Here is a 72,089-nt window from a genome sequence, read left to right on the forward strand (position 1 = left end):
CTGCTTACTAGGGACTGAAAGAAAGAATATTTATGGGTCAAGTAACAATTATCCCTCTATTTAAAATTTAATCACACAGACCTGAACCACTGAGAAGAGGAAATGCTGGGAAAGCATGAAACCCACCCTTTGTGTGGTTGGCTCATGGGACCAAGGCTTGTACAATACTAGATAATTCTCCAGGCCTTTTTCTTTGTCCCATTTGAATATTGTTTTATTGTTCATATTTGAATGTTGTCCTGGTTCATAGTCCAATATTCCTGAAAATTTGGAAATCTCTGTCTTTCACAGGTACTAAGATTATCGGAGATGGAGCCAGTATACTAACAGGATTGGCTGAAATAATCAACAAAGCACTTAAAGGTTAGGACTTTCTGCTCCTCTGGGGAGAGAGGAGGGCACTGAGACTGAGATCAGTCACCACTGGCTGACAATTCAACACGTATGACTATTGACTGAAACTTCATATAAAGCCATAAATATTGGCTCAGTGAGCTTATGAGGTGGGAGGAAATGGTTGTGAGGTGACGGTGCTCTGCTCAGGAGGGCATGGACACTCTGTCCAATCCCATTCCTCCTGTGCCATAAAGATCTCCTCCATTTCACTGTTTCTGAGATTTTTCCTGGACATTAATCTGAGAAAGGTGATTAAGAGTTTTCTTGAGTATGGGGACTGGTTCAATTGAGTTTTTAAGCATAGAGGTGGAGTCATGGAAATTTCAGGTTTAAGTCACTTGGTCAGGAAGATGATAATTTGAGAAGACATGGTGGGCATCTAAAGTCAAGGCAATCTTGCTATCCCAAACTGTGTCAATGGCACTAACTCCACAGATGTGGTATCAGAAATCAATTGAGAGTGGGTGGCCAATTGGGTGTTGGGAATTACGTGGTTGGTGGAAAAACCATGTCTTTGGTGTCAGGAAAAAACCCAGACTCCCCCTCTCCTATGATGTGAGGGCTCAGGTGAGGCTTGGGGAGAGGTGAGTAGTGAAAATAAGACCCAGGACCTGGAAACTCTCCCGAGTTCTCTGCATTGTCAAGTTCCTAGCCAATCAATAGTGTATCATATGGGTTGTGACATCATCGTATATTGTCTTGACCAGGCAACCCACATGCTTATTCCTGGGCAAGTTATCAGCAGTTTCCTCATCTGAACAGGGGAAACATGTTACATGAGTTCTTAGAACAGGTGACGAGTTATGAATAGAAAGACTTTATTCATGTGTCTTGAACAGATTTGTCCTTTTCCCACCACAATGTGTTAATCTGGAAAAAAGTTCTGCACCTACTTGCTGTGGCCAAATAATAATATTCCTTCGACAAATAATGTTTATTCCAGTATTATTAAGAGTAATCAAAAGATGTCGAGCCACAGAGGAGGGCAACTGAAGGGAAAGGAAGAAACACAGCCCTTGTAGGGGTAGCCTGTGGGAGTAAGGTTGATAAAATATACCGAAAGTTTCCAGGCGCTTTCTCTTGTTATCTTTTGATGAGTATTATGTTATCCATGTTGGATCCTTTTGCTGTTTCATGGACCAGGCTGAAAATTTACTCCTGAAACTTACTCGGTTTCATAGGTCAGGTGATGATTTCGGGAATACAATTTGATAACCATGCACAAGAGGAACTGCCAACACTCGAGATTGAATACTCAACACTCAGCGAGGAGATCAAAGGTTTGTAGTGTCTGCACCTCGGGGAAGAGGGAAGGGCACCGAGATTCAGATCAAAGATCAAAGACTAAATATTCAATCAATAAGTATCTTTCTTAAAACCTCAACAGTGCATAAATAGTTCATGGTGAATTTTGTGCATGTTCCACCAAGACATATTAATCTTAAAAATTTCTTTACCTACTTATTTGGGCCACAAAAAATATGTGGTTTCCTTGGTGTGTATGCCCAGCAGTGGGAACATGTGTACACCCATGGTAGATTCATGTTGATGTATGGCAAAACCAATACAATATTGTAAAGTAAAAAAATAAATAAAACAAATTATTAAAAAAATAAAAATAAAATTCTAGAGTGACAAAAAAAAGAATATTTGGGTGTCAAATAATGAGCATAAGTCTATCATGAAATATAAATAGAGTAAGCTGGGATGAATGTTCTGCAGGGAATATAAGAAACAGCCCTGCGTAGGTTGACACCTGATACCAAAGCTGAGACATTAGGAAAGTCTCCAGGCCCATTCCCACATTCTGTTTTGACTATTGCGTATTATCCATATTTTTTCCCTCATTTGTCCACTGTTGATGACTATTTTATCATCCATATTTGATCGTTGTTTTATTCCATGGACCAGCCTCATGCAACTCTTGGATTTACTGTCTTTCCTAGGTGTGGAGACAATCCATAAACAGGGCATTGAGAAGCGTTCAGTACTACCCGTGGTTAAAGGTATCCTCGGCGGTGTGCTTAAAGGTTTGTTCTTTTTGTAGCTCTGGGGAGAGGAGAGGACACTGAGACTGGGAATAGTCCTCACTGGCCCATGATTCAATCAAAATTCCTGTTTAGTGAAACCGAAGAAGAATCCACAAATGTGGGCATTCCTCTGAATTCTGGGCTGTTAAAATGACGAGGGTGGTGATGTGAGGGTCCTGTGTTCTTTAGGACATGGAGGCTCCCCTCAGCTCCACTTCCACTTTGCCTTGCACATCTACTCATTTTGGTGTGCCTAGAATTATCCTTAATAACAAGGTGTGATCTCTCTGTGAGCGGTCATCCTGAGTCTGGTCACCAGATTAACTGAGCTATTGAACAAGGAGGTGGGGTACGGAACACCCCAGTTTTAGACACTTTGCCAAATCATGAGAAATGGGTGCACATGGCTGGCTCCTGAACGTGGGACAATTCTGAGACTCAACATGCAGAATGTATGTTAACTCCTTCAATTTCCTCTCCAAATTAAATTGCGTTGTTCACACCCCGTGGGTGTTTGGATAACTGGATATTGTTTCTAAAGACACCACATATTTGGTGTCAAGGAAACCCAACTCACTCTCTCTTGAGCTTTGGGAGCTCAGGCAAGTACTAGGCCAGGCGAGTAATGAAAGTGGGACACTGGACCCAGAAGCTGTTACCAATATCAGTTTTTTCAGAGTTCAGGGCAGAATAGGAGAGTAGATCAAGTGGGTTGTGACAGGGTGTATCTTGTTTAGACCCTGTCACCCTCAAACCATGTGTCCTCCGGCAAGTCATGTATAGTCCTCATCTGAACAGCAGATAAGTGCTGCCTGAGTTCTGGGAACATATTATGGGTCACCAATATAAACAGCTTATTCACATTTCATGGCCATGTTTGGTCATTTTACACCAGGAAATCTTCATGAAACCGTTCTGTACCTACTTAATTGGGGCCAGAAAGAACGAATATTTATGGGACAAGTAATGATTATCCCTCTATATAAAAATTAATCACACAGACCTGGGCCACTGAGAACAGCAACTGACTGGAAAGCATGAAACCCAGACCTTGTGTGGTTGGTTCATGGACCAAGGCTTGTAGAATATTAGAAAAATTTCCCTGCCTTTCCTCTGTCTTACATTTTCCTATTGTTTTATTTTTCATATGTGAACATTGTCCGGGATCATGGTACAATATTCCTGAAATGTTTGTCTTTCCTAGGTGTCAAGGTTGTCGGAAAGGGAGCCAGTATACTAACAGGATTGGCTGAAATAGTCAAGAATGCCCTTAAAGGTTAGGACTTTCTGCTCTTCTGGGGAAGTGGAGGGCACTGAGCCTGAGGTCAGTCACCACTGGCTGATGATTCAATCCATACGACTCTTGAGGGAAACCTCAATACAAACCCATAAATATTGGTTCAGAGAGCTTATCAGGTGAGGCTAAATGGTCATGCGTTGAAGGTGCTCTGCTCAGAAGGGCATGGAGGCTCCATCCAACTCCACTACACCCGTGCCCTAAAGATCTCCTCCATTTCACTGTTTCTGAGTTTCTCTGAGAACAGTGAATAAGAGTTTTCCTGAGTTTGTTCACTGGTTTGTGAGTTTTTGAGCATGGAGGTAGAGTGGAAATTTCGAGTTTCAGTCACTTGTTCAGAAACGTGATGACTCGAGAACACATGGCTGGGATCTGAAGTCTGGGTAGTCTCTATACCTCAATCTGTGGCATCAGCACTAACTCCGCAGATATGGTATCCAAGCTCAGTGGATACTGGGCGGCCTGTTGGGTGTTGGGAATGGATGGTTGTAGAAAAACCACATATTTGGTGTCAGGAAAAACCCCAGACTCACCCTCCTCTGTGATTTGATGGCTCAGGTGAGGCTTGGGGAGAGCTGAGTAGTGAAAGTAAATCCCTGGATCTGGAAACTCTGACCCGTTCTCTGTATTGTTGAGTTCCTAGCCAATCAATAGTGTATCAAATGGGTTATGACATCATCCTATATTCTCTTGGCCAGACAACCTACATGCTTATTCCTGGTCTAGTAATCAACAGTATCCTTATCTGAACAGGGGAAACATGTTACATTAGTTCTCAGAACAGATGCAGAGTTATGAAAGGAAAGACTTTATTCATGTGTCATGACCTGATTTGTCCATTTGCCAACACAATGTGTTGAGCTGAAAAAGAAATTTTCTACCTGCTTGCTGTGGCCAAGTAAAAATATTTCTTTATCAGATGATGTTATTCCTGTAGTATTAAGAGTAATCAAAGATCCCAGCCATGAGGAGAGCAGCTGCAGGGAAAGCAAGAAACACAGCCCTTGTGGGGTGACCTGTGGGAGCAAGGCTGATACAATATAAGGAAAGTCTCCAGGCCCTTTCCTTGTTGTCTTTTGACTGGTATTATCTTATCCATGTTTGTTCCTTTTCTTATTTCATGGACCAGGCCTCCTGAAACTCTTGAAATTTACTCTCTTTCATAGGTCAGGTGATGATTTCCAGGATACAGTTCGATAACCATACGCCAGAGGAACTGCCAACACTCGAGATTGAATACTCAACACTCAGTGAGGAGAATGAAGGTTTGTAGTTTCTGGACCTCACGAAAGAGGGAAGGGCACTGAGATTCAGATCAATGATTAATGATGAATGATTCAGTCAATAAGCCTGTTTGTTGAAACCTCAACAGTGCATGAATATTTCACGGTGAATTTAGTGTATGTTCTGCCAATATGCATTCATCTCAAAAGATTTCTTTACCTACTTACTTTGGGCCAGCAAGAATATTTGGGTGTCAAATAATGAGTATTCCTCTTATCATGAAAAATAATTACCACAAGCTGGGATGAATGTTCTGCAGGGAATGTAAGAAAGAGCCCTGTGTAGGTTGACTCCTGAGACCAAAGCTGAGACATTATTAGGAAAGTCTCCAGGCCTTTTCCCATGTTCCCTTTTGACTATTTTGTATTATCCCTAGTTATTCTCTCATTTGTCCACTGTTGACGACTATTTTATTATCCATATTTGATCGTTGTTTTAGTTCATGGCTAGGCCTCCTGAAACTCTTGGAATTTCCTGTCTCTCATAGGTGTGGAGACAAGCCATAAACACGGCCTTGAGAAGCGTTCAGTGAAAAAAGTGTTTAAAAAGATCCTCGGCGGTGTGATTAAAGGTTTGTTCTTCCGGTTCCTCTGGGGAGAGGAGAGGGCACTAGACTGGGAACAGTCCCCACTGGCCAATGATTCAATCAAAACACCCGTTTAGTGAAACTTCAAGAATTCAGCATTCAGAGAGCATTCAGAGAGCTTCTCAGCTGTTAAAACAGGGAGCGTGGTGATGTGAGGGTCCTGTGTTCTCTAGGACATGGTGGCTCCCCACAACTCCACTTCCACTTCGCCTTGCACGTCTACTCATTTTGGTGTGCCTAGAATTATCCTTAATAGCAAGGTGTGATCCCTGTGTGAGTGGTCTTCCTGACTTTGGTCATCAGATTAACTGAGTTATTGAACACGGAGGTGGGGTAATGGAACTTCCCAGTTTTAGACACTTTGTCAGATCATGAGGGATGGGCCCACATGGCCAGGATCTGAACTGAGGACAGTTCTGAGACCTCAACATGCAGAATGTATATTAACTCCCTCGAGTTTCTATCCGAATTAAATTGCGTTGTTGCAAACACCCTGTGGGTGTTTGTGAAATTGGATGTTGTTTCTAGAGACACCACATATTTGGTGTCATGGAACCCCAACTCACTCTCCCTTGTGCTTTGGGAGCTCATGAGTCCTGGACCAGGGGAGTAATGAAAGTGGGACACTGTACCCAGAAGCCGTTACCAATTATTGGTATTTTCAGAGTTCCCTTTAGAATAGGAGAGTGTATCAAGTGGGCTATGACAGGGTGTATCTTGTTCAATTTCAATCACCCTCATGCCACACGTCCTCTGGCAGGTCATCCATAGTCCTCATCTGAGCAGCAGATGAGTGCTGCATGAGTTCTGGGAACATAATGCCAGTCATAAATATAAACAGCTTATTCGCATTTCATGGCCATTTTTGGTCATTTTACACCAGGAAATGTTCATGAGAGATTTCTGTGCCTACTTGCTTGGGGCCAGAAGGAAAGACTATTTATGGCTCAAGTGATGAGTATCCCTCCGTTTGAAAATTAATCACATCGAGACGAGCAGCTGCCAAGAAAGCGGGAAACCCAGGCCTCGTGCGGCTGGTTCACGGACCAAGGACTTTACAATATTAGACAGTTCCGCTGGCCTTCCCTTTTCTCACTTTTCGCTATCATTTATATGTGAATGTTGTCCTGGCTCATGTTCCAATATTCTGAAATGTTTGAAATTTTTGTCTTTCATAGGTTCCAAGATTGTCGGAAATGGAGCCAGTATACTAGGAGGATTGGCTAAAATGCTGAACAAAACAATCAGAGGTTAGGACTTCCTGCTCCCCTGGGGAGAGGGGAGGGCACTGAGACTGAGATCAGTCACCACTGGCTGACGACTGAGTACATATTGACCCCCTAGTGAAACCTCAATAAAACTCAATATATATTGGCTCAGAGAACTTCTGAGGGGGGAAGAAGCGGTCGTGAGTTGAAGGTGCTCTGCTCAGGAAGGCATGGAGGCTCTGTCCATCTCCACTCCTCCCATGCACTAAAGATCTCCTCGTATTCACTGTTTCTGAGATTTTTCCTGTAATGTACACTGAGAGCAGTGATTAAGAGTTTTCCTGAGTTTGGTTGCTGGTTCGATTGAGTTTTTGAGGATGAAGGTGGAGTTGTGGAAATTTGAAGATTCAGTGACTTGGTCAGAATCACAATAACTCAAGAGGACATGGCTAGCATCTGAAGTCAGGACCGTCTCCCTACATCAACCTGTGGAATCAGCCTGAACTCCACAGATGGTATCAGAAGTCAGTGGACTTAGGGTGGCATGTTGGGTGTTGGGAATTGGATGGTTGTTGGAAAAACCATGTATTTGGTGTTAGGAAAAATCCCACAGTCACCCACCACTGTGATGTGATGGCCCAGGTGAGGCTTGAGGATAGGCAAGTTAGGAAAGCAAGATCCTAGACCTGGAAACTCTCACAGTTCTGAGTATTGTCGAGTTCCGAGCCAAGCAATAGTGTATCAAGTGGGTAGCGATGTGACAGTATCATGTCCTGACCAAGCCTCCTGAATGTGTGTCCTGGTGCAAGTAATCTGCAGTTTTCTCATCTGAACAGGGAATCATGTCACATGAGTTCTTAGAACAGATGATGAGTTATGAGTAGAAACAGTTTATCCACGTGTCATGACCATATTTGTCCATGTTCCACCACAATGTGCTAATCTGAAAAAATATTCTCTAGCTACTTGCTGTGGCCAAGTAAAAATATTTCTTATTGGAAAAGGTTTATTCCTGTATCATTAAGAGTAATGAAAAGCTATAGAGCCACGGAGGAGGGCAGCTGCAGGGAAAGCAAGATGTGAGAACAAGGTTTTACAATATAACGAAAGTCTCCAGGTCCTTTCCCTTGTTGTCTTTTGACTGGTATTATCTTATCCATGTATAATCCTTTTCCTGTTTCATATACCACATTTCCTGAAACTCTTGAGATTTACTCTTTCATAGATGAGGTGATGATTTCGAGAATACAATTCGATAACCATACACAAGAGGAATTGCCAACGCTCGAGATTGAATATGCAGTACTCAGTGAGGAGAATAAAGGTTTGTAGTTTCTGCACCTTGGGGAAGAGGGACAGGCGCTGAGATTCAGATCAATGACCAACGACCAATGATTCAGTATGCCTGTCTCTTAAAACCTCAACAGTGGATAAATATTTCATGGTGAATTTTGTGCATATTCTGCTAAGATATATTCATCTCAAAAGATCTTTACCTATTTACTTTGGGCCATGAAGAATATTTGGGTGTCAAATAATGAGTATTCCGCTATCATGCAAAATAATAAGAGCAACCTGGGATGAATGTTCTCAGGGAATGTAAGAAACAGCCCTGTGTAGGTTGACTCCTGATAGTAATGCTGAGACACTATTAAGAAAGTCTCCAGGCCCATTCCCACGTTCTGTTTTGACTATTGCATATTATCCATAATTTTTCCCTCATTTGTCCACTGTTGACGACTATTTTATCATCCATATTTGATTGTTGTTTTACTCCATGGACCAGGCCTCCTGCAACTTTTGGATTTACTGTCTTTCCTAGGTGTGGAGACAAGCCATAAGCAGAGACTTGAGAAGCGTGCAGTACTACCTGTGCTTAAAGGTATCCTCGGCGGTGTGCTTAAAGGTTTGTTCTTCCTGTGTTTCTGGGGAGAGCAGAGGACACTGAGAGTGGGAACAGTCCTCACTGGCCCATGATTCAATCAAAATTCCTGTTTAGTGAAACCGTAAGAAGAATCCACAAATGTGGGCATTCAGAGAGCTTCTGGGCTGTTACAACAGGGAGGGTAGTGATGGGAGGGCCCTGTGTTCTCTAGGACATGGTGGCTCCCCACAGCTCCACTTCCACTTTGCCTTGCACATCTACTCATTTTGGTGTGCCTAGAATTATCTTAAATAACAAGGTGCGATCCCTATGTGAGTGGTCTTCCTGACTGGTCATCAGATTAACTGACTTATTGAACAAGAATGTGGGGTAATGGAACTTCCCAGTTTTAGACACTCTGCCAAATCATGAGGGATGGTCCCACATGGATTGCATTTGAACTGAGGACAGTTCTGAGACCTCAACATGCAGAATGTATATTAAGTCCTCTGATTTCCTATGTGCATTAAATTGCGTTGTTGCACATCCAGTGGGTGTTTGGAGAATTGGATGTTGTTTCGAAGGACACCACATATTTGGTGTCAAGGAAACCCAACTCGCTCTCCCTGGTGCTTTGGGAGTTCAGGAGATTGCTGGTCCAGGGGAGTAATGAAAGTGGGACACTGTACCCAGAAGCTGTGACAGTTATTGGTATTTTCAGCATTCCAGGCAGAATAGGATAGTGTATCAAGTGGGTTGTGACATTGTATATCTTGTTTGGATCATGTCACCTTCATGCCACGTGTCCTCTGGCAAGTCATCCATAGTCCTCATCTGAACAGCAGATAAGTGCTGCATGAATTCTGGGAACTGATTATGAGTCATAAATATAAACAGCTTATTCACATTTCATGGCCATGTTTGGTCATTTTATACCAGGAAATGTTCATGAACAATTTCTATACCTTTTTATTTGGTGCCAGAAAGAAAGAATATTTATGGGTCAAATGAGGATTATCCTTCTGTTTAAAAATTAATCACACAGAACTAGACCACGGAGAAGAGCAAATGCTGGGAAGGCATGAAACCCAGCTGTTGGGTGGTTGGTTCATGGGACCAAGACTTGTACAATATTAGAGAATTCTCCAGGCCTTTACTTTGCCTTAGTTTTTCCTACTGTTTTATTTTTCATATGTGAATATTGTCTTGGTTCATGGTACAATATTCCTGAAATGTTTGTCTTTCACAGGTGCCAAGGTTTTCGGAAAGGGAGCCAGTATCATAACAGGATTGGCTGAAATAGTCAAGAAAGCCCTTAAAGGTTAGGACTTTCTGCTCTTCTTGGGAGAGAGGAGGGCACTGAGCCTGAGGTCAGTCACCACTGGCTGACAATTCAATCTATACAACTCTTGAGTGAAACCTCAATACAAATCCATAAATATTGGCTCAGAGAGCTTACCACGTGGGGCTAAATGGTCATGAGTTGAGGGTGCTTTGCTCAGAAGGGCCTGCAGGCTCCATCCAACTCCACTACACCCATACCCTAAAGATCTCTTCCATTTCACTGTTTCTGAGTTTTTTTCCTGAACGTTACTCTGAGAACAGTGATTAAGAGTTTTCCTGAGTTTGTTCACTGGTTTGATTGAGTTTCTGAGCATGGAGGTAGAGTGGAAATTTTGAGTTTCACTCACTAGTTCAGAAACATGATAACTCGACAACACAGGGCTGGCATTGAAATCTGGGCAGTCTCGATACCTTAACTTGTGGCATTGGCACTAACTCCGCAGTATGGTATCCAAGGTCAATGGACACTGGCTGGCCCGTTGGGTGTTGGGAATTGGATGGTAGTTGGAAAAACCACATATTTGGTGTCAGGAAAAAACCCAGACTCACCCTTCTCATTGATTTGAAGCTCAGGTGAAGCTTGGGGAGAGGTGAGTAGTGAAAGTAATCCCCTGGACCTCAAAACTCTGACTTGTTCTCTGTATTTTGAGTTCCTAGCCAATCAATATTGTATCATATGGGTTGTGACATCATCGTATATTGTCTAGACCAGGCAACCCAGATGCTTATTCCTGGGCAAGTCATCTGGAGTTTCCTCATCTGAACAGGGGAAACATGTTACATTAGTGCTTAGAACAGATGCAGAGTTATGAAAGGAAAGACTTTATTCATGTGTCATGACCTGATTTGTCCACTTTCCAACACAATGTGTTAACCTGAAAAAAACATTCTCTACCTACTTGCTGTGGCCAAGTAAAAATATTTCTTTATCAAACAATGTTTATTCCCATATTATGAAGAGTAATGGAAAGATCTGAGCCACGAGGGGAGCAGCTACAGGAAAAGCAAGAAACACAGCCCTTGTGGGGTATCCTGTGGGAGCAAGGCTGATAAAATATTAGGAAAGTCTCCAGGCCCTTTCCCCTGTTGTCTTTTGACTGGTATTTTATTATGTACCTGTGTTCCTTTTCTTGTGTCACAGACCATGTCTTCTGAAACTCTTGAATTTTACTCTCTTTCATAGGTCAGGTGATGATTTCCGGGATACAGTTTGATAACAGTACGCAAGAGGAATTACCAACGCTCCAGATTGAATATTCAACACTCATTGAAGAGAATGAAGGTTTGTATTTTCTGGACCACAGGGAAGAGGGAAGGGGACTGAGATTCAGATCCATAACCAGTGATCAATGATTCCGTCCAAAGGCCTGTTTCTTGAAACCTCAATGGCGCATAAATATTTCATGATGATTTTAGTGCATGTTCTGCCAATATGTATTATTGTAAAAAATAAATTTAAAATAAAAAATTTCTTTACCTACTTACTTTGGGCCACAGAGAATACTTAGGTGTCAATAATGAGTATTCTGCTATCATGAAAAATAATTACAGCAATGAATGTTGCAGGGAATGTAAGAAACAACCCTGCGTAAGTTGACACCTGATACCAAAGCTGAGACATTATTAGGAAAGTCTTAGGCCCATTCCCATGTTCTGTTTTGACTATTGCGTATTATCCATATTTTTGTCCTCATTTGTCCACTGTTGATGACTATTTTATCATCCATATTAGATCGTTGTTTTAGTCCATGGACCAGGCCTCCTGCAACTCTTGGATTTACTGTCTTTCCTAGGTGTGGAGACAATGCATAAACAGGGCATTGAGAAGCGTTCAGTACTACCTGTGGTTAAAGGTATCCTCGGCGGTGTGCTTAAAGGTTTGTGTTCTTCCTGTAGCTCTGGGGAGAGGAGAGCGCACTGAGACTGGGAACAGTCCTCACTGGCCCATGATTCAGTCAAAATTCCTATTTAGTGAAACCACAAGAAGAATCCACAAATGTGGGGATTCAGAGAGCTTCTGGGCTGTTACAATAGGGAGGGTGGTGATGTGAGGGTCTTCCTGAGTTTGTTCATGAGATTAACTCAGTTATTGAACATGGAGGTGGGTCAATGGAACATCCCAGTTTTAGACACTTTGCCAAATAATGACATATTGGCACACCTGGTGGTTCCTGTTTTGGGACAATTCTGAGATTCAACATGCAGAGTGCATTTTACCTCCCCCAATTTCCTCTTTGAATAAAGTTGCGTTCTTGCACACCCCATGGGTGTTTGAGGAATTGGATGTTGTTTTGAGAGACACCACATATTTGGTGTCAAACAAACCCAACTCACTCTCCCTTGTGATTTGGAAGCTCAGGGGAGTGCTGGACCAGGCGAGTAATGAAAGTGCGACACTGCACCCAGAAGCTCTCACCAATATCAGTGTTTTCAGAGTTCCAGGCAGAGTAGGATAGTATATCAAGTGGGTTGTGACAGGGTGTATCTTGTTAGGACCCTGTCAGCCTCAAACCATGTGTCCTCCTGCAAGTCATGTAGCGTCCTCATCTGAACAACAAATAAGTGCTGCATGAGTTCTGGGAACATATTACGGGTCATCAATATAAACATCTTATTCACATTTCATGGCCATGTTATGTCATTTTACACCAGGAAATGGTCATGAAAGATTTCTTGTACCTACTTACTTGGGGCAGGAAAGAACGAATATTTATGGGATAAGTAATGATTATCCCTCTATATAAAAATTAATCACACAGACCTGGACCACTGAGAACAGTGACTGACTGGAAAGCATGAAACCCAGACCTTGTGTGGTTGGTTCATGGAGCAAGGCTTGTAGAATATTAGAAAAATTTCCCTGCCTTTCCTCTGTCTTACATTTTCCTATCGTTTTATTTTTCATATGTGAACATTGTCCGGGATCATGGTACAATATTCCTGAAATGTTTGTCTTTCCTAGGTGTCAAGATTGTCGGAAAGGGAGCCAGTATACTAACAGGATTGGCTGAAATAGTCAAGAAAGCCCTAAAAGGTTAGGACTTTCTGCTCTTCTGGGGAGAGAAGAGGGCACTGAGCCTGAGGTCAGTCACCACTGGCTGATGATTCAATCCATACGACTCTTGAGGGAAACCTCAATGCAAACCTATAAATACTGGCTCAGAGAGCTTATCAGGTGAGGCTAAACGGTCATGAGATGAGGGTGCTCTGTTCAGGAAAACATGGAGGCTCCATCCAACTCCACCACAGCCATGGCAAAAGATCTCTTCCATTTCACTGTTTCTGAGTTTTTTCTGTACGTTACTCTGAGAACAGTGATTAAGAGGTTTCCTGAGTTCGTTCACAGGTTTGACTGAGGTTTCGAGCATAGAGGTAGAGTGGAAATTTCAAGCTTCAGTCACTTGTTCAGAAACATGATGACTCAAGAACACATGGCTGGGATCTGAAGTCTGGGTAGTCTCTATACCTCAATCTGTGGCATCAGCACTAACTCCACAGATATGGTATCCAAGCTCAGTGGATACTGGGCAGCCTGTTGGGTGTTGGGAATTGGATGGTTGTTGGAAAAACCACATATTTGGTGTCAGGAAAAAACCCAGACTCACCCTCCCCTGTGTTTTGATGGCTGAGGTGAGCCTCGGGGAATGGTGAGTAGTGAAAGTAAGCCCCTGGACCTGAAAACTGACCTGTTCTCTGTATTGTCGAGTTCCTAGCAAAACATTAGTGTATCATATGGGTTGTGACTTCATCGTATATTGTATTGAGCAGGCAACCCACATGCTTATTCCTGGGCAAGTCATCTGGAGTTTCGTCATCTGAACAGGGGAACATGTTACATTAGTGCTTAGAACAAATGCAGAGTTATGAAAGGAAAGACATTATTCGTATGTCATGACCTGATTTGTCCATTTTCCAACACAATGTGTTAAGGGGAGAAAATGATTCTCTACCTGCTTTCTGTGGCCAAGTAAAAATATTTCTTTATCAAACAATGTTAATTCCTATATTATAAAGAGTAATCAAAAGATCTGAGCCACGAGGGGAGCATCTGCAGGGAAAGCAAGAAACACAGCCCTTGTGGGGTAGCGTGTGGGAGCAAGGCTGATACAGTATAAGGAAAGTCTCCAGGCCCTTTCTCCCATTGTCTTTTGACTGGTATCATATTATGCATCTGTGTGCCTTTTCTTGTTTCACAGACTATGTCTTCTGAACTCTTGAAATTTCTCTCTTTCATAGGTCAGGTGATGATTTCCGGGATACAGTTTGATAACAGTACTCAAGAGGAATTGCCAACACTTGAGATCGAATACTCACCACTCAGTGAGGAGATCAAAGGTTTGCATGTTCTAGACCCTGGGGACGAGGGAAGGGCACTGAGATTCAGATCCATGACCAGTGACGAATGATTCAGTCAAGACGTGTATTTTATGAAACCTCAAAGGTGCATAAATATTTCATGGTGAATTTAGTGCATGTTCCGCCAAGTTGTATCATCTAAAAAATTTCTTTACCTACTTACTTTGGGCCACAAAGAATATTTTGGTATCAAATAATGAGTATTCCTCTATCATGAAAAACAATTAGAGCAAGATGGATGAATGTTCTGCAGGGAATGTAAGAAAGAGCCCTGTGTAGGTTGACGCATGATACCAAAGCTGAGACACTATTAGGAAAGTCTCCAGGCCCATTCCCATGTTCTGTTTTGACTACTGTCTATTATCCATAGTTGTTTCCTCATTTGTCCAGTGTTGATGACTATTTTATTATTCATATTTGATTGTTGTTTTATTCTATGGATGAGGTCTCCTGCAACTCTTGGATTTACTGTCTTTCCTAGGTGTGGAGACAATGCATAAACAGGGCATTGAGAAGCGTTCAGTACTTCCTGTGGTTAAAGGTATCCTTGGCGGTGTGCTTAAAGGTTCGTGTTCTTCCTGTAGCTCTGGGGAGAGGAGAGCGCCCTGAGACTGGGAACAGTCCTCACTGGCCCATGATTCAATCAAAATTCCTGTTTAGTGAAACTGTAAGAAGAATCCACAAATGTGGGGATTCAGAGAGCTTCAGTGCTGTTAAAACGGCGAGGGTGGTGATGTGAGGGCCCTGTGTTCTCTAGGACATGGTGGCTCCCCACAGCTCCACTTCCACTTTGCCTTGCACATCTACTCATTTTGGTGTGCCTAGAAATATCCTTAATAACCAGGTGCGATCCCTATTTGAGAGATCGTTCTGACTCTGGTCACCAGATTAACTGAGTTATTGAATACGGAGGTGAGATAATGGAACTTCCCAGTTTTAGACACCTTGCCAAATCGTGAGAAATGGGTGCACATGGCTGGCTCCTGAACTTGGGACAATTCTGAGACTCAACATGCAGAGTGCATTTTACCTCCCCCTATTTCCTCTCAGAATTAAATTGTGTTCTTGCACACCCCGTGGGTGTTTGGGTAACTGGATGTTGTTTCGAGAGACACCACATATTTGGTGTCAAGGAAACCCAACTCACTCTCACTTGTGCTTTGGGAGCTCAGGCGAGTGCTAGGCCAGGCGAGTAATGAAAGTGGGACACTGGACCCAGAAGCTGTTACCAATATCAGTTTTTTCAGAGTTCAGGGCAGAATAGGAGAGTAGATCAAGTGGGTTGTGACATGGTATATCTTGTTTAGACCCTGTCATCCTCAAACCATGTGTCCACCCACAAGTCATGTATAGTCCTCATCTGAACAGCAGATAAGTGCTGCCTGAGTTCTGGGAACATATTATGGGTCACCAATATAAACAGCTTATTCACATTTCATGGCCATGTTTGGTCATTTTACACCAGGAAATCTTCATGAAACCGTTCTGTACCTACTTAATTGGGGCCAGAAAGAACGAATATTTATGGGATAAGTAATGATTATCCCTCTATATAAAAATTAATCACACAGACCTGGGCCACTGAGAACAGCAACTGACTGGAAAGCATGAAACCCAGACCTTGTGTGGTTGGTTCATGGAGCAAGGCTTGTAGAATATTAGAAAAATTTCCCTGCCTTTCCTCTGTCTTACATTTTCCTATCGTTTTATTTTTCATATGTTAGCATTGTCCGGGATCATGGTACAATATTCCTGAAATGTTTGTCTTTCCTAGGTGTCAAGGTTGTCGGAAAGGGAGCCAGTATACTAACAGGATTGGCTGAAATAGTCAAGAAAGCCCTTAAAGGTTAGGACTTTCTGCTCTTCTGGGGAAGTGGAGGGCACTGAGCCTGAGGTCAGTCACCACTGGCTGACGATTCAGTCCATACGACTCTTGAGTGAAACCTCAATACAAATCCATAAATACTGGCTCAGAGAGCTTATCAGGTGAGGCTAAATGGTCATGTGTTGAAGGTGCTCTGCTCAGAAGGGCATGGAGGCTCCATCCAACTCCACTACATCTGTGCCCTAAAGATCTCCTCCATTTCACTGTTTCTGAGTTTCTCTGAGAACAGTGAATAAGAGTTTTCCTGAGTTTGTTCACTGGTTTGATTGAGTTTCTGAGCATGGAGGTAGAGTGGAAATTTCAAGTTTCAGCCAGTTGTTCAGAAACATGATAACTCGAGAACACATGGCTGGCACTGAAGTCAAGGCAGTCTCGATACCTCAACCTATGGTATCAGCACTAACTCCACAGCATGGCATCCAAGGTCAATGGACACTGGGGTGCCCATTGGGTGCTGGCAATGGGTGGTTGTGGAAAACCCACATATTTGGTGTCAGGAAAAAACCCAGACTCACTCTCCCCTGTGATTTGATGGCTCAGGTGAGGCTTGGGGAGAGCTGAAGAGTGAAGCTAAACCCCTGGACCTGGAAACTCTGACCCAACTCTGTATTGTCGAGTTGTTAGCCAATTATAGTGTATCAAATGGGTTGTGACATCATCCTATATTCTCTTGACCAGGCAACCCATATGCTTATTCCTGGGCTAGCCATCAGCAGTATCCTCATCTGAACAGGGGAAACATGTTACATTAGTTCTCAGAACAGATGCAGAGTTATGAAAGGAAAGACTTTATTCATGTGTCATGACCTGATTTGTCCATTTGCCAACGCAATGTGTTGAGCTGAAAAAGAAATTCTCTACCTGCTTGCTGTGGCCAAGAAAAATATTTCTTTATCAAATGATGTTATTCCTGTAGTATTAAGAGTAATCAAAGATCCCAGCCATGAGGAGAGCAGCTGCAGGGAAAGCAAGAAACACAGCCCTTGTGGGGTGACCTGTGGGAGCAAGGCTGATACAATATAAGGAAAGTCTCCAGGCCCTTTCCTTGTTGTCTTTTGACTGGTATTGTCTTATCCATGTTTGTTCCTTTTCTTATTTCATGGACCAGGCCTCCTGAAACTCTTGAAATTTACTCTCTTTCATAGGTCAGGTGATGATTTCTGGGATACAATTCGATAACCATACGCCAGAAGAACTGCCAACACTTGAGATTGAATACTCAACACTCAGTGAGGAGAATGAAGGTTTGTAGTTTCTGGACCTCACGAAAGAGGGAAGGGCACTGAGATTCAGATCAATGATCAATGATGAATGATTCAATCAATAAGCCTGTTTGTTGAAACCTCAACAGTGCATGAATATTTCACGGTGAATTTAGTGTATGTTCTGCCAATATGCATTCATCTCAAAAGATTTCTTTACCTACTTACTTTGGGCCAGCAAGAATATTTGGGTGTCAAATAATGAGTATTCCTCTTATCATGAAAAATAATTACCACAAGCTGGGATGAATATTCTGCAGGGAATGTAAGAAAGAGCCCTGTGTAGGCTGACTCCTGAGACCAAAGCTGAGACATTATTAGGAATGTCTCCAGGCCCTTTCCCATGTTCCCTTCTGACTATTTTGTATTATCCCTAGTTATTCTCTCATTTGTCCACTGTTGACGACTATTTTATTATCCATATTTGATCGTTGTTTTAGTTCATGGCTAGGCCTCCTGAAACTCTTGGAATTTCCTGTCTCTCATAGGTGTGGAGACAAGCCATAAACACGGCCTTGAGAAGCGTTCAGTGAAAAAAGTGTTTAAAAAGATCCTCGGCGGTGTGATTAAAGGTTTGTTCTTCCGGTTCCTCTGGGGAGAGGAGAGGGCACTGAGACTGGGAACAGTCCCCACTGGCCAATGATTCAATCAAAACACCCGTTTAGTGAAACTTCAAGAAGAATTCAGGCATTCAGAGAGCATTCAGAGAGCTTCTCAGCTGTTAAAACAGGGAGGGTGGTGATGTGAGGGTCCTGTATCCTCTAGGACATGGTGACTCCCCACAGCTCCACTTTCACTTGCCTTGCATGTCTACTCATTTTGGTGCGCCTAGAATTATCCTTAATAGCAAGGTGTGATCCCTGTGTGAGTGGTCTTCCTGACTTTGGTCATCAGATTAACTGAGTTATTGAACACGGAGGTGGGGTAATGGAACTTCCCAGTTTTAGACACTTTGTCAGATCATGAGGGATGGGCCCACATGGCCAGGATCTGAACTGAGGACAGTTCTGAGACCTCAACATGCAGAATGTATATTAACTTCCTCGAGTTTCTATCTGAATTAAATTGCGTTGTTGCAAACACCCTGTGGGTGTCTGTGGAACTGGATGTTGTTTCTAGAGACACCACATATTTGGTGTCAAGGAACACTTGTGTTTTAGGAGCTCAGGTGAGTGCTAGATGAGGGGAGTAATGAGAGTGGGACACTGTACCCCGAAGCCATTACCAGTTATCGGTATTTTCAGAGTTCCCTTCAGAATAGGAGAGTGTATCAAGTGGGTTGTGACAGGGTGTATCTTGTTTGAACTTTGTCACCCTCATGCCGTGCGTCCTCTGGCAAGTCATCCATAGTCCTCATCTGAGCAGCAGATGAGTGTTGCATGAGTTCTGGGAACATAATGCCAGTCATAAATATAAACAGCTTATTCGCATTTCATGGCCATTTTGGGTCATTTTACACCAGGAAATGTTCATGAGAGATTTCTGTGCCTACTCACTTGGGGCCAGAAGGAAAGACTATTTATGGCTCAAGTGATGAGTATCCCTCCGTTTGAAAATTAATCGCAGAGACCTAGAACATCGAGAAGAGCAGCTGCCAAGAAAGCGGGAAACCCAGGCCTCGTGCGGCTGGTTCACGGACCAAGGACTTTACAATATTAGACAGTTCCGCTGGCCTTCCCTTTTCTCACTTTTCGCTATCATTTTAATTTTCATATGTGAATGTTGTCCTGGTTCATGTTCCAATATTCTGAAATGTTTGAAATTTTTGTCTTTCATAGGTTCCAAGATTGTCGGAAATGGAGCCAGTATACTAGGAGGATTGGCTAAAATGCTGAACAAAACAATCAGAGGTTAGGACTTCCTGCTCCCCTGGGGAGAGGGGAGGGCACTGAGACTGAGATCAGTCACCACTGGCTGACGACTGAGTACATATTGACCCCCTAGTGAAACCTCAATAAAACTCAATATATACTGGCTCAGAGAACTTCTGAGGGGGGAAGAAGCGGTCGTGAGTTGAAGGTGCTCTGCTCAGGAAGGCATGGAGGCTCTGTCCATCTCCACTCCTCCCATGCACTAAAGATCTCCTCGTATTCACTGTTTCTGAGATTTTTCCTGTAATGTACACTGAGAGCAGTGATTAAGAGTTTTCCTGAGTTTGGTTGCTGGTTCGATTGAGTTTTTGAGGATGAAGGTGGAGTTGTGGAAATTTGAAGATTCAGTGACTTGGTCAGAATCACAATAACTCAAGAGGACATGGCTAGCATCTGAAGTCAGGGCCGTCTCCCTACATCAACCTGTGGAATCAGCCTGAACTCCACAGATGGTATCAGAAGTCAGTGGACTTAGGGTGGCATGTTGGGTGTTGGGAATTGGATGGTTGTTGGAAAAACCATGTATTTGGTGTTAGGAAAAATCCCACAGTCACCCACCACTGTGATGTGATGGCCCAGGTGAGGCTTGAGGATAGGCAAGTTAGGAAAGTAAGATCCTAGACCTGGAAACTCTCACAGTTCTGAGTATTGTCGAGTTCCGAGCCAAGCAATAGTGTATCAAGTGGGTAGCGATGTGACAGTATCATGTCCTGACCAAGCCTCCTGAATGTGTGTCCTGGTGCAAGTAATCTGCAGTTTTCTCATGTGAACAGGGAATCATGTCACATGAGTTCTTAGAACAGATGATGAGTTATGAGTAGAAACAGTTTATCCACGTGTCATGACCATATTTGTCCACGTTCCACCACAATGTGCTAATCTGAAAAAATATTCTCTAGCTACTTGCTGTGGCCAAGTAAAAATATTTCTTATTGGAAAAGGTTTATTCCTGTATCATTAAGAGCAATGAAAAGCTATAGAGCCACGGAGGAGGGCAGCTGCAGGGAAAGCAAGATGTGAGAACAAGGTTTTACAATATAACGAAAGTCTCCAGGTCCTTTCCCTTGTTGTCTTTTGACTGGTATTATCTTATCCATGTATGATCCTTTTCCTGTTTCATATACCAAACTTCCTGAAACTCTTGAAATTTACTCTTTCATAGATGAGGTGATGATTTCGAGAATACAATTCGATAACCATACACAAGAGGAATTGCCAACACTCGAGATTGAATATGCAGTACTCAGTGAGGAGAATAAAGGTTTGTAGTTTCTGCACCTTGGGTAAGAGGTACAGGTGCTGAGATTCAGATCAATGACCAACAACCAATGATTCAGTATGCCCATCTCTTAAAACCTCAACAGTGGATAAATATTTCATGGTGAATTTTGTGCATCTTCTGCTAAGATATATTCATCTCAAAAGATCTTTACCTACTTACTTTGGGCCATGAAGAATATTTGGGTGTCAAATAATGAGTATTCCGCTATCATGGAAAATAATAAGAGCAAGCTGGAATGAATGTTCTCAGGGAATGTAAGAAACAGCCCTGTGTAGGTTGACTCCTGATACCAAAGCTGAGACACTATTAGGAAAGTCTCCAGGCCCATTCCCACGTTCTGTTTTGACTATTGCATATTATCCATAAATTTTCCCTCATTTGTCCACTGTTGACGACTATTTTATCATCCATATTTGATTGTTGTTTTAGTCCATGGACCAGGCTCATGCAACTCTTGGATTTACTGTCTTTCCTAGGTGTGGAGACAAGCCATAAGCAGAGACTTGAGAAGCGTGCAGTACTACCTGTGCTTAAAGGTATCCTCGGCGGTGTGCTTAAAGGTTTGTTCTTCCTGTACTTCTGGGGAGAGGAGAGGACACTGAGAGTGGGAACAGTCCTCACTGGCCCATGATTCAATCAAAATTCCTGTTTAGTGAAACCTTAAGAAAAATCCACAAATGTGGGCATTCAGAGAGCTTCTGGGCTGTTACAACAGGGAGGGTAGTGATGGGAGGGTCCTGTGTTCTCTAGGACATGGTGGCTCCCCACAGCTCCACTTCCACTTTGCCTTGCACATCTACTCATTTTGGTGTGCCTAGAATTATCTTAAATAACAAGGTGCGATCCCTATGTGAGTGGTCTTCCTGACTTTGGTCATCAGATTAACTGACTTATTGAACAAGAATGTGGGGTAATGGAACTTCCCAGTTTTAGACACTTTGGCAAATCATGAGGGATGGTCCCCCATGGATTGCATTTGAACTGAGGACAGTTCTGAGACCTCAACATGCAGAATGTATATTAACTCCCCTGATTTCCTATGTGCATTAAATTGCGTTGTTGCACATCCAGGGGGTGTTTGGAGAATTGGATGTTGTTTCAAAGGACACCACATATTTGGTGTCAAGGAAACCCAACTCGCTCTCCCTGGTGCTTTGGGAGTTCAGGAGATTGCTGGCCCAGGGGAGTAATGAAAGTGGGACACTGTACCCAGAAGCTGTGACAGTTATTGGTATTTTCAGCATTCCAGGCAGAATAGGATAGTGTATCAAGTGGGTTGTGACATGGTATATCTTGTTAGGATCATGTCACCCTCATGCCGTGTGTCCTCTGGCAAGTCATCCATAGTCCTCATCTGAACAGCAGATAAGTGCTGCATGAGTTCTGGGAACTGATTATGAGTCATAAATATAAACAGCTTATTCACATTTCATGGCCATGTCTGGTCATTTTACACCAGGAAATGTTCATGAACAATTTCTATACCTGTTTATTTGGTGCCAGAAAGAAAGAATATTTATGGGTCAAATGAGGATTATCCCTCTGTTTAAAAATTAATCACACAGAACTAGACCACGGAGAAGAGCAAATGCTGGGAAGGCATGAAACCCAGCTGTTGGGTGGTTGGTTCATGGGACCAAGACTTGTACAATATTAGAGAATTCTCCAGGCCTTTACTTTGCCTTAGTTTTTCCTACTGTTTTATTTTTCATATGTGAATATTGTCTTGGTTCATGGTACAATATTCCTGAAATGTTTGTCTTTCACAGGTGCCAAGGTTTTCGGAAAGGGAGCCAGTATAATAACAGGATTGGCTGAAATAGTCAAGAAAGCCCTTAAAGGTTAGGACTTTCTGCTCTTCTTGGGAGAGAGGAGGGCACTGAGCCTGAGGTCAGTCACCACTGGCTGACGATTCAATCCATACGACTCTTGAGTGAAACCTCAATACAAAACCATAATTATTGGCTCAGAGAGCTTATCAGGTGGGAAGAAATGGTCACGAGTTGACGGTGCTCTGCTCAGAAGGGCATGGAGGCTCCATCCAACTCCACTACACCTGTGCCCTAAAGATCTCCTCCATTTCACTGTTTCTGAGTTTTTTCCCTGTACGTTACTCTGAGAACAGTGAATAAGAGTTTTCCTGAGTTTGTTCACTGGTTTGATTGAGCTTTTGAGCATGGAGGTAGAGTGGAAATTTTGAGTTTCAGCCAGTTGTTCAGAAACATGATAACTCGAGAACACATGGCTGGCATCTGAAGTCTGGGCAGTCTCGATACCTCAACCTTGGCATCAGCACTAACTCCACAGATATGGTATCCAAGGTCAATGGACACTGGGCGGCACGTTGGGTGTTGAAAATTGGATGGTAGTTGGAAAAACCACATATTTGGTGTCAGGAAAAACCCCAGACTCACCCTCCTCTGTGATTTGAAGCTCAGGTGAAGCTTGGGGAGAGGTGAGTAGTGAAAGTAAGCCCCTGGACCTGGAAACTCTCACCCGTTCTCTGTATTGTCACGTTCCTAGCCAATCAATAGTGTATCATATGGGCTGTGACTTCATCGTATATTATCTTGACCAGGCAACCCAGATGCTTATTCCTGGCCTAGTCATCTGGAGTTTCCTCATCTGAACAGTGGAACATGTTACATTAGTTCTCAGAACAGATGCAGAGTTATGAAAGGAAAGACTTTATTCATGTGCATGACCTGATTTGTCCATTTTCCAACACAATGTGTTAAGGGGAAAAAAAGATTCTCTACCTGCTTGCTGTGACCAAGTAAAAATATTTCTTTATCAAACAATGTTTATTCCCATATTATTAAGAGTAATGGAAAGATCGAAGCCATGAGGGGAGCAGCTACAGGAAAAGCAAGAAACATAGCCCTTGTGGGGTAGCATGTGGGAGCAAGGCTGATACAATATTAGGAAAGTCTCCAGGCCCTTTCCCCTGTTGTCCTTTGACTAGTATTATATTATGCATCTGCGTCCCTTTTCTTGTTTCATGGACCATGTCTTCTGAAACTCTTGAATTTCACTCTCTTTCATAGGTCAGGTGATGATTTCCGGGATACAGTTTGATAACAGTACTCAAGAGGAAATGCCAACACTCCAGATTGAATACTCAACACTCATTGAGGAGAATGAAGGTTTGTATTTTCTGGACCACAGGGAAGAGGCAAGGGGACTGAGATTCAGATCCATCACCAGTGCTCAATGATTCCGTCCAAAGGCCTGTTTCTTGAAACCTCAAGAGCACATAAATATTTAAGGGTGAATTTAGTGCATGTTCTGCTAATGTATTCATCTAATAAATAAATTTAAAATAAAAAATTTTCTTTACCTATTTACTTTGGACGACAAAGAATATTTGGGTGTCAATAATGAGTATTCTGCTATCATGAAAAATAATTAGAGCAAGCTGGAATGAATGTTGCAGGGAATGTAAGAAACAGTCCTGTTGACACCTGATACCAAAGCTGAGACATTAGGAAAGTCTTCAGGACCATCCCACGTTCTGTTTTGACTATTGTGTATTATCCATATTTTTTCCCTCATTTGTCCACTGTTGATGACTATTTTATCATCCATATTTGATCGTAATTTCAGTCCATGGACCAGGCCTCCTGCCACTCTTGGATTTACTGTCTTTCCTAGGTGTGGAGACAATCCATAAACAGGGCATTGAGAAGCGTTCAGTACTACCCGTGGTTAAAGGTATCCTCGGCGGTGTGCTTAAAGGTTTGTGTTCTTCCTGTAGCTCTGGGGAGAGGAGAGGGCACTGAGACTGGGAACAGTCCTCACTGGCCTATGATTCAATCAAAATTCCTGTTTAGTGAAACTGTAAGAAGAATCCACAAATGTGGGGATTCAGAGAGCTTCTGTGCTGTTAAAACAGGGAGGGTGGTGATGTGAGCGTCTGCCTGATATTGTTCATGAGATTAACTCAGTTATTGAACATGGAGGTGGGGTAATGGAACGTCCCAGTTTTAGACACTTTGCCAAATCATGAGAAATAGGCACACATGGTTGGCTCCTGAACTCAGGACAATTCTGAGACTCAACATGCCAAATACATGTGACCTCCCCTGATTTCCTCTTCGAATTAAATTGTGTTGTTGCACACCCCATGGGTGTTTGGGTAGCTGGATGTTGTTTCGAGAGACACCACATATTTGGTGTCAAGGAAACCCAACTCGCTCTCCCTTGTGCTTTGGGAGCTCAGGTGAGTGCTGGGCCAGGAGAGTAATGAAAGTGGGACACTGCACCCAGAAGCTGTCAGCAGTTATCGGAATTTCAGAGTTCCAGGCAGAGTAGGATAGTATATCAAGTGGGTTGTGACAGGGTGTATCTTGTTTGGACCTTGTCACCCTCAAACCGTGTGTCCCGTGGCATTCATGTATAGTCCTCATCTGAACAGCAGATAAGTGCTGCATGAGTTCTGGGAACATATTACCAGTCATCAATAAAAACAGCTTATTCACATTTCATGGCCATGTTTGGTCATTTTATACCAGGAAATGTTCATGAAACATTTCTGTACCTACTGACTTGGGTCAGAAAGAACAAATATTTATGGGACAAGTAATGATTATCCCTCTATTTAAAAATTAATCATACAGACCTGGACCACTGAGAACAGCAACTGACTGGAAAGCATGAAACCCAGGCCTTGTTTGGTTGGTTCATGGACCAAGGCTTGTAGAATATTAGAGTATTTAACGTGCCTGACCTCTGTCTTGCATTTTTCTGTCATTTTATTTTTCATATGAGAACATTGTCCTTGACCATGGTACAATATTCCTGAAATGTTTGTCTTTCCTAGGTGTCAAGATTGTCGGAAAGGGAGCCAGTATACTAACAGGATTGGCTGAAATAGTCAAGAAAGCCCTTAAAGGTTAGAACTTTCTGCTCTTCTGGGGAGAGAGGAGGGCACTGAGCCTGAGGTCAGTCACCACTGGCTGACGATTCAATCCATACGACTTTTGAGTGAAACCTCAATACAAATCCATAAATATTGGCTCAGAGAGCTTATCAGGTTGGAAGAAATGGTCATGAGGTGAGATTGCCCTGCTCAGAAGGGCATGGAGGTTCCATCCAACTCCACTACACCCGTGCCCTAAAGATCTCTTCCATTTCACTGTTTCTGAGTATTTTGCTGTATGTTACTCTGAGAACAGTGAGTAAGAATTTTCCTGAGTTTGTTCACTGGTTTGATTGAGCTTTTGAGCATGGAGGTAGAGTGGAAATTTCGAGTTTCAGTCACTTGTTCAGAAACATGATAACCTGAGAACACATGGCTGGCATTGAAATCTGGGCAGTCTCAATACCTCAACTGGTGGTATTGGCACTAACTCCATAGATATGGTGTCTAAGGTCAATGGACAGTGGGTGGCCTGTTGGGTGTTGGGAATTGGATGGTAGTTGGAAAACCCACATATTTGGTGTTAGGAAAAAACCCAGACTCACTCTCCCCTGTGATTTGATGGCTAAGGTGAGCCTTGGGGAGCGGTGAGTGGTGAAAGCAAGCCCCTGAACCTGGAAACTCTCACCTGTTCTTTGCATTGTCGAGCTCCTAGCCAATCAATAGTGTATCATGTGGGTTGTGACTTCATCGTATATTGTCTTGACCAGGCAACCCACATCCTTATTCCTGGGCAAGTCATCTGGAGTTTCCTCATCTGAACAGGGGAAACATGTTACATTAGTACTTAGAACAGATGCAGAGTTATGAAAGGAAAGACTTTATTCATGTGCATGACCTGATTTGTCCGTTTTCCAACACAATGTGTTAAGGGGAGAAAATGATTCTCTACCTGCTTGCTGTGGCCAAGTAAAAATATTTCTTTATCAAATAATGTTAATTCCCATATTGTTAAGAGTAATCAAAGATCCGAGCCACGAGGGGAGCAGCTGCAGGGAAAGCAAGAAACACAGCCCTTGTGGGGTATCCTGTGGGAGCAAGGCTGATACAATATTAGGAAAGTCTCCAGGCCCTTTCCCCTGTTGTCTTTTGACTGGTATTATATTATGCATCTGTGTTCCTTTTCTTGTTTCACAGACTATGTCTTCTGAAACTCTTGAAATTTACTCTCTTTCATAGGTCAGGTGATGATTTCCGGGATACAGTTTGATAACAGTACTCAAGAGGAATTGCCAACACTCGAGATTGAATACTCAACACTCAGTGAGGAGATCAAAGGTTTGTATTTTTGGGACCTCGGGGAAGAGGGAAGGGCACTGAGATTCAGTCCATGACCAATGACAAATGATTCAATCAATATGCATATTTTGTGAAACCTCAACAGTGCATAAATATTTTGTGGTGAATTTAGTGCATGTTCCGCCAAGTTGTATCATCTAAAAAATTTCCTTACCTACTTACTTTGGGCCAGAAAGAATATTTGGGTGTCAAAAAATGAGTATTCTGCTATCATGAAGAATAATTAAGGCAACCTGGGATGAATGTTCGGCATGGAATGTAAGAAAGAGCCCTGTGTATGTTGACTCTTGATAACAAAGCTGAGACACTATTAGGAAAGTCTCCAGGCCCATTCCCTTGTTCTGTATTGACTATTGTGTATTATCCATATTTTTTCCCTCATTTGTCCACTGTTGACAACTATTTTATCATCTATATTTGATCGTTGTGTTATTCCATGGACCAGCCTCATGCAACTCTTGGATTTACTGTCTTTCCTAGGTGTGGAAACAATCCATAAACAGGGCATTGAGAAGCGTTCAGTACTACCCGTGGTTAAAGGTATCCTCGGCGGTGTGCTTAAAGGTTTGTTCTTTTTGTAGCTCTGGGGAGAGGAGAGGGCACTGAGACTGGGAACAGTCCTCACTGGCCCATGATTCAGTCAAAATTCCTGTTTAGTGAAACTGCAAGAAGAATCCACAAATGTGTGCATTCAGAGAGCTTCTGGGCTGTTACAACAGGGAGGGTGGTGATGTGGGGGTCCTGTGTTCTCTAGGACATGGAGGCTCCCCACAACTCCACTTCCACTTTGCCTTGGACATGTGTTTTGGTGTGCCTAGAATTATCCGTAATAACAAGGCATGATCCCTATGAGTTGTCGTCCCGAGTTTGGTCATCAGATTAACTGAGTTACTGAACACGGAGGTCATGTAATGGAACGTCCCAGTTTTAGACACTTCACCAAATCATGAGAAATGTGCCCACATGGCTAGCTCCAGAATTTGGGACAAATCTGAGACTCTAAATGCAGAATGCATATTAACTCTCTGAATTTCGTCCCCGAATTAGATTGCATTGTTATATACCTTGTGGGTGTTTATGGAATTGGATGTTGTTTCTAGAGACACCACTAATTTGGTGTCAAGGAAACCCAATTCACTCTCCATTGTGCTTTGGGAGCTCAGTTGAGTGCTGGACCAGGGGAGTAATGAAAGTGGGACACTGTACCCAGAAGCTGTCACCAGTTATCAGTATTTTCAGAGTTCCAAGCAGAATAGGAAAGTATATCAAGTGAGTTGTGACAGGGTGTATCTTGTTCGGATCTGTCACCCTCAAACCATGTGTACTTCAGCAAGTCATGGATATTCCTACTCTACACAGCAAATAAGTGCTGTATAAGCTCTGGGTACATATTACGAGTCATAAATATAAACAGCTTATTCACATTTCATGGCTATGATTGGACATTTTACACCAGGAAATCTTCATGAAACAGTTCTGTTCCTACTTACCTGGATCAGAAAGTATGAATATTTATGTGACCAGTAATGATTATCCTTCTATTTAATAATTAATCACACAAACCTGGACCATTGTGAACAACAAGTGCCAGGAAAGCAGGAAACCCAGGCCTTGTGTGGTTGGTTCATGGACCAAGGCTTGTAGAATATTAGAAAAATTTCCATGCCTGTCCTCTGTCTTGCATTTTTCTGTTGTTTTATTTTTCATCTGTGAACATTGTCCTTGATCATGGTACAATATTCCTGAAATGTTTGTCTTTCCTAGGTGTCAAGATTGTCGGAAAGGGAACCAGTATACTAACAGGATTGGCTGAAATAGTCAAGAAAGCCCTAAAAGGTTAGGACTTTCTGCTCTTCTGGGGAGAGAGGAGGGCACTGAGCCTGAGGTCAGTCACCACTGGCTGACGATTCAATCCATACGACTTTTGAGTGAAACCTCAATACAAATCCATAAATATTGGCTCAGAGAGCTTATCAGGTGGGAAGAAACAGTCATGAGTTGAGGTTGCCCTGCTCAGAAGGGCATGGAGGCTCCATCCAACTCCACTACACCCATGATCTAAAGATCTCCTCCATTTCACCGTTTCTGAGTTTTTTCCTGTACGTTACTCTGAGAACAGTCAATAAGAGTTTTCCTGAGTTTGTTCACTGGTTTGACTGAGTTTTTGAACATGGAGGTAGAGTGGAAATTTCGGATTTCAGTCACTTGTTCAGGAACATGATAACTTGAGAACACACGGCTGGCACTGAAGTCAGGGCAGTCTCGATACCTCAACCTGTGGCTTTGGCACTAACTTCACAGATATGGTGTCTAAGGCCAATGGACACTGGATGGCCTGTTGGGTGTTGGGAATTGGATGGTAGTTGGAAAAACCACATATTTGGTGTCAGGAAAAAACACAGACCCATTCTCCCCTATGATTTGATGGCTCAGGTGAGGCTTGGGGAGCGGTGAGTAGTGAAAGCAATCCCTTGGACCTGGAAACTCTGACCCGTTTTCTGTTTTATCGAGTTCCTAGCCTATCAATAGTGTATCATATGGGCTGTGACTCCATCGTATATTGCCTTGACCAGGCAACTCACATGCTTATTCCTGGGCTAGTCATCTGGAGTTTCCTCATCTGATCAGGGGAAACATGTTACATTAGTACTTAGAACAGATGCAGAGTTATGAAAGGAAAGACTTTATTCATGTGTCACGACCTGATTTATCCATTTTCCAACACAATGTGTTAAGGGGAGAAAATGTTTCTCTACCTGCTTTCTGTGGCCAAGTAAAAATATTTCTTTATCAAATAATGTTTATTCCCATATTGTTAAGAGTAATCAAAGATCTGAGCCACGAGGGGAGCAGCTACTGGGAAATAAAAGAAACACAGCCCTTGTGGGGTATCCTGTGGGAGCAAGGCTGATACAATAGCAAAGTCTCCAGGCCCTTTCCCCTGTTGTCCTTTGACTGGTATTATATTATGCATCTGTGTTCCTCTTCTTGTTTCACGGACCATGTCTTCTGAAACTCTTGAAATTTACTCTCTTTCATAGGTCAGGTGATGATTTCCGGGATACAGTTTGATAACCATTCACAAGAGGAATTGCCAACACTCGAGATTGAATACTCAACACTCATTGAGGAGAATAAAGGTTTGTATTTTCTGGACCTCAGGGAAGAGAGATGGGCACTGAGATTCAGACCCATGATCAATGATTCTGTCAATACACCTATTTCGTGAAACCTCAACAGCACATAAATATTTCGTGGTGAATTTAGTGCATGTTCCACCAATATGCATTCATAAGAAAAATTTCTGTACCTACTTACTTTGGGCCAGAAAGAATATTTGGGTGTCAAAAAATGAATATTCTGCTATCATGAAAAATAATTGAGGCAAGCTGAGATGAATGTTCTGCAGGGAATGAAAGAAACAGCCCTGTGTAGGTTGACTCTTAATACCAAAGCTGAGACATTATCAAGAAAGTCTCCAGGCCCATTCCCATGTTCTGTTTTGACTATTGCGTATTATCCAAATTTTTTCCCTCATTTGTCCACTGTTGATGACTATTTTATTATTCATATTTAATCGTTGTTTTAGTCCATGGACCAGGCTTCCTGCAACTCTTGGATTTACTCTCTTTCCTAGGTGTGGAGACAATCCATAAACAGGGCATTGAGAAGCGTTCAGTACTTCCCGTGGTTAAAGGTATCCTTGGCGGTGTGCTTAAAGGTTTGTGTTCTTCCTGTAGCTCTGGGGAGAGGAGAGGGCACTGAGACTGGGAACAGTCCTTACTGGCCCATGACTCAATCGAAATTCCTGTTTAGTGAAACTGTAAGAAGAATCCACAAATGTGGGTATTCAGAGAGCTTCTGTGCTGTTAATAAGGGAGGGTGGTTATGTGAGCATCTTCCTGAGTTTGGTCATCAGATCAACTGAATTATTGAACAGGGAGGTGGGATATTGGAACTTCCTAGTTTTAGACATTTTGCCATAAATGACGAATAGGCGCACATGGTTGGCTCCTCAACTCGGGACAATTCTGAGACTCAACCTGCAGAATGCATGTTGCCTCCCCTGAGTTCCTCTCTGAATTAAATTGCATTGTTGCACACCCCATGGGTGTTTGGGTAACTGGATGTTGTTTCTAGAGATACCACATATTTGGTGTCAAGGAAACCCAACTCACTCTCCCTTGTGCTTTGGGAGTCAGGTGAGTGCTGGGCCAGGAGAGTAATGAAAGTGGGACACTGTACCCAGGAGCTGTCACCAGTTATCGGTATTTTCAGAGTTCCAGGCAGAGTAGGATAGTGTATCAAGTGGGTTGTGACAGGGTGTATCTTGTTCGGATCCTGTCACCCTCAAACCATATGTCTTCCGGCAAGTCATGCATAGTCCTCATCTGAACAGCAGATAAGTGCTGCCTGAGTTCTGGGAACATATTACAAGTCATAAATATAAACAGCTTATTCACATTTCATGGTTATGGTTGGTCATTTTACACCAGGAAGTGTTCATGAAACAGTTCTGTACCTACTTACTTGGGGCCAGAAAGTATGAATATTTATGGGATAAGTAATGATTATCCCTCTATATAAAAATTAATCTCACTGACCTGGACCACTGAGAACAGCAACTGACTGGAAAGCATGAATCCCAGACCTTGTGTGGTTGGTTCATGGATCAAGGCTTGTAGAATGTTAGAAAAATTTCCTTGCCTGTCCTCTGTCTTACATTTTCCTATTGTTTTATTTTTCATATGTGAACATTGTCTGGGATCATGGTACAATATTCCTGAAATGTTTGTCTTTCCTAGGTGTCAAGGTTGTCGGAAAGGGAGCCAGTATACTAACAGGATTGGCTGAAATAGTCAAGAAAGCCCTTAAAGGTTAGGACTTTCTGCTCCTCTGGGGAAGTGGAGGGCACTGAGCCTGAGGTCAGTCACCACTGGCTGACAATTCAGTACATACAACTCTTGAGTGAAACCTAAATACAAACCCATAAATATTGGTTTAGAGAGCTTATCAGGTGGGGATAAACGGTCATGAGGTGAGGGTGCTCTGCTCAGAAGGGCATGGAGGCTCCTTCCAACTCTACTACACTCATGCCCTAAAGATCTCCTCCATTTCACTGTTTCTGAGTTTTTTCTTGTATGTTACTCTGAGAATAGTGATTAAGAGTTTTCCTGAGTTTGTTCACTGGTTTGATTGAGCTTTTGAGCATGGAGGTAGCATGGAAATTTCAAATTTCAGTCACTTATTCAGAAACATGATAACTCAAAAACATGTGGCTGGCATCTAAAGTCTGGGCAGTCTTGCTACCCCAACCTATGGCATCGGCCCTGACTCCACAGACACGGTATCAGAAATCAAAGTACAGGGGCAGCCTGTTGGGTGTTGGGAAATGGATGGTTGGTGGAAAGACCACGCCTTTGGTGTCAGGAGAAATAGACTCACCCAGATTCACCCTCCCCTGTGATGTGAGGGCTCAGGTGCGTCTTGGGGAGGTGTGTAGTGATAGTAAGACCCTTGACCTGGAAATTCTCACCAGTTCTCTGTATTGTTGAGTTCCTAGCCAATATATAGTGTATCAAACTAGTTGTGACATGACAGTATATTGTCCTGAGCAGGCCACCCACATTTTTCTGTCCTGACCAAGTCATCTGCCATTTCCTCTTCTGAACAAGGGAAACATTAGTTTTGGAACAGGATTCCAAAAGAATGGAACAGGGCTACATTAGTTCTTAGAACAGATGACGAGTTATGAATAGAAAGACTTTATTCATGTGTTAAGAACAGATATGTCCATTTTCCAACACGATGTTTTATTGTGAAAAAAGATTCTCTACCTGCATGTCTTGGCCAGGTAAAAAAATTTTTTTTTTTATCAAATAATGTTCATTCCTGTATTATTAAGAGTAATCAAAAGATGTTGAGCCACATAGGAAGGCAACTGCAGGGAAAGCAAGAAGCTCAGCCCTTGTAGGGTAGCCTGTGGGAGCAAAGCTGATACAATATAACAAAAGTGACCAGGCCCTTTCCCTTGCTGTTTTTTGACTGTTATTATCTCATTCATGCTTGATCTTTTTCCTATTTCCATTACCAAGGCCTCCTGAAACTCTTGAAATTTGCTCTCTTTCATAGGTCAGGTGATGATTTCCGGAATACAATTTGACAACCATACACAAGAGGAATTGCCAACACTCGAGATTGAATATTCAACACTCAGTGAGGAGAATAAAGGTTTGTATTTTCTGGACCTTGCAGAAGAGGGAAGGGTACTGAGATTCAGATCAATGACCAATGACCAATGATTCAATCAATAAACCTATATTTTGAGACCTCAACATTGCATAAATGTTTCATGGTGAGTTTTGTGCATGTTCCACCAAGATGTATAATTCTCAAAAAATTTCTTTACCTTCTTAGTTTGGGCAAGGAAAAAATATTTAGGTGTCAAATAAGGAGTATTCGGTTATCACGAGAAGAAATTAGAAAAACCTGGTATGAGTGTTCTGCAGGGAATGTGTGAAACAGTCCTCTGTAGGTTGACTCTTGATACCAAAGCTGAGACATTATTAGGAAAGTCTCCAGTCCCCTTTCCATGTCCCGTTTTGACAACTGTTTATTATCCATATTTGTTCCTTCGTCCACTCTTCACTACCATTTTATTATGCATATTTGATCCTTGTTTTAGTTCATGGACCAGGCCTCCTGAAATCTGGAATTTTCTGTCTTTTATAGGTGTGGAGACAAGCCAGAAGCGGGTACTTGAGAAGCGTTCAGTAGTACATGTGGTCAAAAGTATCCTCGGCGGTGTGATTAAAGGTTTGATCTTCTTATATTTCTGGGGAGAGAAGACGGCCCTGATTTGGGGAACAGTAACCACTGGCCAATGATTCAATCAAAATACCTGTTGAATGAAACCTGAAGAACAATCCATAAAAGTTGGTGTTCAGAAAGCTTTTGGGCTGTTGAATTAGTGAGGTTGGTGATATGAGGGTCCTGTGTTCTCTAGGACATTGAGTCTCCCCACAACTCCACTTCCACTTTGCCTTGCACATCTCACTCATTTTGGTGTGTCTAGATTTATCCTTAATATTACTGTGAGATCTGCATGTGAGTTGTCTTCCTGAGGTTGGTCATCAGATTTACTGAATTATTGAACATGGATGTGAAGTAATGGAACTTCCCAGTTTCAGACACTTTGTCAAATCATGAGGGATGGGCCCACATGGCTGGCATCTGAAGTGAGGACAGTTCTGAGACCTCAACATGCAGAATGTATGTTAACTCGCCCAATTTCCTATCTGAATTAAATTGCATTGTTGCACACCCAGTGGGTGTTTGGGGAATTGGATGTTGTTTCTAGAGACACCACATGTTTGGTGTCAAGGAAACCCAACTCACTCTCCCTTGTGCTTTGGGAGCTCAGGCGATTGCTGGGCCAGGAGAGTAATGAAAGTGGGACACTGCACCCAGCAGCTGTTACCAGTTACTGGTATTTTTCAGAGTTCCAGGCAGAATAGGATAGTATATCAAGTGGGTTGTGACAGGGTGTATCTTGTTTGGACCTTTTCACCCTCATACCATGTGTCCTCTGGCAAGTCATCTATAGTCCTCATCTGAACAGCAGATAAGTGCTGTGTGAGTTCTTTGAACATGAAGTAAAGTTTCTTCAGTCGTGTCCGACTCTTTGCAACCCATGGACTGCTAGGTTCCTCTGTCCATGAGATTTTTAAGGCAAGAATCTTGGAGTGGGTTGCCATTTCCTTCTCCACTGAACATATTATCAGTCATAAATATAAGCAGTTTATTCACATTTCAGGGCCATGTTTGGTCATTTTCCACAAGGATATGTTCATGAAATATTTCTCTACCTACTTTCTTGGGGCCAGAAAGAAAGAATATTTATGGTCAAATAATGATTATCCCTCTGTTTAAAAATTAATCACACAGACCCTGACCACTCAGAAATGGAACTGCTGGGAAAGGATGAACACCAGCCCTTGGCTCATGGGACCAAGGCTTGAACAATATTAGCAAATTGTCCAGGCCTTTTCCTTTCTCCACTTTTCCCTATCATTTTATTTTTCATATTTGAATGTTGTTCTTGTTCATGGTCCAATAGTTGTGAAAATTTTGAAATGTTTGTCTTCCTTAGGTACCAAGATTTTCGGAAAAGGAGCCAGTATACTAACAGGATTGGCTGAAATAGTCACGAAAGCACTTAAAGGTTAGAACTTTCTGCTCTTCTGGGGAGAGAGGAGGGCACTGAGCCTGAGGTCAGTCACCACTGGCTGACGATTCAACACATATGCCTATTGAGTGAAACTTCAATACAAATGCATAAATATTGGCTCAGAGAGCTTATGACATGGGAATAAACGGTCATGAGGTGAGGGTGCTCTGCTCAGGAAGGCATGGAGACTCTGTTCACCTCCACTCCTCCCATGTCCGAAAGATCTCCTCCATGTCATGGTTTCTGAGTTTTTTCCTGTACGTTACTCTAAGAACAGTGATTAAGAGTCTTCCTGAGTTTGTTCACTTGTTCAATTGACTTTTTGAGCATGGAGGTGGAGTCATGGAAATTTCGAGTTTTAATCTCTTGGTCAGAAGCATGATAACTTGAGAACACATGGCTGGCATCTGTGGTCAGGGCATTCTTGATACCTCAACCTGTGGCATCAGCCCTGACTCCACAGATATGATATCAGAAGTCAGTGGACAGTGGGAGGCCTGTTGGGTGCTGGGAATTAGATGGTTGGTGGAAAAACCATGTATTTGGTGTCAGGAAAAATAGACTCAGCCAGGCTCGCCCTCGCCTGTGATGTGAGTGCTCAGGTGAGGCTTGGGGAGAGGTGAGTAGTGAAAGTAAGACCCTGGACCGGGAAACGCTCACCCGTCATTGGTATGGTTGAGTTCCGAGCCAATTAATAGTGTATCAAATGTGATGTGACATGACAGCATCTTGTCCTGACCAGGCAAGCCACATGCTTGTTTACTGGGGCAAATAATCAGCAGTTTCCTCATATGTATAGGGGAAACACGTTACATTAGTTCTCAGAAGAGATGACGACTTATGAATAGAAAGACTTTATTCACATGTCATGAACAGATTTGTCCATTTTCCATCAGAGTGTTTTAATCTGAAAAAAGATTGCCTACCTGCATATTTTGGCTAAGTAAACGTATTTCTCTATCAAATGATGTTTATTCCTGTGTTTTTAAGAGTAATCAAAAAATGTCGAACCACGGAGGAGGGCAACTGCAGGGAAAGCAAGAAATAGCCTTTGTGGGGTAGCCTGTGGGAGCAAGGCTGATACAATATAATGAAAGTCTCCAGGCCCTTTCCCTTGTCTTTTGACTGGTATTATCTTATCCATGTTTGATCGTTTTCCTGTTTTATGGACCAGGCCTCCTGAAAGTCTTGAAATTTACTCTCCTTCATAGGTCAGGTGATGATTTCCGGAATCCAGTTCGAAAACCATATGCCAGAGGAATTGCCAACACTCAATATGGAATACTCAACACTCAATGAGGAGAATAAAGGTTTGTATTTTCTGGACCTCGGGGAAGAGGGAATGGCACTGAGATTCAGATCAATGACCAATGACCAATGATTCCTTCAATAAGCCTATTTATTGAAACCTGAACAGGGCATAAGTATTTGGGTTCAGAGAGCTTTCTCGGTGGTCAATACCACTTTGAAGTGCTGTACTCACTGGGGAATGGAGGCTCCACACACTTCCACTGCCCCCTGGCCCCACTCCTCTCCTCCATTTCACTGTGATGTTTCATGTATATTCATCTGGGAACAGTAGGTAAGTGTTGTCCAAAGTTTAGTCATCATTAACACTCAGTTGTTGAACATGGAGTTGGGATCATGGACCTCTCCATTTTAACCATTTGGTCATAAGCAAAACTAAGTGGGGACCTAAAGTGAGGACAGTCGCTCGCACTAAAGTGAGGACAGTCTTGGGTGCTCAACCTGTGCGTTCTGCAGTAACTGCATAGATTTCATACCAGACATCAATTGACTGGGGAACACCCAGTGGGTGTCTGGAGAACTGCTTAATGTTGGTAGAGACACCACATATTTGTGATAGGATAAATCCAGGCTCAGTCTGCCCTTTGATTTGGGGGCTTAGGTTACCTTTTGTACAAGGAAGTAATGAAAGTAGGTCGCCAGCTCCAGAAACTCTTACAAGTAAACTGTGTTTCCCAAATTGCTGGTAGAATCATATATTATATCAGATGCATTGTGACACCGTAGTAACTTGTTCTGACTCTACCATCCACAGGCTCTGTTTCATGGGAAAAGTTATCTTCAATTTCCTCATCTGAAGAGGGGAAATATATTACATACATCCTTTGAACAGAGTTCTAGTCATAAATATAAAAAATTTATGCCCTGCCTCCTTAGTGTCTCCAGCGTTTGAAAGTTTAGTTTCCTGACAAGGAACTGAACCTAGGACTACTTAATTGGAATACAGATTCTTAACCACTGGACCACCTTGGAAATCTTATAGATGTTCTTCAGCTTAGCAAAGACATTATACCTATCTTTCTTAGAAGACTTTATGATGAGATATACATTTGTAAATGGTTACTATATTATGTCATCCCTAGCAACATTCATATTCTGTCCCAGAAGGGGTGTTTTCAAATGGACATTTCAATTTTACCACATGCCGCAACTTTAACATTCTCTCTTGCAACAAACCAGTGGTTCTAGTTGTTGTCTTTGTACGGAGCAGTGATGACCATCCTCATAACTGAGCCATTGCCTCTCTAGTTTCCCCAGCTTTTATGCCTGCTTTCTGCGTGGAGCCTAAATTTGTGGGTGTCTGCAACGGCTCGATGACCAGGTACTTCTACAATGCCCAGACCGGACACTGTGAGATGTTTGTATATGGTGGTTGTGGAGGAAACGAAAACAACTTCCAAACATTGGAGGAGTGCATGAAGACCTGCTATCCAAAGGCAGGGTCCCTGTGGTAAGACAGGGGGCAGGGCACAGGGGGAGGGAAAGGGCTGGGGAAAGGGGCGGAGCTCAGGGGGCCACACACCATTCACCCTGCACAGTGTCTTCCTCCTCCCTGCTGCCAAGAGAGGCTGCAGTGTCCTGTGAAACCACACACTGAGCAAGTTCTCCAGGGAGAGAATGGCAGGTCAACCCCAGAGGCCTCTTTGTGATCATCTGAGCCTGATCACATGCTCCTCTTTCTCAGTTGGGAACACTGACTCAGCCACCCTCCAGGGCAGGTCTGCAGTGCTCCTAAGTGCCCCACCTAGGCTTGGAAAATTCGCTTCCTTTTTGTTCGTGATTCGGGAATGTGGGTCCATATTTTTTTGAAAATATGGGATCTATTAAGTTGAACATTGTCTAGGTCTGGGGCTACACTGATGGCACTCAACAAGTTCCTTTCTTTTTGCAGAGGACATGCGAAGAGTAGCCCCTGAAACTCTGATGTCCGAGGAGGACTCCTGCAGGATGGGCTGTGTCTACATTTGAACCTCTTCCGTCTCCTCACAGTCCTTCTCTCCCTACCCTCCTCAGCAGAGCCTGCCTATTTCCTTTCCTCATGTCTAATTCTATTCTATCCAGGTGGCTCTCATCACAGTGAGAGCATGTCTTCCTTTTATCCCTAGCACTTCACACAGTTCCTGACACCAATGAGGCTGTTTATAATTATTTGAGTAAGGAAGGAGTAAGGTAGGAACACATTCCTCATGACCACATTAACTCAGAGCCTGCAGTGCAACACAGGATTTTTGTTTTCACCCCCATCCTCACGACATCTTCACTTTCATCCCTGTCCCCACCATCACTGCTCTCCTTGTGGATGTCCAAGGCGGTATTTCCAGCATCCAGTTCTGAGCGTGAGTCATGAGAGAAGAGTTTCATTTACAAATGTTTCTGGACTGTACAATGATTTGTAATTTTCATTTCTGTAGCCTCAAGCACTATGGGTTATATTTTAATAAATGCACATTCAAAATTAAACTGACTGGAGTGGAGTCTGTTGTTTGTAACTACAAACCTCAACCAATAGGGTTCATGGAAATGGTGATCCTTTTCACTGTTCTGCAGACAGTGAGCACCTCCCCTTTCCCTTTCCACAGACTGTGCTCTACCGGGTATAAGGAGCAAACTCATTATGTCACCAATGACTTCTTAATAGCTGCACAAGTTACATAGAATCCTGGGAGATACACACATCAACATGACAGCTTTTCTTCCTTACTTCTAAGTTCAGTCAAACTGGGGTGCAGGTTGTCCTTCTGACTTTCAGAAGGAGAATGGGCATAAAGTTCAGTTGTCCACTTTTCTAAGAAATCCGATTCCTTGAGGTCACATGTGGGGAGGGGCCTTCTAACTTCAGGTAAAGAAAGGGCAACTGCCATTTAGTATCCCTGGCTCTGTGTTAGCATTTTGCCTGCATTTTTCTCTTCATCATGCTAAGAATCCTTCAAGGGAGGAAATGGAGACATAGAGATGGCACTTAGCTGCTGTATTCATTTCCTAACATGGCAGGGAATCCCACTCTCCCAAGCAGAGGGTCTTTGGTGATGCTTTCTTGCTCAGCATCTTGGAAGATTTACAATGGAGGCAACTTTGGAAACAGACAGTATCTGTTTCACTATGTCACAGAGACCAGAGCAAGTATTAGTATTTGAATAAAGGAGAACACACAGGGTGTTGGTGCTATTTTTCATAGCTTTCCAGTTCTGAGAAAATTGTCAACATCTCTGAGCTTTGCTTTCTTTATAAAAATAAGGAGAAGGCTTGTACTTATCAATGTTTCTAACCAGAGAACACTAAAATACTCCCATTTCTAGTTGAGCTCATTGGGTTTATTACTCACTGCAGCAAGGAAGTGGTATTATCTTGGAAAACAATATGCAGTCCTCTTAAGACAATGTTAAAAAGAACTTATAAGAGGTGGGCTTCTGAGTTGAATTTGTGGAAGATTTCAGATAGCTGGCTTTGTCTGGATGGATGATATTTAGGAAGTGTGATAGTTCTCTGAGTATCTTAATCTTAACTCTAAGAGGCAAAGACTAGATAGGGGTTAGAGTTGTACTTGGCCAAAATCTAACAGTCACTCAAGATAGGAAGGTGTTTGGTCATATTGATGGTTTGCGTAATGTTTCCTTTGCTCAGTGCTCAAACATGATTATCCAATGTCCTATTTTTGTGTAGATCTTTCACCAATCCAGAATGGTCTCATTGATGTGGAAGCATTGTAAAATGTTTATGCTGAGCAGGAGAAAAGAAGAGCCATTGTGGTACCAGCTCAGGTCTTGGAACTCAGAGATTGCTTTTCTCTTTCTCTATCAATCTCAAAGTGTTGTGATGAGAGTGAAAGAGATGCATTTGTTAAATGCTTTGTTCAAGTGTTATCAGAGTAACCACTTGATGAATGTCAGGCATGATAATAGTGATAGTAATACTATGTTGTTGCTGTTATTGTTGTTCAGTTACCCAGGCATGTCCCACTCTTTGCAACCCCATGGACTGCAGCACGCCAGGCCTCCCTGTCCCCCTCCCAAAGTTTGCCCAAGTTCATGTCAATTTCATCAGTTTTGCCATCCATCCGTCTCATCCTCTGACACTCTCTTCTCTTTCTGGCCTCAATCTGTCCTAGTATCAGGGATTTTTCCAATGAGCTGGCTGTTTGCATCAGATAATCAAAATTCTGGAACTTCAGCTCCAGCCTTACCCTTCCAATGAGTATTCAGGAATGACTTCCCTTACGATTGACTAGTTTGATCTCCTTGCTGTCCAAGGGATCTGCAGGAGTGTTCTCCAGCATCACAGTTCGTAAGTATCAATTCTTCGGGCTCCGCCTTCTTTCTGGTCCAGTTCTCAGAACCATACATGACCACTGAGAAGGCTTGAGTATATGGATCTTTTTGGGCAGAGTAATGTCTCTGCTTTTCAACACACTCTCTAGGTTTGTCATAGTTTTCCTAACAAGAAGCAATCATCTTCTGATTTCATGGCTGCAGTCACCATCCACAGTGGTTTTAGAGACAAATTAGAGGAAATCTGTCACTACTTCTGCATTTTCCCCTTCTATTTGCCATGAAGTAATGGGCCAGATGCCATGATATTAGTTCTTTCAAAATTTAGTTTAAGCCAGCTCTTTCATTCTTCTCCTTCACCCCCATCAAGCAGCTCTTTAGTTGCTCTTTTGCTTTCTACCATTAGGCTGGTATCATTCACATATCTGAGGTTGTTGATGTTTCTTTCATCTGTCTTGATTCCAGTTTGTAACTCACCCAGCCTAGCATTTCTCATGATGTGCTCAGGGTATAGGTTAAACAAACAGGGTTACACCAGACATAGTTGATGAAACAGAGGTACATATTTTTATGAAATTCCTGTACAATCTCTGTTATCCAGTGAATGTTGGCAATTTGGTCTCTGGTTCCTCTGCCTTTTTTAAACCCAGCTTGGACAGCTGGAAGTTATTGGTTCACATAACACTGAAGCTCATCATGCAAGATTTCAAGCATGACTTTACCAGCATGGGAGGTAGGTGCAATTGTCCGACAGTTAGCACATTCTTTAACACTATCCTTTTTGGGAACTGGGATGAGGATCAACCTTTTCCTATCCTGTGACCACTGCTGAGTGTTCCAGATTTGGTGACATACTGAATGCAACAGCTTGATTGCATCATCCTTTAGGGTTTTGCATAACTACTGGAATTCCATCGCATCCACTAACTTCATTAACAGCAGTGCTTCCTAAGGCCCACTTGACTTGGCAGTGCGGAATGTTTGGCTCTGGGTGTCTGACCACACCATCATATTAATCTGGTTCATTAAGATCTTTTTTATACAGTTCTTCCATGTATTCTTTCCATCTTTTCTTGATCTCTTCAGCGTCTACTAGGTCTCCACCTTTCTGTCTTTTATTGTTCCCATCTTTGGGTGAAATGTTCCCTTGATATTTCCAGTTTTACTGCAGAGATCTCTGGTCTTTCTCCTTCTCTTGTTTTCTTCTAGTTTTATGCACTATTCATTGAAGAAGGCCTTCTTGTCTCTCTGTGCTGTTCTTTGGAACTGTGTATTTAGTTGGATACACCGTTCCCTTTCTCCCTTGTTTTTTGCTTCTCTTCTTTCTTCAGCTACTTGTAAAGCCTCCTCAGATAACCACTTTGCCTTCTTGTTTTTCTTTGGAATAGTTTTGTTTGCTTCCTCCTGTACAATAATAGGGAGGGAGCTCTGTTCACAGTTCTTCAGGCACACTGTTCGCAAGTTCTAATCCCTTGAATCTATTTGTTACCTCTGCTACATATTCATAATGGATTTGATTTAGTCAGATCTGGTTGGCCTAGTAGTTTCCCCTGATTTCTTTAGTTTAAGCCTGATATTTTCCATGAGAACCTGATGGTCTGAGCCACAGTTAGCTCCGGGTCTTGTTTTTGCTGACTATACACAGCTTCTCCATCTTTAGCTATAAAGAATGCAAGCAGTTTGATTTCAGTACTGACCATTTGATGATGTTCATGTGTAAAGTTGTCTCTTGTGCTGTTAAAAGGGAGTGTTGCTATGACCAGTGCATTCTCTTGGCAGAGTTCAGTTAGACTTTGACTTGCTTCATTTTGTTCTCCAAGGCCAAACTTGCCTGTTACTCCATGTATCTCTTGACTTCCTATATTTGCATTCCAATACCCAAAGATGAATAGAACATTTTGTGTGTGTGTGTGTGTGTGTGTGAAAGTCTGTGATTGTGGTTTTCGTTCTGTCTGCCCTCTGATGGATAAGGATAAGAGGCTTCTGGAAGCTTCCTGATGGGAGAGACTGACTGTGGGGGAAACTGGGTCTTGTTCTGATGGGCGGGGCCATTCTCAATTTTCTGTTGATGGGAGGGGCTGTGTTCCCTCCCTCTTTTCGACTTGAGAGTAAACTATAGTAGGGGTAATAAAGATAATGGTGCCCTCCTTCAAAAGGTTGTGCACACACTGTTGCATTCAGTGCCCCTGACCCTGCAACAGGTCCCTGTCAACCCATACCTCCACCTTAGACTCCTGGACACTCCCAGGCAAGTCTGGGTCAGTCACTTGTGGGGTCACTGCTCCTTTCTCCTGGGTCCTGCTGCACACAAGGTTTTGTCTGTGCCCTCCAAGAGTCTGTTTTCCCAGTCCTGTGTAAGTTCTATAATCAAGTCCCACTGGCCTCCAAAGTCAAATTTCCTGGGGATTCTCAGCCCATTTGTCAGATCCCCAGATTGGGAATTCTGTTGTGGGTCCTAGAACCTTCTTAGTAGTATAAGAATCTATTTGGTATAATTGTTTTGCAGTTTGTGGGTCATCTGTTTGGCAGCTGTATGGTGGGGTTAATGGTGACCTCCTCCAGGAGGGCTTATGCCACGTGCTCTGTGACCCAGGTCTGCTGCACACAGAGCCCTTGCCCCTGCAACAGGCCACTGTTGACCTGTGCCACCGCAGGAGACACTCAAACACTCAAAGAGGCCTGGCACATTCTCTGTGGAGTCTCTGGGTTCTGGTGCACAAAAGGTTTAGTTTGAACCCTCCAAGTATGTCTAGTGGGTATGAAATTTAATTCTAAATGTGATTTTGCCCCTCCTATCAGGGAAAACTGCTAGGCCATTCAGGTATGACCTAAATCAAATCACTTATGATTATACAGTGGAAGTGAGAAATAGATTTAAGGGCCTAGAGCTGATAGATAGAGTCCCTGATGAACTATGGAATGAGGTTCGTGACATTGTACAGGAGACAGGGATCAAGACAATCCCCATGGAAAAGAAATGCAAAAAAGCAAAATGGCTGTCTGGGGAGGCCTTACAAATAGCTGTGAAAAGAAGGGAAGTGAAAAGCAAAGGAGAAAAGGAAAGATATAAGCATCCGAATTCAGAGTTCCAAAGAATAGCAAGAAGAGATAAGAAAGACTTCTTCAGCGATCAATGCAAAGAAATAGAGGAAAACAACAGAATGGGAAAGACTAGAGATCTCTTCAAGAAAATTAGAGGTACCAAGGAAATATTTCATGCAAAGATGGGCTCGATAAAGGACAGAAATGGTATGGACCTAACAGAAGCAGAAGATAATAAGGAGAGGTGGCAAGAATATACAGAAGAACTGTACAAAAAAGATCTTCATGACCCGAATAGTCACGATGGGGTGATCACTCACCTAGAGCCAGACATCCTGTAATGTGAAGTCAAGTGGGCCTTAGAAAGCATTACTACGAACAAAGCTAGTGGAGGTGATGGAATTCCAGTTGAGCTATTTCAAATCCTGAAAGATGATGCTGTGAAAGTGCTGCACTCAATATGCCAGCAAATTTGGAAAACTCAGCAGTGGCCACAGGACTGGAAAAGGTCAGTTTTCATTCCAGTCATAAAGAAAGGCAATGCCAAAGAATGCTCAATCTACCGCACAATTGCACTCCTCTCACATGCTAGTAAAGTAATGCTCAAAATTCTCCAAGCCAGGCTTCAGCAATACGTGAACCGTGAACTCCCTGATGTTCAAGCTGGTTTTAGAAAAGGCAGAGGAACCAGAGATCAAATTGCCAACATCCGTTGGATCATCGAAAAAGCAAGAGAATTCCAGAAAAACATCTATTTCTGCTTTGTTGACTATGCCAAAGCCTTTGACTGTGTGGATCACAATAAACTGTGGAAAATTCTGAGAGAGATGGGAATATCAGACCACCTGACCTGCCTCTTGAGAAAGCTGTATGCAGGTCAGAAAGCAACAGTTAGAACTGGATATGGAGCAACAGACTGGTTCCAAATAGGAAAAGGAGTACGTCAAGGCTGTATATTGTCACCCTGCTTTTTTAACTTCTATGCAGAGTACATCATGAGAAACGCTGGACTGGGAGAAACACAAGCTGGAATCAAGATTACCAGGAGAAATATCAGTAACCTCAGATATGCAGATGACACCACCCCTATGGCAGAAAGTGAAGAGGAGCTAAAAAGCCTCTTGATGAAAGTGAAAGAGGAGAGTGAAAAAGTTGGCTTAAAGCTCAACATTCAGAAAATGAAGATCATGGCATCCGGTCCCATCACTTCATGGGAAATAGATGGGGAAACAGTTGAAACAGTGGCAGACTTTATTTTTTGGGGCTCCAAAATCACTGCAGATGGTGACTGCAGCCATGAAATTAAAGACGCTTACTCCTTGGAAGAAAAGTTATGACCTACCTAGATAGTATATTCAAAAGCAGAGAGATTACTTTGTCAACAAAGGTCCATCTAGTCAAGGCTATGGTTTTTCCAGTAGTCATGTATGGATGTGAGAGTTGGACTGTGAAGAAGGCTGAGCGCTGAAGAATTGATGCTTTTGAAGTGTGGTGTTGGAGAAGACTGTTGAGAGTCCCTTGGACTGCAAGGAGATCCAACCAGTCCATTCTGAAGGACATTAGCCCTGGGATTTCTTTGGAAGGAATGATGCTAAAGCTGAAGCTCCAGTACTTTGGCCACCTCATGAGAAGAGTTGACTCATTGGAAAAGACTCTGATGCTGGGAGGGATTGGGGGCAGGAGGATAAGGGGACGACCGAGGATGAGATGGCTGGATGGCATCACTGACTCGATGGACGTGAATCTGAGTGAACTCCGGGAGTTGGTGATGGACAGGGAGGCCTGGTGTGCTGCGATTCATGGGGTCGCAAAGAGTTGGACACAACTGAGCAACTGAACTGACTGACTGAACTGACTGATCATCTTGTTGGGGTGTTTCCTTTGCCCTTGGATTTGGGGTATCTTTTTTTGGTGAGATCCAACATTCTCCTGAGTCACAGAAAACCACAATCACAGAAAACTAATCAAATAGATCACATGGACCACAGCCTTGTCTAACTCAATGAAACCATGAGTCATGCTGTGTAGGGTCACCCAAGACAGGCAGGTCATAGTGGAGAGTTCTGACAAAACACAGTCCACTGGAGAAGGGAATGGCAAACGACTTCAGTATTCTTGCCTTGAAAACCCCATGAGCAGAATGAAAAGACAAAAAGATATGACACTGAAAGATGAACTCCCAGGTTTTTAGGTGCCCAATATGCTACTGGAGAAGAGTGGATAAATATTTCCAGAAAGAATAAAGAGACAGAACCAAAGCAAAAACAATGCTCAGCTGTGGATGTGACTGGTGATGGAAGTAATACCTGATGATGTAAAGAACAATATTGCATTGGAACCTGAAATGTTAGGTCCATGAATCAAGGTAAATTGGAGGTGGTCAAACAGGAGATGTCAAGAGTGAACATTGATATTTTAGGAATCCGTGAACTAAACATGGTAAATTGGAAGTGGTCAAACAGGAGATGGCAAGAATGAACGTTGACATTTTAGGAGTCAGAGAACTAAAGTGGACTGGAAAGGGTGTATTTAATTCAGATGACCATTATATCTACTACTGTGGGCAAGAATCCCTAGAAGAAATGAAGTAGCCCTCATAGTCAACAAAAGAGTGTGAAATTCAGTACTTGGTTGCAATCTCAAAAGTGACAGAATGATCTCTATTTGTTTCCACAACAGATCACTCAATATCACAGTAATCTAAGTCTATGCCCCAAGCACTGATGCCAAAGTAGCTGAAGTTGAATGGTTATGTGAAGACCTTCAAAACCTTCTAGAACTAACACCAAAAAGATGTCCTTTTCATCATAGGGGACTGGAATGCAAAAGTAGAAAGTCAAGAGATACCTGGAGTAACAGGCAAGTTTGGCCTTAAAATACAAAATGAAGCAGGGAAAAGGCTAACAGAGTTTTGCCAAGAGAATGCACTGGTCATAGCAAACAGCCTCTTCCAACAACACAAGAGAAGACTTTACACATGGACATCATGAGATGGTCAATACCAAAATCAGATTGACTGTATTCCTTGCAACCAAAGATGGAGAAGCTATTTACAGTCAGCAAAAACAAGACTGGGAGCTGACTGTGGCTCAGATCATGAACTCCTTATTGCCAAATTCAGATTTACATTGAAGAAAGTAGGGAGAACTACTAGACCATTAAGTTAAGATCTGAGTCAAATCCCTTATGATTATACAGTGGAAGTGACAAATATATTCAAGGGATTAGATATGATAGAGTGTCTCAAGAACTATGGGCAGAACTTTGTGACATTGTACAGGAGGTAGTGATCAAGACCATCCCCAAGAAAAAGAAATGCAAAATGAGGAGGCTTTACAAATAGCTGAAAAAAGAAGAGAAGCTAAAGGTGAAGGAGAAAAAGAAAGATATATCCATGCAGAATTCAAAGGAATAGCAAGGAGATATATGAAAGCCCACTCAGTGATCAATGCAAATAAATAGAGGAAAACAATAGAATGGGAAAGGCCTGGGATCTCTTCAAGAAAATCAGAGTTACCAAGGGAACATTTCATGAAAAGATAGGCACAGTAAAGGGAAGAAATGGTATGGACCTAACAGAAGTAGAAGATATTAAGAAGAGATGGCAAGAATACACAGAAGAACTATAGGAAAAATCTTTTAATGACCTAGATAACCATGATGCTGTGATCACTCACCTAGAGCCAGACATCCTGTAATGTGAAGTCAAGTGGGCCTTAGGAAGCATCACTACGAACAAAGCTAGAGGAGGTGATGGAATTCCAGTTGAGCTATTTCAGATCCTAAAAGATGATGCTGTGAAAGTGCTGCACTCCATATGCCAGCAAACTTGGAAAACTCAGCAGTGGCCACAGGACTGGAACAGGCCACTTTTTATTCCAATCCCAAAGAAGGGCAATGCTAAAAATGTTTGAACTACCACACAATTGCACTTATTTCACAATCTAGTAAAGTAATGCTCAAAATTCTCCAAGCCAGGATTCAGCAGTATGTGAACCAAGAACCTCCAGATGTTCAAGATGGATTTAGAAAAGGCAGAGGCACCAGATATCAAATTTCCACCATCCATTGGATCACTGAAAAAGAAAGAGAGTTCCAGAAAAAAATGTCTACTTCTGCTTTATTGACTATGCCAAAGCCTTTGACTGTGTGGATCATGACGAACTGTGGAAAATTCTTCAAGAGAGGGGAATACCAGACCACCTGAGCTGCCTCCTGAGAAATCTGTGTGCAGGTCAGGAAGCAACAGTTAGAACCAGACATGAAACAAGAGACTGGTTCCAAATTGGGAAAGGAGTACGTCAAGGCTGTATATTGTTGCCCTGCTTATTTAAATTCTATGCAGAGTACATGATGTAAAATGCTAGGCTGGATGAAGCACAGGCTGGAATCAAGATTTCCAGAATTATCAGTAACTTCAGATATGCAGATGACGTCACCCTTATGGCAGAAAGTGAAGCACTGAAGAGCCTTTTGATGAAAGTGAAAGAGGAGAATGACAAAGTTGGCTCACACTCAACATTCAGAAAACTAAGATCATGGCATCCAGTCCCATCATTCATGGCAAATAGATGGGGAAACAATGGAAGAAGTGACAGATTTTATTTTGGGGGGTTCCAAGATCACTGCAAATGGTGAAATTAAAAGCCATGAAATTAAAAGATGCTTGCTTCTTGGAAAAAAATCTATGACTAATGTAGACAGCATATTAAAAGGCAGAGACATTACTTTGCCAACAAAAGTCCATCTAGTGATAGCTACGGTTTTTCCAGTAGTCATGTATGGATGTGATAGTTGGACTATAAAAAAAACTGAGCACTGAAGTATTGATGCTTTGAACTGTGGTGTTGGAGGAGACTCTTTAGAGTCCCTTGGACTGCAAGGGGATCAAACCAGTCAATCCAATAGGAAATCAGTCCTAATATTCATTGGAAGGACTGATGAAGAAGCTGAAACTCCAAATTTGGCCACTTGATGTGATGAACCTTAGAAAAGACCCTTATGCTGGAAAGATTGAAGGCAGGTAGAGAGGGAGGTGACAGAAGATAAGATGGTTGGATGGTATCACTAACTCAATGTATGCGAGTTGGTGATGGACAGGGAAGCCTGGCACACGGCAGTCCATAGGTTTGCAAAGAGATAGACATGACTGAGCAACTGAACTGAACTAGGTGGTCTTCCAGGTCTTCATAGAACTGATTAACTTCAGCTCCTTCAGCATCGATGGAAGGGGCATAGACTGGAATTACTGTGACATTAAATGGCTTTCCTTGGAAACAAACTGAGAACAGGCTGTCATTTTTGAGGTTGCACCCAATTACTGCATTTCAGACTCTTTTGTTAATTATGAGGGCTACTCCATTTTTTCCTATGGAATTCTTGCTTATACTAGTAGATAAATTGGTCTTCTGAATTAATTATGCCCCTTCCCATCCATTTTCATTCACTGATTCCTAAGATGTCAAAGTTTATTCTTATCATCTCCTGCTTGACCATGTCCAATTTACCTTGCATCATGGACCTAACATTCTAGGTTCCTATGCAGTACTGTTCTTTGCAGCATCAGAATTTACTTTCATCAACAGACACATCCAAAACTGAGTGTCATTTCCGCTTTGGCCCAACCACTTCATTCTTTCTGGGACTATTAGTAGTTCTCCTCTGCTCCTTCCTAGTAGTATATTGGACACCTTCTGGCCTGGGGGACTCATCTTTCAGTGTCATAGGCTTTTGTCCTTTTATATAGTTCATGAGGTTCCATGGCAAATATACTGGGGTGGTATGCCATTTCCTTCTCCAGTGGATCACGTTTTCTCAGAACTCTCCGCTATGACCCGTCCATCTTGGGTGGCCCTACATGGCATGGCTCATAGATTCTTTGAGTTACAAAAGCCCCTTTGCCACAAAGCAGTGATCCAAGAAGAGCAGCCATACTCTATGTTATTTAATGTTTAATAATTATTATTTTGTAACTGTGTAATGAAAATGATTTGATATTAATGAAAAAAGTTTGGCTTCCGTAGCTCACTGTGTTTTGTGATCTTAGGCAAGTCATTTCATCTCCCTGCGACACAGATTCTTTTTTAGTAAAAAGAGGAAGATGTATCTGCGTTAAGAAATGCCCAGATTTGGGTACTTCGGGAGCCATGGTGACTTTGTTGCTAATGTATTTGAACACCTCAGACTAAAACAAAATTTCTAGAAGCACAGAATTTTATTTTCCTCTGTTCCTGACTGTTCTTTAAACGTGCTGTCAACTGTAATAAAGAGAGTAGGAAATAAAACTGACTGTAGCAGTGTCATCTTCTAGAATTTCACCCTCAGGAAACTGCCTCAGTGATAGAGTGGGGTCATCATCCCAATTCCAATCAGGTCTCCTTCTTTCTCAGAGGTAAGCAAAAGCCCTTTTGGTTCAGTGATTGATCTCACCCACGTCCAGCTGTTTTCCCACTCCTTCCTGTATTTATTTGACTTTATTTATTTACGTGTCAATTATCATAATTCCTCATTATTATTATTTCAAAGGACTTTGATTTTGCAGGGAGAAGAATATGTATCTAGGGCCTCTAATGATTTAGAACAGCCCCAGGATATGAGCAACATGCTATCACATTACAAGTGAAGAAGAGGGTAATTTCCAGCCTCAGGTCACATTGTTAGGAAAAGGAAGAACTGAGACTTTAACTGAGTTCCTCTGTTCCAAAAAACACTAATGTTGAGTTCCAAGTTGTAGTGGGTGTATATGGGTGGTAGGTAATCTTCCAAGACCCTGAGATCCACACTAGTCCCTGAGGTTCACTGTGGCAGATAGGTCTCCTGTTGGTGAAACCAGGTGAGGGGTAGTGGGTGGTCATGCTCTGGAGATGTGTTTATCTATTTACTTCCCTTCTGCCCACTCCATTTACTTTATTTCTTCCCAGAATATCAGCGTTTGTGCCACAGATGGTGCTGCTCTTCCCCAGCTCAAAATCCCTTTGAACCAGTGCCAGAAAAGAGCTTGTGTGTTCCAGTAGAGAAGCTGCCACAATGGTTGCAGGAAGCTTACCTGTGTCACACCTGTCTTCTGAAGTAGGTGGAGCTAATGTGAGAGGGAGAGCACTTACAGGTATATATGAAGCCTCCTCATGAGGATGTAAAGGAGGACCTGGGCTAACACACTGCTGGTCACCTAGCAGTCTTTGATCAGATCTCATCCACTCATGGACCATCCATCATGTGCCATGCAGTGCTCTAGGTGCTGGAATGCCCCTTGAGTGACCATACTGGACAAAATTCCACATGGAGAATCACATTCTGTTTTCTCATAAGACCACAGACAGAGTCAAGTTTAGAATCATACTTCCTGGGCATCCTCGCCAAAGCAGACAGAAGCAGGACAGAGGAACCTGGCGGTCTACAGTCCATGGGATCTCAAAGAGTCAGATCAGACTGAGTTACTGAGGAGACACACACATATAGGCAGAAGCAGGACAATGGAAGGTGATGAGATTACACATTGCACACAGCTGTCCCCAAATCCTCCATTTCCACACTCCCTTTTTCGCGTTTATTCTTACCCATCAGCTGGGGTGTAAACATATCTGTCAGCACCCTTCTCTCCATAAATGCCATTCTTAAAGGCCAAAAACATGAGCACACTCTGACTTTCTGCAGCCCTTCTAGTCCTCCTGGGGACCCTTCTGGCCGGCATTCTGGGGGGTGAAAAAAGCAACTGGGTCTGAGGTATGTCCCAGCTCACCTGTCCTCTACAGACTGGAGGGAAAGGAGGGGAGTGCATGGAAGGGGCAGGAAGAGGAGTGTGGTGGATGCTGCCAGCCCTCTGAGGATTTCTTCTGGGAAGTGAGCAGTTGAACTCCAAGGACATTTCTTGACTCTCAGAAGTATCATTATGTGTTTTGCTTTAAAAAAAAAATCCCACCTCATTTTTACAAAATCATGAATTTCATCTCTGAGACTGTCTATTCCTGGTTTCTTCCTTTTCCCTAAACTCCACTTTGGAATAGTAAAAAGATCCAGTTTGATCCTTATCCTGGTTCATGCCCGAGGATGCTGGAAACTCTTGGAATTTATTGTCTTACTTTAAGCATTGAAATCTCTGAAGGAAAAAAACTTAGATAGTATCTGTGTACGGCAGGACTCCAGAAATGCCATCAGATGTTTAGAGGGCTAGAATTATCAGTGCCCCTGGGGAGAAGAGAATAAATTCTGAATTCCGCCAATAATGGCCAAAGATTCAATCAAACTGAACACACCAAACCATCAATTAAAACCCAAGAACACTGGATTCAGAAAGCTTCAGAGGGTTGATAACATCAAAGGTTTGTAAGAGAGGAGTGTCTGGAGATGGTGTAGATGCTTGGCAATTCCTACTCCCTCTTTGCCTTATGCTTTTCCTCTCTCTGGCTATCTCAGAGTTTTATAGTTTATAATAACTGGGACCATAAGTAAAGGGTCCCCAGTTCTGTGAGTGGTTCTGAATATTTGGAACTTGGTTAAGGACTCTCTGAATTGACAGCCAATTGGTCACACATGTAAGTGATCCTAGGGCTTGTGATCAAAACTTGAAGGGTGGGCTGTGTTCACGGATGGACCCTCACCCTATAGGGTCTGGATCACCTCTGCAGATTTAGTATCAGAAATGAACAGACTCCTGGATGTCCAGTGGGTGTTGGAGGAACTGATTGCTGTTGGCAAAGACCCCACATGTTTGGTGTCAGGGACAACACACAGACTTACACTTTTCTTCCATTTCTATCTGGGGTGAGGCTCAGGGACAGTTGACCATATTATGTTGAACAGAGCACTCAGAACCCCTCAGTAGTTTTCTGCATTTTCAGAATTCTTAGCAGACTCAGGGGCTTGATAAAATGGGTTGTGACAGACTGTGTCTTGTCCTCATCCTACCACCTACATGCTGTGTCTCCGGGGATATTCCCACCTACAGCTTTTTCATGAGAGCAGGGTCACCATGTTTCTAGAGATTTTTGAAAGGATTACTAGTCATGAGGACAAAGAATTTACACCTTTGTGGCCAGTGGTTTCCATTTTCCCCCAAAGCATTTTCATCTGAAAGACTTGTCAACCTACCTACGTTTACTTCTCCATGACATGTGCAAAAAAACAAATGTGTCACAAAACGATCATTTCTTTGTGATGAAATTAATCAGAGAGTTGAGTGTCAGTGGAGAGTCATCAGTTCAGAGGCAACTGTAGGCAGAGCAAGAAACGAAGTACTTTGTTGAGTTTGCTCTTGGGGCCAAGACTGTTTTCCCAGGCTGGTATGATCTTAGTAAAGACTCAATGCCCTTCCTTTTGCTCACATATCAGACTATATTTTATTTTTATACAATGATATTGATGACAGTTGCATTCATAATTATATAGATAGGCCTCATCATCATAGAGACTAATAGGAATATTACTCTATTGACTCTCTACAATGATGATGTACTTGGCATGAGTATGAAATATAAGAGTTCTTTACTTGAGGATTATTTATCAAAACGGATTTTTCTGATTTGAGAGCATAGTTTTTTATTTAAGTAAGGAAACAGCTATAAACAAAATACAGTAAAATAATATACACGTTAAGGAGGGAAACACACAATGAAGACTTGGGAATATCCTATGCCAGCTACGATGGGTGCTGTGAAGAAGGAGTTTTGGGGATTAGGAGTGTGGCAAGGGTCAGGAAAATACTCTGTGATAAGGAAGCTTTGGACAGAGCTGTGCAAAAAAGTGCCTGAGTGTTAGAGCTGCAACCAGGAACAGAGTGGCTGAGGCTGAGAGGGTTGAGGGGCAGGGGAGTGGATTGGATGAGACAGAGGGTGCCCGGGGACAAGTCATGAAGAGGCTTGTAGAATTTTAAGAATCAGAATTTAACTCTTAGAAAGCTAGAGGTTCACTGAGGGAATGGTCATGGGAGCCAGGGGATAGGATTCGCTTTGAAACAGGACCATTGTGGCTGTAGTGTGAAGAGTGGCCGCTAGGGGGCGATGGGCAGAGACAGAGGCCCCTGGGCAGGCTGCTGTATTTTCCAGGGGAGCCATGATGAAGTGTGTATCCATATTGTTGCCTGGATTGATCTCACTTCATTAGAATAACATAAATAACTTGCTCTATTGAGACTTCTTTGGTAGCTTCATCACAAATCAGGATTCATTAAATCTTTAGGCATTTGTGATGTATTTACCCTTAAAACTCTCAACTCTCCGTGAGGTTTGGGGTCAGGGAAAAGCAGAAAGTGGGAACTAAAACCTGTATCTATCACTGACTCATGTTGATGATTCACAGAGAATAACAAAATTCTGTGAAGCAATTTCCTACAAATAAAAAAATGTATAAATTAAAAAAAGCAAAGTACTCAACCACCAAATCAGGTGTTGATTACCCAGGCAACAAACCTCCATTCTAAGGTTAGATTGAGGTTTTGCTAGTGACCTCCCTCACATCATGAAAGACTCCCTTGGTTCTGTCATCTCTTAGGAAAGCCAATCGTTTTAAAGCTCGTTTCCAAGAATGGTTAAAAGACCAATTAATACTTCTTATATAAGTCAAAGTATCAATATACCATCAATATTCCTTAATTCCAGTGTCCATTATGTGAACACAGTGGGGGATTTTCTTCCAAGTCTTCCTCCATTAAATCATAATGCCTTCACACTTTCTTTTTTTTATACTGGAAGCTTTCAGCTGCATACATGTACAGATATTAGTATTATAAACTCATGGACCAATGTCCAGCTCCAGTCATGATCAACATATGGAGAATATTCTTAATATGTATCTTTTACTCCTGGTCTATTAGCAGCTAATCAGTTGCAACATTCCAATTCATGTAAAAACATCAGTAGTGATATGTAATTATTTATAATATTACCCTGTTGATCTGAAGCCTAAAAACATGAATAATAATGTCCTACAAAGCAGGATATGAAACAGCCTTTCACATGCACCCCTACCAGTCTTTATTGCAAACAAACTGGTATTTTCTGTATTGATCATTTAGACCCACCTGTGATGACCATCTTCCTATTTCACTGAGATCCTCCCATCCCTATAGCCCTGTGGCCTGACGTGTGCCTGGAGCCTCCATACACAGGTCCCTGCAAGGCCAAACTATTATACACAGCTACAATGCCAAGTCCAGCTTCTGGGATATTTTTGTATATGGTAGCTAAAATGATAAGAATAAAGATTACAATGGGGACCAGGCTGTGTTAAGAGCGGGTGCTATCCTATCCTGGGTAAGATAGCAGGCATAGAATGGGGAGAGGGAAAGGGCTGGGAAAGAGGTGGAGCTCATGAGGGTACACACTCCTCAAAATCGCCCACAGTGACTTTTTTCCTTGCTACCTCCCGGGAGAAGTGGCTGCAGTGCCCTTAGAAACTATGTGCTGAGCATGTCCTCCAGGTGCCAACTTGGCAAAAGATCAGCCCTAGAAGCACCATCCTGATAATCTGAGTTTACACATTCTCCTTTCTTGCATGGGAAGAGGAAGTCTGCCATGCCACAGAGCAGGTCTATAGTTCGACCCCTCCTTAGCTCGAACATTCGCTTCCTTTTTGGTTCTCATTGTGGTGCTGAGAACACTGTTGCTGCTCATCTCCAGGATGGCTTAGGTCCTGTCCAGGTACATAGTGTCCGGGTCTGGGGCTTCCGAGATTCAATCATCAAGTTCCTTTCCTTTTACAGAGGCCATGAGAACTGGGCTCCCCTGAGCAGCTGAAGTCCAAGGAGGACCGAGTCAGGGCTGAGCTCTGGCTGTTTAATATTCAGCCTTTCCCTCTTGCTTCTCAACCCTACCTTCCTCAGCAGAAATCTGCCTCTATCCTCTCTCTCCTATGACTACTTGCTTTGCTCCTGCCTCATCCAGTTGGCTCTAAGCCCCATGAGAGCAGGACTTCCCTTTATCCATAGAACTTTGCACAGATCCAGGTACATAGGATAGTCCACAAATATTTAAGGATGGAAAGAGTGCAGGAGAAAAAACTCCTCGTGAGGCAGTGAAAGTAGAGCCTGGGGTGTGAATTCCTGATTCTGCTGTAGTCATCTTCCTCACTGTATCCTCACCTCCATCCTCCACCCATCAGCACTTCGAGAGCCTTGGGAACGTGGCTGCCTGAATGCTGCCAGAGAGGCTGGACCACCTCTTATTCTCGTAAATATGATGTGAACTCATGAAGTTATGTCCAATACCTTTGATGCATCATCTGTGTAATATCAAATAGATATGCATGGGTTGTGTTCATTTGTTTGTGTTGTTGAAATTGAAATATCTGAAAACACATGAAAAACAGGCAAGTATCTTCCTCCTGGTTTTCATCTGTTTGTCTTCCAGAAAATCGCTTTTCCATAGCTGAGGTTCAGTGTCTTCATCTCTAAAAAAGGACTAATGATACTTAATTGATAAGATTGTTAAAGAAGGGCAAGGTATCTTTTTGGCATCACTTACTGCGGGCCCACATCTCAGGTCACAATTTTAAATTCCCTCCAGGACAGGTGAGTAATGTAAATGGAAGTTCGGAGTGAGTGTGGAGGCAGGCAGACAATAAGGAATGGTGGTGATTATGGAAACTGAGAGAATGCTCCCTTCCTGAGAAGAGGGTTGCTCTTCTTAGCTTAGTTCATGGTTTTCAAAGTGTGGTCCCTTGAGCAGCACCCTCAGCACCTTGGGAACCTTGTTGGTGCAGCTACTCAGGTCCCAACCTGACCTACTGAATTGAAACTCTGAGGATGAGGATCTCAAATCTGTGTTTGACCAAATGACTAAGGAATTCTGATGCTCATTCACATTTGAGACCCATGGTCCTTGCTAAATACCAGGTCTGTGATGCCAGTTTGTTTACTTATCTTACATTGATAGAAATTTTTTAAATGAGATGTCCCACTGTGAAATCTTATAAATTCCTAAAATTGTAAAATGAACTCTGCAGTTAATGATTAATATATTTTAGCCAGATGTGCATCCTGTGATTACACTCCCTTTTAATCTTCAATATAATCTGGAAAAAGATACTACAGGGTTCAAAAAGTCAGGTGCTCGTTTATCATGTAGCAGAAAGTAATCAGCCATTACTCGGATATGAACATACCTCTCCGATGGCACAGCATCTCAAGTATCTAAACATCTTCTGTCTGCCCCAGGTGCATTCCATCCATTTGAACATGTGACCTTTGATACCAAGGAATCGAAGGTTCTCATTATTCACATGGAGATACTGAGGAACAGAAGCAGAGTATGACCTGGGGTCCCAGAGGGTTGGGGTCGCTGGTCTGCATCCAGTACACAGCGACTGTTTGTTCCTGCTCTTCAATTTCTCTAAAGAGGCCTGCAGGGGCCAGGGCGGTTTCTAATTAGAGACCAGACATCCATGAACAGGGAGAGGGGCGCTGGAGTGAGAACTGGCCCATCAGAAGGCTTGTGGACCTGGGACGCCTGTAATTAGGGCAAGAGTGAGGAGGATCAGGAGAGAAGGGTATTGGGAGAGAAAGACAGACTGATGAGAGACGAGAAGAGAGGAAAGAGGAGTTTCTTTTGGGGAGAGTCTCAGCTACTCCCTGGTCTCAGATGCAGAGATTGACTCAGAAAGAGGGGCAGGGCTGCAGCATGTCCTGAATACGAATCCTTGTTTTACCATCAACAGGTTGTGCGGCTTTAGCAAGTGGCTTTACCTCTGAGCCTCTGCTTTCTGCTTGACACAAAGGGCGAGAATCCCAGATGTTGTAGGATTGACATGAGGCTAAATGAAATCACGCACGTGAAATGTCTCAGAAGGGAGGAGACCCTCGACTCACAGTGGCTTGTTTTGTGAGTAACCCACTCGGATGCACATGTGTACTTAGCCAGCTTGGTGTTGAGAGTGCCCGCCATCCTCAGCAGTGCTCTATGATTGTAACTACAAGCGATAAACAAGAGAGAGTGAAGGGCTGGTGGTGTGGCGTGTGTGCACTCTAATTTCCAGCTTGCAGTGCCGCAGAGTGCATGTGCACAGACTCGAAGTCAGATCATGGGGCCTAAATCCTCTCTACAAGCTATGATCTAGGCTAATTGCTTTATTTCTTTATATCTCAGTTCCCTCCTCAGTAACACGAGGTTATGTCAACAGTTTCTCCCCCTTTCTTTAAAGACTTTTTAGGATTATCATTACCATCTTTCTAAATTCCCTATATATGTCTTAGTGTACTGTATTGGTGTTTTTCTTTCTGGCTTACTTCACTCTGTATAATAGGCTTCAGTTTCATCCACCTCATTAGAACTGATTCAAATGTATTCTTTTTAATGGCTGAGTAATACTCCATTGTGTATATGTACCACGGCTTTCTTATCCATTCATCTGCTGATGGACACCTAGGTTGCTTCCATGTCCTGGTACTGTAAAGCAAAGTAAAGTAAAAATAAAAATTAAAAAAAAAGATTTTTTTAGGATTAGATGAACTACATATTTCACCTGTCTAGGATAATGCCTGTTATAATAAAGAATTGAAGTTTTGCCTGGAGAAGTTACTCATTACTGTTTTTATTTTTTTTTGTATGACTTTTTATTTTTTATTTTTATTTTTTTATTTTTATTTATTTTTTTTTTTTTAGTTTTTTTATTTTTTAAAATTTTAAAATCTTTAATTCTTACATGCATTCCCAAACATGAACCCCCCTCCCACCTCCCTCCCCATAACATCTTTCTGGGTCATCCCCATGCACCAGCCCCAAGCATGCTGCATCCTGCGTCAGACATAGACTGGCGATTCAATTCACATGATAGTATACATGTTAGAATGTCATTCTCCCAAATCATCCCACCCTCTCCCTCTCCCTCTGAGTCCAAAAGTCCGTTATACACATCTGTGTCTCTTTCCCTGTCTTGCATACAGGGTCGTCATTGCCATCTTCCTAAATTCCATATATATGTGTTAGTATACTGTATTGGTGTTTTTCTTTCTGGCTTACTTCACTCTGTATAATCGGCTCCAGTTTCATCCATCTCATCAGAACTGATTCAAATGAATTCTTTTTAATGGCTGAGTAATACTCCATTGTGTATATGTACCACAGCTTTCTTATCCATTCATCTGCTGATGGACATCTAGGTTGTTTCCATGTCCTGGCTATTATAAACAGTGCTGCGATGAACATTGGGGTACATGTGTCTCTTTCAATTCTGGTTTCCTCGGTGTGTATGCCCAGAAGTGGGATGGCTGGGTCATAAGGTAGTTCTATTTGCAATGTTTTAAGGAATCTCCACACCGTTCTCCATAGTGGCTGTACTAGTTTGCATTCCCACCAACAGTGTAGGAGGGTTCCCTTTTCTCCACACCCTCTCCAGCATTTATTGCTTGCAGATTTTTGGATCGCAGCCATTCTGACTGGTGTGAAGTGGTACCTCATTGTGGTTTTGATTTGCATTTCTCTAATAATGAGTGATGTTGAGCATCTTTTCATGTGTTTGTTAGCCATCCGTATGTCTTCTTTGGAGAAATGTCTATTTAGTTCTTTGGCCCATTTTTTTGATTGGGTCGTTTATTTTTCTGGAGTTGAGCTGCAGAAGTTGCTTGTATATTTTTGAGATTAGTTGTTTGTCAGTTGCTTCATTTGCTATTATTTTCTCCCATTCAGAAGGCTGTCTTTTCACCTTGCTTATAGTTTCCTTTGTTGTGCAGAAGCTTTTAATTTTAATTAGATCCCATTTGTTTATTTTTGCTTTTATTTCCAGAATTCTGGGAGGTGGATCATAGAGGATCCTGCTGTGATTTATGTCTGAGAGTGTTTTGCCTATGTTCTCCTCTAGGAGTTTTATAGTTTCTGATCTTACATTTAGATCTTTAATCCATTTTGAGTTTATTTTTGTGTGCGGTGTTAGAAAGTGATCTAGTTTCATTCTTTTACAAGTGGTTGACCAGTTTTCCCAGCACCACTTGTTAAAGAGATTGTCTTTACTCCATTGTATATTCTTGCCTCCTTTGTCAAAGATAAGGTGTCCATATGTGTGTGGATTTATCTCTGGGCTTTCTATTTTGTTCCATTGATCTATATGTCTGTCTTTGTGCCAGTACCATACTGTCTTGATGACTGTGGCTCATTACTGTTTTTATTACTACTACAAAGGACTTTGCCTTCTAGGGAGGAGGAACATCTGCCTGTTGCATCCGTTGCTTCCATGGCAACCGCATGGGTACATAGCATGTGTCTCATGTGACTCCTGAAGACATGGGGTTCTGAGAGGTTAAAATCCTCAGGCAAAAATGTAGGAAAATGCAGAGCTGGTACCCAAACTGAGGTCCTATGGCCCCATCGACAGAGAGGGAGAGAGCAGGAGAAAGTGGGTGGCTATGGGGTTCTGAGGTCTCCTGATGTCCACTCAGGGAGACCGCTCTCCTGTTGGTGAAACCAGGTGAGGGGTGACTGCTGGACATGCTGTGGAGACAGATTCTGCTCCCTGTTTCCCCTCAGCCACCCTCCATTACTAATTTTTTGATGCATAAAGAGGGTTATTGCCCAGGACAACATCACCTTCACCAGCTAAGCCCCTTCCTGGACCAAGGTCTGGAAAAGTGCAAGTGTCCATCCACCAGAGAAGCTGTGGCAACGGCTGCAGGAAGGTGACCTGTGTCACAGTTGCCATCTGAGGTAGGGGAGGGGGTCAGGACACTGAGGTCCAGGTGAGACGACACCTGCAGGAGGCTGGAATGGAGGACCTGGTTACCACACTGCTGGTTACTGTTCTGTCCTCTGATCTTCCCTCATCCACCTACTTATTCATCACATGCCAGGCACTGCTCTAGGGGCTGGGATGCTCCCTGAATGTCCATATAGTACACACTCCATCTCTCTGATCACAATCTGTGTTTACATGAGACCCACAGCTATCATCAAGTGAGAAGTGCTCTTACTGGGCATTTGAGCCCTGCAGACAGAAGCAGGAGGCATGGTTAGGTAGGGAGATTACGCAATAAACAGAACCGACCCAACTCCTCCCCTTGCCCACTCCCCTCCTCATCACCAGATCCCGCCCCTCAGCCAGGATATTAAAAGGTCAGCCTGTCCGTCCTCAGCATCCTCAGGAGTCCTCCTGCAAGGCCACCAAGATGAGACGGCTCTGCCTCTCCACAGCCCTTCTCTTCCTCCTGGTTATCCTGGTGGACAGCACCCCGCTAAATATACACCATATCCAGGATGAAGGTAGGTCCAGCCTCACCTCTCCTCTACAGCTTCTGGGAAAATGACAGAAGTCCATGGAAGAGGGCAGGGCAGGTGTGGAGTGGGTATTGCCAAGCATTTCTAGATATCTCCTGTCATGTTGGTCAGGATTACTGTCTGTTTCTTTGGTTTTGGCAGCATTGGTCTTCCTCCCATGAAAGGATATTCTCTAGTTCTGTGGTCTGCTCTCTGGTTGTGGTGTGTGGGCTTCTTGTAGGAGTGGCTTCTCTGGTTGCAGAGCAAGGGCTCTAGGAATTTGGGCTCGTAAGTTTCAGTTTACCTTCTTAGTTGCCACCAGGCACGTGGAATCTTCCTGACCAGGGACAGAACCTATGTCCCCTGCCTTAGTATGTGAATTCTTATCTACTGGACCATCAGGGAGGACTTAAAGTGCAAAGATTTGACTCCACTGCTATGTTGACTATCATGAGGATATATATTACAATTTTATTATATTTTATTACACATGTGTGTGTGTATATATATATATATATATATATATATATATATATATATCTGTTCGTTCAGTACAGTTTCTCAGTCATGTCTGACTCTTCACAACCCCATGAACCACAGCATGCCAGGCCTCCCTGTCCATCATCAACTCCCGGAGTTTACCCAAACTCATGTCCATTGAATCAGTGATGCCATCCAACCATCTCACCCTCTGTCGTCCCCTTCTCCCCCTGCCTTCAATTTTCCCAACATCAGCATCTTTTCAAATGAATCAGCTCTTTACATCAGGTGGCCAAAATATTGGAGTTTCAGCTTCAACATCAGTCCTTCCAATGAACACCCAGGACTGATTTCCTTTACGGTTGGACCGGTTGGATCTCCTTGCAGTCCAAGGGACTCTCAAGAGTCTTCACCGACACCACCACCAGTTCAAAGGCATCAATTCTTCGAGATTCAGCTTTCTTTATAGTCCAACTCTCACATCCATACATGACTACTGGAAAAACCATAGCCTTGACTAGATGGACCTTTGTTGACAGAGTAATGTCTCTGTTTTTTGAATATGCTATCTAGGTTGGTCATAACTTTCCTTCCAAGGGGTAAGTGTCTTTTAATTTCATAGCTGCAATCAGCATCAGCAGTGAAACTGGAGCCCCCTAAAATAAAATCAGCCACTGTTTCCACTGTTTATTCATCTATTTGCCATGAAGTGATGGGACTGGAGACCATGACCTTTGTTTTCTGAATGTTGAGCTTTAAGCCAACTTTTTCACTCTCCTCTTTCACTTCCATCAAGAGGCTGTTTAATTCTGCTTCACTTTCTGCCATAAGGGTGATGGTGTCATCCCCATATCTGAGGTTATTGATATTTCTCCCGGCAATCTTGATTCCAGCTTGTGCTTCTTCCAGCCCAGCATTTCTCCTGATGTACTCTGCATATAAGTTAAGTAAGCAAGGTGACAATACTTGCATATAAGTTAAATAAGCAAGGTGACAAGCCTTGATGTACTCCTTTTCCTATTTGGAACCAGTCTGTTTTTCCATGTCCAGTTCTAACTGTTGCTTCCTGACCTGCATATAAGTTTCTTAAGAAGCAAGCCAGGTAGTCTGATATTCCCATCTCTTGCAGAATTTTCCACAGTTTATTGTGATCCACACATTCAAAGGATTTGGCCTTGTCAATAAATCAGAAATAGATGTTTTTCTGGAATTCTGTTGCTTTTTCAATGATCAAGCAAATGTTGGCATATTGATCTCTGGTTCCTCTGCCTTTTCTAAAACCAGCTTGAACGTCTGGAATTCCATGGCTGATGTATTGCTGAAGCCTGGCTTGGAGAATTTTGAGCATTACTTTACTAGTGTGTGAGATGAGCACAATTTTTCAGTAGTTTGAGCATTCTTTGGCATTGCATTTCTTTGGGATTGGAATGAGAACTGACCTTTTTCAGTCCTGTGGCCACTGCTGAGTATATATATAATTAAATATATATATTTATATATATATTATAAATTATATTATATATAATATTATAAATTATATTAAATATTAAATTATATTAAATATATTATATTATATTATATTTATATATAATATTAAATATATATATATTATATATATATAAAATAATTCTGCCAGATCAGAGTCCCCATTTCTGAGACTCTTTTCCTGTTCCCTGCTTTGTCCCTGAACCTCGATGAGGTATAGTAATAAAATAAGTAAAGTGAAAGGCACTCAGTCGTGTCCAACTCTTTGCGACCCCTTAAACTGCATAGTCCATGGAATTCTCCAGGCTAGAATCCTGGAATGTGATCCCTTTGCCTTCTTCAGGGGATCTTCCCAACATAGGGATCAAACCCAGGTCTCCCGCAAGGCAGGTGGTTTCTTCAACAGCTGAGCCCCCAGGAAAGCCCTGCAGAGTAATAGAAAGCTTCAAATTTGTACCATCTCTTAGTTAATGGCCTAGGTCTCCTAAAACTGTTGGAGTTTCCTGCTGTTAGATGTTATGAGATGAGACGAGGCAACTCAAGGGAACCTCAAGATGTGGTTGGTGTCCAAGAAGTCACAAGCATGCCTTTACTGTTTACAGTTTTCAACAACTGTCACTCCAGCACCTCTGAGGAGAAGGGAGGGAACTGAGAGTGAGATCAATCACAGTGACTGATAATCCAACCAACATGCTTGCTTAGTGAACCCTAGGGAGAAATACATACAAACTGGGCTCAGAGAGCTTGTGGGTTGGTGAATACAGGAAGTTGAAGTGAGGGTGCTGTGCTCACTAGGACACAGAGGCTGGGCGCACCTCCCTCCTTCTTTGCTGGCACATCTCTTCTATTTTTCTGCCTTGAGTTCTATTTTGGGAATATAAGCAATGGTTTAGCCACTGGTTCTATTGAGTTGTTGAATTTGAAGATGGGGTCATGGACCTACAACCCCCTACTTTGGTTATTTGGTCACAAGCATGATCGACTTGGAACCTCAATGCTGGCATCTGAACCTGCAGAATCTGCAGTAGCTCCATCAATTCCCATCACATGTAAATGGATTTGTTGCACATCCTGTGGCTGTTTGGGGAATTGAATGCTGTTGGTAGAGACACCACATATTTGGTGTCGGGGAAAAACACAGAATCACTCTCCCCTGTGATTTGGGGCTCAGGTGATGCTCCAAAAAGGAGGAGTAATGAATGTTCACATTGCAGCCAGAAACTGTTCTCAGTTGTCTGTATTTTCAGAGTTCCTGTGAGAATCAGGGAGTGTATCAAGTGGGTTGTAACGTGCTAGTATCTTGTCCTGGCCCTGCCACCCACATGCCTAGGGCAGGTCATCCACAATTTTCTTCTCAAACAGGGGATATGTGTTACATGGGTTTTGAACCCATTACCATTCGTATGTATAAGGAGGTGAATCAAATTTCATGCTGAATTTTGTACATTTTCCACCAATATGTGTTAATCAGAAAAACCTGAAAAAATTTACTTTACTACTTACTTTGGGCAAGAAAGAATATTTGCATGTCAAATAATGAGTGTTCTTCTATCATGAAAACTAATCAGAAAGACCTGCAATGAATGTGCTGTAGGGAATGTAAGAAAGAGCCCTCTGTAGGCTGACCAATGGATCAAGGGTGAGACAATATTAGGAAAGTGTCCAGGCCCTTTCCCATGTCTTCTTTGACTATAGTCAATTATCCATATTTGATTTCTTCCTTGTCCACTGTTGACTACTATTTCATTTGCATATTTCATCCCTACTTGCTTCATGCCCCAGGCTTGCTGAAACTATTGGAATTTCCTATCTTTCATAGGTCTGGAGACAAGCCATAGAAGGGGACCTGAGAAGCGTTCAGTAATAGATGTGGCTACAAGTATCATCGACGGTATCGATACAGGTGTGAACTTTCTGCTACTCTGGGGAAGGAAGAGAGCACTGAAGTGGAGATTAGGCCCCATTGGATAATGATTCAATCAAAATGCCTGTTTAGTGAAACCTCAAGAAGAATCTATTAACATGGCCATTCAGGGAACATTTGGGGTGGTAGCACACGGCAGGTTGTGTGTTGTCTAGGGTGTGGAGTCTCTCCACACATATACTTCCACTTTGCCCTGCAAATCTCACTCACTTCCTGTGACTAGATTTATCCTTTTTGACAACGTGATATCCTGATGTGAGTGGGGTTCCTGAGTATGGTCATCATATTTACTGAGTTATTGAACAAGGAGTAGGGCAATGGAAGTTCCCAGTTTTAGACACTTTGTTAAATCAGTAGTGACTTGGGAAAACACGGCTGGCATCTGAACTGAGGACAGTTCTGAGCCCTCATCTGGCACAATCATACTAACTCCCTGGGTTGGCTGTCAGAAATACATTGCCCTGTTGGACACCCAGGGGGTGTTGGAGAAATTGGATGTTGTTTCTAGAGACACCACAGATGTGGTGTTAGGGAAATCCAGCCTCAGTCTCCCTGTGCTCTGGGAGCTCAGGTGAGTCCTGGGGACAGGGGAGTAATGAAGGTAGGACACTGCACCCAGAAGCTCTCAGCATTTATCCATATTTTCAGAGCTCCTGGCCGAATAGAACAGTATATCAAGTAGGTTTTGACAGGGAAGTGTCTTTTTCAGAACCTATCATCCCCATGCCATGTGTCCGAAGTCAAGTCATCTGTTGTCCTCATCTGAACAGTAGATCAGTGCTAAATGAGTTCTTTGAACCTTTACCAGCCACAAAAAGAAACTGCTCCTTCACATTTCACATCATGTTTGGTCATTTTCCTTTGGGATAGATTCATGAAAACATGCTCTACCTGCTTCCTTGGGCTCGTGGGACCAAGGCTGGTACAATATTAGCAAATTTTTTAGGCCTTTGCCTTTGTCCACTTTTTAAAAAATATATAAATTTATTTATTTTAATTGGAGGCTAATTACTTTACAATATTGTATCGGTTTTGCCATACATCAACATGAACCCGCCATGGGTGTATACGTTTGCCTATGACTTTATTTTCCATATTTGAAACTTGTCCTGGTTCATGGTCCAATATACCTGAAAACTTGAAATCTGTTCTTTCATAGGTACCAAGATTGTCAAAAAAGGAGCTGGTATACTAACAGGATTGGCTGAAACAATCACTAAAGCAATTAAAGGTTTGAACTTTCTGTACCTGTGGGGAGAGAGGAGGGCACTCACTGAGACTGAGATTAGCACCACCGGCTGAAAATTCAGTACTTATGCCTGTTGAGTGAAACCTCAGCACAAATCCATCAATATTGGCTGAGAGAGCTTAGGAAGGGGGGACAAATGGTCCTGAGGTGAGGGTTCTCTGCTCAGGAGGTCATGGATGCTCCACCTACTCCACTCCTCCCGTACCCTAAAAATTTCTCGTCCATTTCACTGTTTCTGAGTTTTCTCCTAGACATTAATTTGAAAACTTTGATTAAGAGTTTTCCTGAGTTTGGTCACCTGTTCCACTGAGTGTTTGACCATGGAGGTGGAGTCATGGAATTTTCGAGTTTTAGTCACTTGGTCAGAAGCATGATAACTCGAGAACACATGGCTGGCCTCTGAAGTCAGGGCATTCTTGATACCGCAACCTTGGCATTAGCTCTGACTCCACAGGTATGGTATCAGAAGTCAGTGGACAGTGGGCGGCTGGTTGGGTGTTGGGAACTGGGTAGTTGGTGTAAAAACCATCTATTTAGTGCCAGGAAAAAAAACCCAGACTCACCCTCTCCTGTGATTTGAGGGCTCAGGTGAGGCTTGGGGAGAGGTGACTAGTCAAAGTAAGACCCTGGACCTGGAAACTCTCCCCAGTTCTCTGTGTTGTTGAGTTCCTAGCCAATCAATAGTGCATCAAATGGGTTGTGACATGACAGTATATTGTCCTGACCAGGCCACCCACAGGCTTGTGTCCTGCAGCAAGTCATCTGCAGTTTCCTCATCTGAACAGCGGAAACATGTACACGAGTTCCTAGGACAGATGATGAGTTTATGAACCAAAAGTCTTTATTCACGTGTCACGAACAGATTTCTCCATTTTTCACCACAATGTTTTAATCTGAAAATAGTTGTCTACCTACCTGCTTTGGCCGAGTAAAAATATTTCTTTATGAAATAATGTTTATTCCTGTATTATTAACAGTAATCAAAAGATGTGGAGCCACGGAGGAGGGCAATTGGAGGGAAAGCAAGAAACACAGCCCTTGTGGGGTAGCCTGTGGGAGGAAGGCTCCAGGCCCTTTCCCTTGTTGTCTTTTGGCTGTTATTATCTTATCCATGTTTGATCTTTTTCCTGTTTCATGGACCAGGCCTCATGAAACTCTTGAAATTTACTCTCTTTCATAGGTCAGGTGATGATTTCCAGAATACAATTTGATAACCATACACTAGAGGAATTGCCAACACTCAACATTGAATACTCAACACTCAGTGAGGAGAATAATGGTTTGTAATTTTTGTACCTCGGGGAAGAGGGAAGGGCACTGAGGTTCTGATCAATGACCAATGCTTCAATCAATAAGCCTATTTATTGACACCTCAACGGTGCACAAGTATTACATGGTGAATTTTGTGCATGTTTTGCCAAGGTGTGTTCATCTAAAATTTTTTCTTTAACTAGTTACTTTAGGCAGGAAAGAATATTTAGGTGTCAAATAATGAGTATTCCTTTTTCATTAAAAATAATTAGAAATACCTGGGATGAATGTTCTGGAGGAAATGTAAGAAAGAGCCCCATGTAGGATGACTCCTGATACCAAAGCTGAGACATTATTGGGAAAGTTTCCAGACCCTTTCCCATGTCCCCTTTTGACTATTATTTATTATCCATATTTGTTCCCTCCCTTGTTCACAGTAGACTACTATATAATTTGCATATTTGGTCCTTACTTGGTTCATGTCCCAGGCTTCCTAAAACTGTTGGAATTTCCTGTCTCTCATAGGTGTGGAGACAAGCCACAGAAGGGGACTTGAGAAACGTTCAGAAATAGATGTGGTTACAAGTATCATCAATGGTGTGGCTACAGGTATGAACTTTCTGCAACTCTGGGGAGAGGAGAGGGCACTGAGATTGAGAATGGGCACCACTGGGCTATGATTCAATCAAAAAGCCTGTTTGATGAAACCTCTATAAGAATCCATGTATGTGGGCATTCAGAGAGTGTTTGGGGTGGTAACACACGGCGGTGATGTGAGGGTCCTGTGGTCTCTAGGGCATGGAGCCTCCCCACATCTCCACTTCCACTTTGCCTTGCACTACTCTCTCATCTCTCTCTCATCCTTCATGAAAACCTGACATTCTTATGTGAGTGGTCTTTCTGAGTATGGTCATCAGATTACTGAGTTATTGAACATGGAGTGGGGCAATAGAACTTCCCAGTTTTAGACACTTCGTCAAATCAGGAGTGACTCGGGATAACATGCCTGGCATCTGAACTGAGGACTGTTCTGATCTATACTAACTCCCTGGATTTGCTGTCAGAATTAAATGGCCTTGTTGGACACCCAGTAGTGTTTGGAGGAGTTGCATGTTGTTTCTAGAAACACCACAGATTTAGTCTCAGGGAAGCCCAGACTCAGTCTCCCAGTGCTCTGGGAGCTCAGGTGAATCCTGGGGACAGGGGAATAATGAAGGTAGGGCACTACACCCTGAAGCTCTCAGCATTTATCGATAGTTTCAGAGTTCCTGGCAGAAGAGGATAGTATATCAAGTGGGTTTTGACAGGGAAGTGTCTTTTTCGGACCCATCATCCCCATGCCATATGTCCTGAGTCAAGTCATCCATTGTCCTCATCTGAACAGTGGATCAGTGCTAAATGAGTTCTTTGAACACTTACCAGTCTTAGAAAGATTCTGCTTATTCGCACTACATGGGCAAGTTTGGTTATTTTCCATCAGGATATATTCATGAAAAGATTTCTCTAGCTGCTTCCTTGAGCTCCTGGGACCAAGGCTGGTACATTATTAGCCAATTCTCGAGATCTTTTCCTTTGTCCACTCTTGCCTATGACTTTACTTTCCATATTTGAAACTTGTCCTGGTTCATGGCCCAATATTCCTGAAAATTTTGAAATCTGTTCTTTCATAGGTACCAAGATTGTTGAAAAGGGAGCTGGTATACTAACAGGATTGGCTGAAATAATCACTAAAGCAATTAGAGGTTTGAACTTTCTGCACCTATGGGGAGAGAGAAGGGCCCTGAGACTGAGATCAGTACCACTGGCTGATAATTCAATACTTATGCCTATTGAGTGAATCCTCAGCACAAATCCATAAATATTGGCTGAGACAGCTTAGGAAGGGGGAACAAATGGTCTTCAGATGAAGGTGCTGTGCTCAGGAGGGCATGGACACTCTGCCTAACTCCACTTCTCCCGTACCCTAATGATCTCCTGCATGTCACTGTTTCTGATTTTTTTCTGTACATTAATTTGAGAACAGTGATTAAGAGTTTTCCTGAGATTAGTCGCTTGTTTGATTGAGTTTTTGACCATGGAGGTGGAGTCACAGAATTTTCGAGTTTCAGTCACTTGGTCAGAAGCATAACTCTAGAACACATGGCTGGCCTCCGAAGTCAGGGCATTCTTGATACCTCAACATGTGGTATTGGCCCTGGCTCCACTGATATGGTATCAGAAATCAGTGGACAGTGGGAGGCCTGCTGGGTGTTGGGAATTGGATGGTTGGGGGGAAAACCACGTATGTGGTGTCGGGAGAAAACCCAGACTCACCCTCTCCTGTGATTTGAGGGCTCAGGTGAGACATACGGAGACATGAGTAGTGAAAGTAAGACCCTGGACCTGGAAAGTCTCTCCAGTTCTCTGTAGTGTCACGTTCCTAGCCAATCAACAGTGTATCAAATGGATTTAGATGTGACAGTCTTGTCCTGACCAGGCCACCCACAGGCTTGTGTCCTGCGGCAAGTCAACTGCAGTTTCCTCCTCTGAGCAAGGGAAACATGTACATGAGTTCTTGGAACAGATGATGAGTTATGAATAGAACGACTTTATTCACGAGTCACGACCAGATTTGTCGATTTTCCAGCACAATGTGCTAATCTGAAAAAAATTCTCTACCAACTTGCTTTGGCCAAGTAAAAATATTTGTTTATCAAATAATGTTTATTCCTGTATTATTAAGAGCAATCAAAAGATGTAGAACCACAGAGAAGGGCAACTGAAGGGAAAGCAAGAAATAATCAAAGTGTCCAAACCCTTTCCATTGTTGTGTTTTGACTATTATGGGGTCACAAAGAGTCGGACACGACTGAGCGACTGAACTGAACTGAACTGATCTTATCCATGTTTGATTCTTTTCCTGTTTCATGGACCAGGCTGCCTGAAACTCTTGAATTTTATTCTCTTTCATAGGTCAGGTGATGATTTCCAGAATACAATTTGACAACCACACACTAGAGGAATTGCCAACACTCAGTATTGAATACTCAACACTCAGTGAGGAGAACAAAGGTTTGTAGTTTGTGCACCTCAGGGAAGAGGGAAGGGCACTGAGATTCTGATCAGTGATTCAATCGATAAGCCTATCTCTTGAAACTTCAACAGTGCATAAAAATATCATGGTAAATTTTGTGCTTGTTGCGCCTAGATATAGTAATTAAAAAAAATTTTTTAGGCAGGAAGGAGTATTTAGGTGTTAAATAATGAGTATTCCTCCTTCATGAAAATAATCAGAAAAACCTGGGACGAATGTTCTGGAGGGAATGTAATAAAGAGCCCTGTGTAAGTTGAATCCTGATACCAAAGCTGAGAGATTATTAGGAAAGTTTCCAGGCCCTTTCCCATGTCTCCTTTTGACTACTGTTTATTTTCCTTATTTGTTCCCTCCCTTGTCCACTGTTGACTATTTTGTTTGCATATTTAATCCTTACTTGGTTCATGTAACAGGCTTCTTGAATCTGTTGCAATTTCCTGTCTTTCATAGGTGTGGAGACAAGCCACAGAAGGGGACCTGTGAAGCGTTCAGTAATAGATGTGGTTACAAGTATCATCAACGGTGTGGCTACAGGTGTGAACTTTCTGCAACTCTGGGGAGAGGAGAGGGCACTAGATTGAGAACAGGCACCACTGGCCCATGATTCAAAGTGCCTGTTTAGTGAAATCTCAATAAGAATCTATTAATATGGGCATTCAGAGAGCATTTGGGTGGTAACGCACGATGTGATGTGAGGGTCCTGTGTGGTCTAGGACATGGAGGCTCCCCACGCCTCCGCTTCCACTTTGCCCTGCACTTGTCACTCATTTTGCTGTGTGTAGGTTTATCCTTTATGATAGCGTGACATCCATGTGGAGTGGTCATCCTCGGTATGGTCATCAGATTTACTGAGTTATTGAATATGGAGTGGGGTCATGGAACTTCCCAGTTTTAGACACTTGGTCAAATCAGGAGTGACTCGGAATAACATGACTGGCATCTGAAGTGAGGACAGTTCTGAGCCCTCAACTTGCACAATCTATACTAACTCCCTGGATTTGCTGTCAGAATTAAATGGCCCTGTGGGGCACCCAGGGGGTGTTTGGAGGAATTGCATGTTGTTTCTAGAGACACCACAGATTTGGTCTCAGGGAAGCCCAGACTCGCTGTCCCTGTGCTTTGGGAGCTCAGGTGAATCCTGGGGACAGGGGAGTAATGAAAGCAGGACACTGCACCCCGAAGCTCTCAGCATTTATCGATATTTTCAGAGTTCCTGACAGACGAGGATAGTATATCAAGCGGGGTTTGACAGGGAAGTATCTTGTTCAGACTGTATCACCCTCATGCCATGCGTCCTCAGGCAAGTCATCTATAGTCCTCATCTGAACAGTAGATAAGTGCTAAATGAGTTCTTTGAACATTTACCAGTCATAAAAATAAACAGTTTATTTGCATTTCATGACCACATTTGGTTATTTTCCACCAGGAGAGATTTAAAAAGATTTCTCTAGCTGCTTCCTTGAGCTCCTGGGACCAAGGGTGGTACATTATTAGCCAATTCTTGAGGCCTTTTCCTTGGTCCACACTTGCCTATGATTTTATTTTCAAATTTGAAATTTATCCTGGTTCATGGTCCAATATTTCTGAATATTTTGAAATCTGTTCTTTCATAGGTACCAAGATTGTTGAAAAGGGAGCCGGTATACTAACAGGATTGGCTGAAATAATCACTAAAGCCATTAAAGGTTTGAACTTTCTGCACCTCTGGGGAGAGAGGAGGGCACTC

General features: G+C 42.6%; 2 protein-coding genes across 2 annotated transcripts in view; both read left to right on the forward strand.

The window, feature by feature from the left end:
* Positions 1-1,583: 1,583 nt before the first annotated feature.
* TKDP5 (uncharacterized) lies at positions 1,584-38,878 on the forward strand. Its single transcript, XM_060397055.1, is given in 38 exon segments — positions 1,584-1,676; positions 2,343-2,426; positions 3,631-3,702; positions 4,890-4,988; positions 5,495-5,578; positions 6,772-6,843; positions 8,027-8,125; positions 8,624-8,676; positions 8,678-8,707; positions 9,915-9,942; positions 9,945-9,986; positions 11,193-11,291; positions 11,803-11,886; positions 12,972-13,043; positions 14,246-14,344; positions 14,847-14,930; positions 16,140-16,211; positions 17,396-17,494; positions 18,001-18,084; positions 19,291-19,362; positions 20,546-20,644; positions 21,142-21,225; positions 22,435-22,506; positions 23,713-23,811; positions 24,320-24,403; positions 25,488-25,559; positions 26,766-26,864; positions 27,366-27,449; positions 28,650-28,721; positions 29,927-30,025; positions 30,523-30,606; positions 31,691-31,762; positions 33,018-33,116; positions 33,618-33,701; positions 35,038-35,109; positions 36,327-36,425; positions 37,672-37,873; positions 38,315-38,878. Coding segments are annotated over 38 exon segments (3,096 nt in total). The 5' UTR covers positions 1,584-1,585; the 3' UTR covers positions 38,316-38,878.
* A 21,935-nt stretch (positions 38,879-60,813) lies between these two features.
* The window catches only part of LOC132657576 (trophoblast Kunitz domain protein 1), a 14,987-nt gene continuing 3,711 nt past the window's right edge, over positions 60,814-72,089 (forward strand). Inside the window, exons 1-9 of the mRNA XM_060397056.1 lie at positions 60,814-60,907; positions 64,686-64,769; positions 65,950-66,021; positions 67,220-67,318; positions 67,816-67,899; positions 68,961-69,032; positions 70,243-70,341; positions 70,814-70,897; positions 71,977-72,048. Coding sequence (XP_060253039.1) covers positions 60,814-60,907; positions 64,686-64,769; positions 65,950-66,021; positions 67,220-67,318; positions 67,816-67,899; positions 68,961-69,032; positions 70,243-70,341; positions 70,814-70,897; positions 71,977-72,048 — 760 coding nt within the window. The remainder of the gene's footprint in view (positions 60,908-64,685; positions 64,770-65,949; positions 66,022-67,219; positions 67,319-67,815; positions 67,900-68,960; positions 69,033-70,242; positions 70,342-70,813; positions 70,898-71,976; positions 72,049-72,089) is intronic.

This window comes from Ovis aries, chromosome 13 (genome assembly GCF_016772045.2).
Source record: "Ovis aries strain OAR_USU_Benz2616 breed Rambouillet chromosome 13, ARS-UI_Ramb_v3.0, whole genome shotgun sequence".
In the NCBI taxonomy this organism is placed as follows: Eukaryota; Metazoa; Chordata; class Mammalia; order Artiodactyla; family Bovidae; genus Ovis; species Ovis aries.